The following is a 72089-nucleotide window of genomic DNA, read 5'->3' on the forward strand; positions in this document are numbered from 1 at the left end:
CATATAGTTCCACGTATGACCAGTTTGCTAAGGCCTCTTACCATGAATGAGTTTCTTGCATATTTATAACCAGTGGATTTCCCACATCCTGAACTGAGGCCCTGTACCAGGGAAATCGAAATGTAGTACTACAAGCCCCAGCATTAATAAATATGTTCAAGCTAAATGGGATGTGTGGTGTGTTAAGTTTTGGTGAGTGGAGCTGCACTTCCTTTTTACTTTTCTTTTTTAATTTCAGTACAGGCCTCTTAATTACTGGAGGTGAGTTTAGCCTCCCACTAGACCCAACAAACTATAGCTCTTCAAGCTTCTTTTCAATGCTACCAGTGGTTTTGATGAAAGCCAAATGAAGCACTCCAATTAATGTACGACTGCTGAGTCTTATATCTACCGATCTAGATAACTCCAAGCATTGTGATCTAAATCATCATCAACATTTATTTATATAGCGCCAGCAAATTCCGTAGCGCTTTACAATTGGGAACAAACATTGATAAAACAATACTTGGTAATACATACAGACAGAGAGGTAAGAGAACCTTGCTTGCAAGTTTACAATCTATAGGACAATGGGAGTTAGAAACACAAGGGCATGTGCTACATCATATTGCACAATGGACCAGCTAGAATGCAAAGGTAAAAGTATTGAGTGGGCTGTGTGTGTTGCAGTGTTGGTCAGAGGGTTGTTGTCTTGCGTTAGCTGTGTAGAGGATGGTAATAGGGTAATCTAGGGAAATTAAGATGGTGGTTGAGGAATATCATAACCTTGTCTGAAGAGGTGGGTTTTCAGTGAACGCTTGAAGGTTTGAAGACTAGAGGAAAGTCTTACTGTGCGAGGGAGGGAATTCCACAACGTGGGTGCAGCCTGGAAAAAATCCTGTAACCAAGAATGGGAGGATGTGATGAGAGTGGAGGAGAGACGTAGATCTTGTGCAGAACGAAGGTGTTGAGTGGGGAGATATTTCGAGACCAGTGAGGAAATGTATGTCGGTGCAATTTTGTTGATGGCCTTGTATGTTAGTAGAAGAATTTTATATTGGATTCGTTGAAATACAGACAGCCAATGTAGAGACTGACAGAGTGGCTCAGCAGAGGAAAAACGGTTAGTAAGGAAAATCAATCTAGCCGCTGCATGCAAAATAGATTGTAGGGGTTCAAGTCTGACTTTGGGAAGACCAGTAAGGAGGGAATTGCAATAGTCGATGCGGGAGATGATGAGTGCATGAATTAATGTTTTTGCGGTGTCTTGTGTCAGATATGTGCATATTCTGGAAATGTTCTTTAGGTGTATGTAACATGATTTAGATATAGAGTTGATGTGGGGAATAAATGACAGTTGTGAATCAAGGATTACACCTAGGCAACGAGCTTGCGTGGTGGGATTTATGGTCATGTTATCAACAGAAATTGAAATGTCAGGCAGGAAGCTTCTGTTTTTGGGTGGGAATATTATTAATTCAGTTTTTGAAAGATTGAGTTTGAGTTGGTGAGAAGACATCCAAGATGAAATGGCAGAAAGACAGTCAGTAACGCGAGACAACACAGATGGTGAAAGATCAGGAGAGGATAGATAAATTTGTGTATCATCCGCATAGAGATGATACTGAAATCCAAAGGAGCTTATTAGTTTTCCAAGAGAAGTGGTGTAGATAGAGAATAGCAGAGGACCTAGGACGGAGCCTTGTGGTACTCTAACTGATAAAGGAAGCGGAGCAGAGGTGGATCCAGAGAAATTAACACTGAAAGAGCGATTAGATAGGTAGGATGAGAACCAGGATAGGACAGTGCCTTCAAGACCTAGGGATTGTAGCGTTTGTATGAGGAGAGAGAGTGGTCAACAGTGTCAAATGCAGCAGAGAGATCCAGGAGAATTAGAAGAGAGTAATGGTTATTATTTTTTGCTGTGATCAAATCATTGACAACCTTAGTCAGTGCAGTCTCTGTGGAGTGTTGAGAGAGAAAGCCTGACTGAAGAGGATCCAATAGGTTGTTTGCTGTAAGAAAGTGTGTGAAGCGAGTGTAGGCAATTCTCTAAAGAAGCTTGGAGGGGCATGGGAGATGGGGCGGTAATTTACGAGAGAGTTAGGGTCAATATTTTGTTTTTTTAAAATGGGAGTAATCATTGCATGCTTGAATAGTGATGGAAAAATACCAGTAGAAAGAGAGAGATTACAGATTTAAGTTAGAGGGGGAATGAGAACAGGAGACAGGGACATACCAATTTGTGAGGGAATGGGATCAAGAGGAAAGGAGTTAGAGTAGGAATATGAGAAGAGAGTAGAAACTTCCTCTTCATTTGTGGGATCAAATGAAGAGAGTGTGTCAGAGGGTGCTACCAAGGAATTGAGCCTGAATTGATTGCCTGTCAAGGGAGATGATACCATTTCAAGCCTGATCTTATCGATTTTGTCCTTGAAATAGGAAGCAAGATCCTGTTCACTGATGTTAGTTGGAGGATTTGGGGCAGGAGGATTCAGAAGAAATTTAAATGTGTTAAAGAGGCGTTTGGGGTTAGAAGCCTGAGCATAGATGAGAGATCGGAAGTATGCTTGTTTAGCAGTGTCCAGAGCATTTCTATAGGAGTGGTAGATATCAGTATATGTGATGAAATCATTAGAGGCACAAGATTTACGCCAGTGACGTTCTGCTTTACGAGAAAGTTTTTGTAGAGTACGTGTTACTATAGTGTGCCACGGTTGGCAACGAATTCTACGCGAAGTATGTAGTGTCGCTGGAGCCACTTGATCCAAGGCAGTTGCTAGGGTTTGATGAAAATGGGGTACTGCCCTATCAGGGGAGGAAAATGTAGAAATTGGGGAGAGAAGGTGTTGGAGAGAGTTGGAAACTGTTGAAAATCAATAGAGTTGAAATTCCTGTGGTTGTGAGGAGGCTTGGAAGAGTTTGACACTAGGGAGAGTAAAGAACTGGGGGTGAGCGAGTAGCTAATAAGGTGATGATCCGAGAGGGGGAAAGGAGTGGTCAAGTGAGGAGGTTAGAGAGAGTAGTTTGGAAGCAGCATTGGAACGTGAATTAGAAAAAGGGATGTTGAAATCACCCATGATGATGGTGGGGATATCAGTAGATAAGAAGTGAGGGAGCCATGCAGAGAAGTGTTCAAGAAATTGTTGGTGTGGACCAGGGGGGGCGATAGATGACAGCAACACGCATAGAGAATGGATTAAAAATCCTAACAGCATGTACTTCAAAAGATATGAATGTGAGTGATTGGACACTTGGTAGAACTGTGAATGTGCACTGTGGGAAGAGAAGTAGTCCAACACCCCCTCCTTGTCTGCCTCCCGGTCTGGGGGTGTGGGTGAAATGGAGACTACCATGTGAAAGGGCTGCAGGTGAGGCAGTGTCTGATTGCATGAGCCATGTTTCTGTTATTGCTAGAAGGTTGAGGTTGTTTGAGATGAAGAGATCATGAATGGAGGTAAGTTTGTTACAAACAGAACGTGCATTCTAAAGGGCACTTTTAAAGGACTTTTGTAGAGAGGGGAGACAGGAGATGCGTTTAAGGTTTGCTGGATTTCTGTAGTGTTCAGATATATGCATGTGGGAGAATTGAGGGGGACCTGGATTCGGTGATATACCACCAGCTAATAGAAGCAGGGATGAAGAAAGGTAGGTAAGATGATTGTAAGATGTGTGTTTTTTTAGTTTCTGGTGGCATGGTGCGGCTGTTAAAGTTATTGAATTTAAATAGGAAAACAGTTCATGAGTGTTCACTAGAGGTGAGTGAAGTAATGAAGGGGCAATGTGGACAGAGGTGTGTTTTGCAGGATAGGTGAGGGATGATATAGTCCTAAGGATAATGCCATGCCTAAACCTTAAAATTTGAAGCACTCCGGGGGGTATATTTACTAAACTGCAGGTTTAAAAAAGTGGAGCTGTTGTCTACAGCAACCAATCAGATTCTAGCTTTCATTTATTTAGTACATTCTACAAAATGATAGCTAGAATCTGATTGCTCGCTATAGGCAACATCTACACTTTTTCAAACCCGCAGTTTAGTAAATATACTCCTGGGAAATGTTGAAGAGTAGCAAACAGAAAATAACCTGGGGATATTAAGGGGAGGTGCACACATTTTGCATAAAAAAAATAAACCTGGTCACCAAGAGCATTAGTTTCTTGGGGGAACCCACTATATTTATTGTACTTGGCACAATACTTAAAGAATGCTAAACTGGATGGAATATAAGCCTCATCCATGTCTTAAATAAGTTGAGAGAGTGAGAGAATATTGGGTTTTTCACTATCATATTTTTGAATTTGTAATTTGCAGAATTGTGCCTATATATATTCACGTTCTTGTGTAAAATGCACCTTAAAGGTGAAATGGGCATTTTGCAATAAATACAGGGCAAGTCCTGATCTCTATAATATCTAAGCATCAATAAAGATCTATCCTTAAGTGAAATAGAATATTCTGCTGCCAACTGCTAACCTAGGTACTCTATACACTCATTGAATGAAACTTATTTTAATATATAGTTCGCAATCTAACTAGTTTCAGCAAGCTCCTCTCATCAAAAGGTGCAAACTTTGAATGCCCATAGATGCCGCTAACTTGATGTGCTAAGCAATTCACTTCCAATAGAGATGGGTTTAAAAATAAACCCTTGACATGAGTAAATATAATTTGCACTATCAGCTCTCATTTTGCTAATTGTTTTTTAAATCAGTGATTCCAAATGGCTTTCAGGGATCACTTACTATTTTTCCTTATCTCTGTTAGGGCTGACAGAAAATACCATAAACTTGTAGAACAGGCAGGAGAGTTCTTCACCTACAGCAGCCGCCTTTCCCGTAGAGCTAGAGCACTCACAGGTAATCAGATGCCCTCAGGTCTTTAACTTAGAGTAGTACAAGTTTATAATATTTCTGCAGCGAAGGCGATGGCCTGATGGTAGATAGTAACGGAGTCCAGAAAACAGGCCGAGGTCAGAGGGGAGACAGCAGGCAGCAGAGTGAGGTCCAGGCAAGAGTCAGGGCCGTCAGAAAGCAACGTATTCGGGAAATAGGCAGAGGTCAGGGTCACAGGCAATCCAACAAAGTCCAGTAAGCAAGCCAGGTGTCATACACAAAGAATCAATCCAAAATAGCACATGAGCAGGTCAGCAACTGAGACAGGAAGCTATAACCGGCAGTGAGGCTCAGTCCTCACTGCCTTAAATAGTGATGTGGACCTATAACCCTGTTTCCATAGACAATTTGAGCGGGGATGAGGACAGAATTCTTAGAAGAGACCATTTGGAGACCTAGGCGTACCTCTTCCTTTACACTTAGGCCAGACCTATTTATGCCCTTTTGGGGCAGGTATGCAGAAGGTGCCCCTTATGCCCACAGTACAGACAGAGCCCCAAATAGCGTCACCTAGATCTTTCTTCAGAAGATAGGCAATAGGCTTCCAGCTGCATGGGTTCAGATGAGTCCTGGGATAACGGGTAGAAGACTGGAGAAGGACCTGTCAATGAGGAGAAGTCTTTCTCCGCTTTCTACTCTCTGATTCTGCGGTCGATTTTAATAACCAGCTGCATAAGTGTCTCCAGGAGGCAGGGACTGATTAAGGGTTCTGGCCGCCCTAGGCAAATAAGGCCGCAGCGCCCCCCCCTCCCCCCTCCTCCGAATATATAGGTGTATAGGAACACTCCTGAATATGAATGATCAGGTGTATTCTCCAGCATTCAAATTTAGACAGATTGTGCCATTGTCTCTTACCTGTTCTTGCTCTTCTCTCTTGCAACTTTGTTATCCTCTCGCTGGCTTCTGGAAAGTTGGCGTCCTGTTTTGAAAATGCAAAAATGTATTATAATGCAAACCCTGAATGATTAGGCCCTTTAGTTAAAACAAAACACTCCATTATGGCCAGCTAAAAGTACCCCATTGGACAGGCATATATAAGCAATATCTGAATATTTGTTGTCAATCAAATACAAACCTCTACCAGCCCCATCTCACTAATATTTAGTATTCTAGTGATTGCTGAGACCACCCATGTGACCACCACACAATCATGAGATTCTGCCCCCCAAAGCTGCTCTATTTTTTAAATACCCCCTGCAGCCATTTTCCTTAACCACAACCCCCCCCCCACAGCTTTTTTCCTTAACCCCTGCTGCAGCCATTTTCTTTACCTCCCACCCTGCATCCATCCCCCTTGCAGCTATTTTCCTTACCTCCACTCTGTAGCTATCCCCCCCCGTCACATCAAAACTCCCCCAGTCACATATATCAGTCCCCCTCCTCTGCCCTCCTTCATACATACCAACCTCTCTCCCTCCCTATAGATTTTCATGGCAGCCCCCCTCTCACCCTATAGATTTGTATGACAGTCCCCCCTCTCCCTCCCTATAGATATGCAGGGTAGTCCCCCCCTCCCTATAGATATGCAAGGTAGTTCCCCCCCTCTCTATAGATATGCAGTGTAGTTCCCCCCCTCCCTATAGATATTCAGGGTAGTTCCCTCCCTCCCTATAGATATTAGATATGCAGGGCAGTTCCCCCCCTCCCTATAGATATGCAGGGCAGTTCCCCCCCCCTCCCTATAGATATGCAGGGCAGTTCCCCCCCTCCCTATAGATATGCAGGGCAGTTCCCCCTTCACTTACCTGTAGTTGTGCCAGCGTCGCTCCTCTCCTCAGATCAGCAGATAGGAAGTGAAGACGTCCTGCTTCCTGTCTGCTGCACAGCAACAGGCAGCCTGGTGATTGGCTGTGTGTTGCTAACCACTGACCACCAATGCTTTTGATCGTCGAGCCCTCCACCCCCCCCACCCCCCACGGCGACCCCCCCCCCCCTCCCCCACCCCGAAAAAAAAAAAAAATACCCGCAGCGCCGCGCCCCCGCAGTCTGGTCAGCCTAGTGGTTGATCAGGCCCTGCCAGGAGGGATACTGGACCAAGGAGTCTTTTATCTGCTCCGATAGGCCCAGGCGGAATTGTCTCCATAGTGCGGGATCATTCCACTGGCTATCGACAGACCAACGCCTGAATTTCGGCACACAGTACTCTTCAGCGGTACTCTGCCCTTCTCTAGGCGCCCTTAAGTGTGATTCAGCCGAAGCTACCTGGTCTGGGTCATCATAAAGGAGACTGAGAGCGTTGATAAAAACATCCACGGACTGCAGAACTGGACTAGCTGGGGCAAGACTGAATGTCCAGGATTGTGTATCGCCCTGTAGCAGGGAGATGATAATACCAACCCTCTGTTGTTGGAATGGGGTCTGAGATGGAAGTATAGTTTGCAACTTTCTTTGCCAGGGTTGCTTTTGAAACTTTGGCGGCTTCTTCTTGGGCAGACAAACTGAGCGAGAGGTTCTGTACCACTAGCGAAATGGTCTGAATTTGCCCTGCTAGGACTGGAGCCGGACTAGGATCCATCACTGGCTTAGAAATATTTTATGGCCGGTTATGTTAGGGCTGACAGAAAATACCATAAACTTGTAGAACAGGCAGGAGAGGTCTTCACTTATAGCAGCCGCCTTTCCCGTAGAGCTGGACGCGCTCACTGGTACTCAGAAGCCTCCAAGTCTTTAACTCAGAGTAGTACAAGTTTATAATATTACTGCAGCGAAGGCGAGGGCCTGATGGTAGATAGTAGCGGAGTCCAGAAAACAGGCCGAGGTTAGAGTGGTGAGAGCAGGCAGCAGAGTAAAGTCCAGGCAATGGTCAGGGCCGGCAGAAAGCAATGTATCTGGGAAACAGGCAGAGGTCAGGGTCAGAGGCAATCCAACAAAGTCCAGTAAGCAAGCCAGGGGTCATACACAGAGAATCTATCCAGAATAGCACAGGAGCATAAGAAAGGAGCAGGTCAGCAACTGAGACAGGAAGCTATAACAGGCAGTGAGGCTCAGTCCTCACTACCTCAAATAGTGATGTGACCCTATAACCCTGCAGAGTGCACAGCTGACCCCATTCCCCAATCAGCCACAGGAGGCTGTGCTTACACACGCCTGCACGCTCGCCCAGCTGTTAGACAGCTGGCCGGGCACGGCAGCAGAGAAAACTAAGCGTCCCGGTTGTTGCACAGGCAACCGGGCAACTAAGTGTCCCGGCCGTCAACATGACGACCGGGACGCCAGAGGCAGAAGGAAGCAAGGCGTGATGGCCAGCAGTAAAGCCGCGGCTCGTGACAATTTCCAAACTGGAACACGGGTTTATTCTTTCTTGACTGATACCATTTTAAAATAAAATTTTTTGCTTATACTGCTCACCTATCCAACTGAAAGTCCTGTTATCCAACTTGTATAAGGACTTTGCATTATTACTTATAATTAGAGAAAAAAATCCTACGTAATGCAAAAATCACAGATCCTATTTCATTAAGAAACGTAAATCCTGTAATGTGCCATATTTTGCGTAAAATAGCTCTGAACATGCTCATAAATGGACAATACACCAGTGAATGCAAGTGTATGCAATTCATCTCCCAACACAAATGACACTTCCAACTGCCTACAATTTCGATTGCAGAATCTAGGCACATAGACAATGTACAGTAAGGGTGTGCCGAAGTTGACCGCACGCACATTCGTCTAATTCAGGCTTTCTCAGCTACAAGATTTTTAGTGGTATCACTTGCACCAGCTACAAGGTAGGTGTAAATGCAGACTAATAGTGATGACAATCGAGTATGCCAGAACAATTGTTGTTGCAATTAAGAAAAACTGTAAAAATGCATTTTATGTTCTGTAGGTATTAATAATATCCTGATAAATGTATTTCATGTAAAAAACAAATGAAAAATATTATTTTTTAAATGTATTTTTATTCGTGATAGTATTATTAACAGGTATTAAGGTATTTAATATTTTTTTCTGTGCGCTCTGATGAGACTTGATATGCATTTTACGTATCCTGCAGTGTGTTGTGTCTGTCTGAATGCGCCAAGTGTCCTATGGGCAGAGCGCAACATTTCTTAAGATCTGCTTGTGCTTGAATTCATGGCGTGCAATTTCCATCCAATTTAAAAAAATGTGGAAATTTCGTTCACTTTGCATTCCTTGGTGAATTAGGTCCACAATGAATAAATATCTTAACATCATTGTTAATCTTTTATCTGAAATAACTCTTTTTTTTTTTTTTTTTTTTTACATAAGGAATGAACAGCTCCATACACAGGGGCTTTGAAAAAATTACAAAATTACATAACTAGAAATCATAGTTGCCTACTCTCCTGGAATGTCCGGGAGACTCCTAAATTTCTGAGAGTCCTCCCGGGCTCCCAGAAGAGCAGGCAATTCTCTTGGATCCTGGCCAGCTTTGTTAACTTAAACAGAAGGGGCTTAGTGACGTTGTGCATGCGTCATCGTGGTGTTCCTACATTCTATTTTTACTGACAAGGGGCCTGATTTATTAAGGAAAGTTAAGCAAAAGTAAGCAAGTAAGGCAAAACCACGTTGCATTGGAGGGGGAGGTAAATTTTAAATTTGATGGCAGATTTATAGTTGGGTTAGGGCATTTTCTAGATAAATTTTAAAGTTCAGTGTACAAATAAACTATCAAGTATTTGTGTGTAATATGAAAAAACAGCCAGTATTTTCCTTATGTGCAAAATAATAAACTAATTTGCATCCCTTGCATTACAACCTGGTTTTGTCCAGAAAACTTGAATAAGAAAACTTACTCATTTTTTTGCTTAACTTTACCTTATGAATCAGGCCCAAGGTCATTAGTATAATAGTAAATTCTAAACATAACAATCTAAAATGATTTGGACTATCTGCCTTCCTAGCAGTCTTGAATCTTGTGTGCATCTATGATGTACCATAAGGTTCTTCTGATGGGTAAATTTTAACAACATGCTATTTCAGTCTAATAACAACTCAATGTTTTGCAAATATCTGTTCATAATAAGACAATGCAAGGTGATAAAACAAATAGGCAATATGTGAACGAGAGAGCAATATGACTAGAAAGACATTGATGCCTGCAAATGTAATGACATGCAGTTATGCACTTGGAAACTTATTATTGCTCACAGTTGGAGGTCTAGTTAGTAAAAGACAATTCCTTAGCAAACAAACATAATCAAAATATACTAATAAAAATTACTTGAGGTTAGAAGGTCAAAATACAAGTTGTTAAAGCGACTTAAAGCCTAAACATACAAATATACTTAACTAATGCATACAATAAGAGAAGAAGATTGGGGGGAATGCAGAATCTGTTAGTGATAAATGCATTACACTGTTTAGTAATTGAGGATTAACTACAAATTTCATTACTACCAGCAATTAATGACTGTCCCCAGATTATCAGAATTATAGTCCACAAATTTACAATTATTGAGACAAGATTAGATATGCTGAAGTCCATCCTTATCATGGTATAACGCTCAATATGATATCCAGGGTAAAAAAAGTTTAACATTTAATTTCTATATATTTACTTTTCCAATACCAAATAAAGTCCCAATGTGCTCACCTTTTACACTGCTCGTAATAATTTTATGTTGTGGTACCTCTTGTTGCATCTCTTACCTCTTTACCCCTTTACCTTCATAGGTTCTGTAAAACAGAAGCCATTTTGGTTATTATAACGGTATACGTTTCTCCCCCCAAAAATTTTCAATTTCCACAAGTGACTTCAAATACCTCCCTTTAATACATATTTTTTTTCTTCTAAATTGGTATCTCTTTTTTCTGCTTTAACAAGTACGTGTTCACATTTAGCGGTACTTACGCAGCACATGTCATTGTGCATTCTTCTTTCTGGAAATAATACAACATTTTCAATACACTATATACTATTGTCAGTCGTTTATCTGCAAATTCACTAACAAGTCCTTCAAGCAGTTGCACAACATGTCAAACTCACTTTTTTAAATATTTCTACAAATTCGCATCAGTTCCTTTCTGGTATTAATTGTTTGGTATTTTCTCTTTTGCCAGTCGTAGTCCTACTGGTCCAGTACTTTTACCATCATCTCCACCTCTCTCGGGGCTCATTGCCTTTGCTCTTTTAATGTCCGCTGTAATTGTATTTATCTTCTTATTTATCCCCGTCCACTACATCTACAATTTTTTTCTCTATTTCTTGTACCCCCACTGACACCTGCTCTGCATCCACCATCTTCTCCTGTCCCTCATTGTCAAACAGGCTCCTTGGTATCTTTATACACTCAGACATGGCGTTTGTTTTAGTTGTGGACCAATCAGTAGTGGTACCTGTACAGAATGGAGCATTGTGAGCGAAGGCCGTTCATGTATAATAACCTCGTGTTTGGCGAATATATCAATAAATTTAACCCTTAGTTGTCCAAGAAATATGAACCGATACTACGAGTGTTTTACACCTTAAATCCATTGCCATACAAAGTAAGTTGTTTATGGTAGGATTATGAATGTTTTCTTGTACCATTGTGCTTTTCGTAACTGCATAAATATATATTTTGTGAATGTTAATATGTGTATATGCAAAATACTTTTGTTAGACTTCTTAGTATTATTTATGATACACACATTGGCTAAAATAGTAGTGAAAATATTTTATAAATATATTGCAATATATTGTACAGTTTCTTTGATGTCATCAGTGGACAAAAGATTAACATGACTCTTTATTTTTATTTTTAAAGAGAACCAAAGAATGTCATATAACCGCAATATGGGCAGCACCTGAAGGATTTCATTGAGACTTATTTGTGGAAGATAAAATCAAAGTAATATTGTAACCGAATGTTACATAATGTGGCTATGCCTGTCATAATACCCTGGAGCAAATTTGAAATGGGCAAAGAGCAAAATACAGAACCTTCAGACTGTAAGCAAAAAAGAGCGAAATAAGGTTGAGGCCTCAAAAAAATCTGGCGCAGATGATGTTTATGTGCCAAAACTGTGGTATTTTGACCTTCTGCACTTCATCCGTGAAAATGAAATTACACGCCAGTCCACCTGCAGCCTGGATATGGACAGTAGTTCTACTGATGTGGTCCAATCAGATGACGTAGCTCCGAGTGGAACACATTAGCAAATGTATTTTCCATGCCACTCCAAGGCGATTCTGCTAATAGGGTGGTCCCAACTCTAAACAATGAGAGTCCCTATATTGGGCAATACATATATGTGTGACAAAGCGAGACAGTGCCAAAAGACCAAATTTGATCTAATCGATCAAAATATGGTGGCGAAAGAAAACATGAAAAGATCTGTACATAAGCTTGTATATGTGTAAAGCATGATGATATGCCATATGGTTTTAAATGTAGATTTTACATTTTAAGATGTGACCCCCTAGAAGAAAATAACCCAATGGCTGCCAGTGTATGCTGGTAGTTGTTTAACTACCCACTGAAAAATGTAATGCTCCCGTAAAATAAACACACAACACACCATGTAAAAAGATCTTTATTAAAAATAAAAACACCCCAACACACATTTGTTCACTATTTTATTTTGCACCAACAAACAGGGGAAGAGGGGGAGTTGATGGGTCCTCTTCTTTCTTCCTGATTGGCAATATCTTTGGAAAAATTAAAAAAAACATGACATGCTTCATGAAGAACTGCAACGCATCTGACTCTAATGAACACAGAGCGGCTTTACTCTGATTGGTCAGAGTGGGTATGCCACTCTGTATTGGTTGGTAGTGGTCTCACCACTATTAACCAATACAGTGCAGCTACCTTATGCATCAATTATTTCCCTTTTTAGATTGCAAGCTCATTTGTACAGGGCCATCTATATCATTGTATGTTATTTTGTTTGTGTCATGATCCCCTCCTTGTACAAAATTGCATAATATGTAATATATAATATTGCATAATATGTCACAGCTTTATAAATAAAGGATAATAATAATAATAATAATAATAATAATAATAATAATAAAGGATAATAAAATATGACCCTTTGAGGTTCTCGAGGACCTGAAATGAGAAACCCTTTCCTACAGCACCCTACCTTTAAATCTTTAAATTAGACTGTTTCTTTTTCTGTTTTCATTTAATATAAACATACACACATCATAAGAATGATATCATTTAGCCTCACTGTGAATCACATAGACTAGTAAATCATAGTAGTATGAAAAAAATAAAGAACAGTACACGTTATACTGATTAATTGTAGTTTTGACAGATTCGAGCATAATGTTTATCTGCTTTATGAGTTACTGGATTTAAACACGCTTTTAGGACTTCAAACAAACAAATGTATTTCTCTCCAATTGCCCAGGAGAAGTTATTGTTGTCTAAATAGTGCTGTTCTAAAATAAAAAATGAGTAGCCCTTATACAGTTTGTCTTTGAATTGACGGTGCAATAGATTTAAATGTGCAGAACGCTCTTCAATAAACCTATTACATTTGTTACATTATAGTTAAGGGACAATTTAACCTTTAACATAAATCATTTTTATTTTCCATCTGGAAACAAAAACACTTTTCTTATTTTTATATTTTATTACATGCATTATTTTACTTCTATGTCATGTCCACTGCAATTCTATCATTTGCAGAGGAGCAAAATAGAGAAAAATGACAAATTATTTGTTTGTTTGTTTCTTAGAATAAAGAAAAGGAATGTAAACTAAAAAACATCTAAAAATTATGCAGACGTAGGAGCAAGTTGTTTCAGAAGAACAGAAAGTAGGCTTGGATCTTGAAGTGAGCTTGGTGAACAATTAGGCGCAGTTGAAAGATATTATTATTACCATAATTAACATTTATTTATATAGCACCAGCATATTCAGTATCGCTTAACAATTGTACAGAAACAGGGAGGTGAGAGGGTCCTGCTCACAAGTTTACAATCTATAGGCAAGAGTATAATCTGTAAACATGCAGTGTACAGCTTGTGCAGTTCATAAATGACCCTTACCGACATAAAAATAATAGAAAACATTGTCTTTGCTTTTTCAGAAAGCTTTGGGGGGAATTCAATTGGCCGCGTTAACACAGCCTGAGCACTATTACTGTTATTATGGTAATAGTGCGCTTAAATACCATTATTACGGTAGATTCAGGGAGCTGCAAACAGAAAGCCGGGTTAAATTTACTAATGGTAATAGAGTTATCGTGGCGCTACTTCTGGGGGAATTGAATTCACCCCTTTATTTCCCTCAATCTTTCATCTTTTTAAGAAAGGTTTCTGATGTGGTTTTAGCTTTGCATTAAAACTATTATGTTAAAAATACATTACCAACCAGGACTTTTTTTCTACGGTAGCTCCTTACCTTTCTCAGAACCGCGTGAGTGGAAACACTAATCACAAGCTGTAAGTTAGAGATTGCACCATGCAATTGGTTGTCCTGCTCACACCACCCCCTCCCCAGCCATTTAAAGATTGTTAACAAAATTAATTTTTCAGTCATGTATTACAGAACTAGCAGAGCCTTGGTAAAAATGGCTGCATGTAGTGTTCCAGGTTGAATGAGGTTCTTTCACTTTCAAAGCATTAATGACTTATGACTGCAAGATTTATTGTGAAGTGTACCTTTATTTTTACAATAAACATAATATAAAAGTGAAATTAAATTAAATACTTAGCTTCCAATATGTTCAAGTAACAGTCAATTTCCAGGACTCCTTTTCTTTCACATGAAATCTGGAAAAACACAGGCACCTCTCTGCATCAAGGTCCAGTCATGAGGTAACGGTCTCTCTGGCTGCAGTCTGGGATAACATGAAGAGACAGAAGGATTTGAGCAAGACTAGATCCACAGAACATCTGTGGATAGTTCTCCAAGATATTTGGAACAACCTCCCTGCCGAGTTCTTTCAAAAACTGTGTGTAAGTGTACCTAGAATAACTGATGCATTGATGCTGTTTTGAAGGCAAAGTGTGGGCACACCAAATATTGATTTGATTTAGACGTCTCTTCTGTTCATTCCCTTTGCATTTTGTTAATTGATAAGAATAAACTATTAACACTTTGAAAGCATTCTTACTTTGCAGCATTTTTTCCACACCTGCCTGATCTTTTGCACAGTACTGTATGTCTAACTCCTTGAAAATAAACTCAAATTAAATTGCAAATATGTTTTAGCTCTATGTTAATATTGAAGTTTAAGTCACCCTGCTGCAGCTTGACTTAATCTTAAAAATGTCAAACATGTAACGGATAATAGGAAAACTATGACATCCACTAAAATAGATTTTCTCAATACAAAATATTGCCTTTAGTAACAATGTAAATGGTTTCATGATTGATAGAGCTTAGAAAACTGGCTTGTCTGAGGCTGATTTAAAGCATGAATAGAAGGAAAATAGTTTATGTTTATTTTAACATCAGAACAATTCAACATAGTGCAAATCAGATTGACCCAGTTAAGAAAGTTAAGATGATATAGTACTTTTTCTATAAAATAAATAGATAAAATAGACTTTAATGTATTATGTATCCAGCAGAATCATGTAGTGAAGGTATATATATCAGGGATTACTTTAGCACAAGCAGAACAGTTAGTCATAAACAAATATACCTTATTATAATAAAGACAAGTATTATAGGTTAAAATGTAACAAAAAATGTGCAAAACAAGCGGACAAGATGGAGATGTATGTTTTTTTTCTGCTGTCCAATTCTATGTTTTTATGTTAAAAGTACAAATACAAAAGTCCAAAATTGCATAGATCTATTCATCAGTATTTGTACTTCTGGATACTGTCATTTACATGGCATGTTGTGAAACTCCTGGGCCTGATACATCTTCAGACGTAAGTCAGGTTCCATGCAGTGTCTTCTGGGAAATTGCTCTGCACATACTCAGAAACAGACTTCACGCCAGAGAACACAATTACATCCAATTCATGTCCAAATGCAAATGACGCTTCCAACTGTCTATGACTTGAAGGGTAGAGCAGGGCTGGGAGGAAGTGGGCACATGTAGGCAATGTATATTAAGGGTTTGCTGAGGTCAAGCGCGCACACATTCATCTGATTCAAGCTCTGGGAATCTCCCAGGTACATGTTTTTTACCCATATCACTTGCGCAGGGCAGGTGTAGCTGCTGACTGATAGTAATGGCTGACACGTATGGATGCCAGAACACCGGTTTGCAAGTAAGATAAACTATAAAAATGCATTTTATGTACAATATGCATTAAAATATCCTAATTTATGTATTTATGTAAACAAATTACATATAGTCTATTTGTAATCATATAGTATTAAAAGATTGTTAATTTATTTTATAGAAATTTTTTTTTGCATGCGTTCTATTGGGGCTTTATATTGCACCTATCAATCTGCATCCTGCAGTCAGTTCTGCATATGGCAAAATAATTATAGCCAGAGCGCACTTACACCCATATTGAAATGGAAACATTTCTTGAGATTCGCTTGTACTTGAATACGGGCGTATGTGCATGCAAGTTACTTCCAATTTTTTTAAACGTAAGTTGTTTTCACATTGCGTCCAAAAGATTAATCAGGTACCTAGTGTGAAGGAAATATATAAGTCTATTCCCATTTTGAAGGGTAAAACTTATAAATGTACCCAAGAACGTATAGCTGGAAAGTCACACTGACTCTTTTTATTGCTTTAGTGTGGCAAACTATAGAATGCATACATTGTAAAATTGGAAAAAAACAAAAAAAACTTAGCTTGGCAACCACAATGGAACCATCTAAGGAATACAGGTGGAAGATGTCCTTATTATATTGCCTTTATTTAGGATCCATTTAGTGGGATAATTTAGCATCATAAATTTACAGCCACAAAAGTGCTGCCTGGTTTTTGAATGGCACATGTATTAACATATGTAAAACTCAAGATACAGCATATTGATATTTCTGGAATATAAATGCGGCTGACCTATAGTGTAAAGGTGCAGATAGAGTAAAGTTGTGTATAACGTAAGATACAGATGATTTAGAGTGACACATATCTGCTAGTATTTAGGTTTGAGCATATGTTGTATTCATCACTAAATATACATTGCTGCACTTTTGCTATTTTGTGTTGTGCATCATACTTATTAGTATTATATTAGGACTGTGCACTACAGTTATTGTCAGTTACTTTTCCACATGTGTCCTACTATTTTTTAGCAAAGTTTAATTGCAATGAGAATGTATATTTCAGAATGGCATAGTTTTAAAAATAGTTTTCTAAACAGTTTGTTGGTGACACAGATTTAGGTGACTTAGATAAAATGTAGCAATGCGGTTGATCATTTGAAAATGTACAAACCATTCATCATCATCATCATCACCATTTATTTATATAGCGCCACTGATTCCGCTGTACAGAGAACTCACTCAACTCACATCAGTCCCTGCCCCATTGAAGCTTACAGTCTAAATTCCCTAACATATACACACACACATAGACAGACAAACAGAGAGTCAATTTTAATAGCAACCAATTAACCTACCAGTATGTTTGTGGAGTGTGGGAGGAAACCGGAGCACCCAGAGGAGATCCACGCAAACACAGGGAGAACATACAAACTCCACACAGATAAGGCCACAGTCGGGAATTGAACTCATGACCACAGTGCTGGAAGGCAGAAGTGCTAACCACTTAGCCACCGTGCTGCCCATGATGAAAAGAATGTGAAATGCTAGATAATATCTAACGTTAAATACATACACTCATTATGATGCAACATTTTACCATGATATGTTCCAACTGCTCCTCCACCTCTTCTTCCTCTGCTACCACTAGTAGACTTCTAGTTTTTGCCATTACATCTTATCATCGAGGTGAACATCTTTGAGGAGCTTCTCGATGTCGTCCTGGATGTTGATGGACATATGTTCCTCCTCCTCCTCCTCCACCATCTCCAATTTCTTTTTGCAGTAGTGTGTTTTGAACAGTTCTTCATTTTACAAGTTTTTGCCCATAGCTTGAACTTGAAAGTCTCCTTAAATTTATTTTGAAAACTCAAGAAAGTAAGAGAATGAGTGATGACATCATTATGCAGTCCAGCAAAGCGAGTGAAGAATGCAAAGTCCCTCAACAGATTTGAAAGTCTTTAACTGCCAGGCTGCCAGTCATATCCTGTGCTAGTAAAGTCCTTGACTTATCTTGCTGTGTGAGTCTCATATGCATGAAAGCCTCACAGTTAGCAGACTGAGGTCACCATTTAAAATAATGCCTCTTTTCTAACAAGGCATTGCTGCTCAACTGCTGCTGGCACAGCTTATTTTGTACCACCAGACACCACCAGTTGCCCTGGGGGAACCTTTTGCTGAAGGACTCAAACCTCTGTCTCTGGGTTACAGCAATGCAGCCTTTAGACAGTGAGCCACAGACAGGGCCGGATTAACCCGAGGTCTAACTGGGCTATAGCCCAGGGGCCTCGGGCATCCAGGGGGCCCTTCAAAGTCCGCAGCAGCATTATTGATCGGTCCGGGGGCGGGGGCGCCCCCAGCCCGATCAATGCTGCTGAGCACTGTCAGTCCAGTCCTCCATCCCCGGCACTCAGTACTCTGCTTACTGAGGAGATCCCGCGAGTGAACTCTCGCGAGATCTCCTCAGTAAGGAGCTTACAGCGCGCCGGGGACGGAGGACTGGACTGACAGGTAAGCGCTTTGGGGGGGCCCTCACGGGGGACGGGGGCCGCGGGCGGCTCACAATGGGGGCCTCACAGGGGAATGGAGGCGCCCTTAGCCCAAAGGCCTCCATTCCCTTAATCCGGCCCTGGCCACAGACTCAGTGTTCGTTATCACTTCATCTGTGTCTGTCCGCTTTAAAGTATGGTCTAATGACCAGCTGCTAGTAATGAATTTCCAGCACCAGAAACTTTTTACCAGAGTTTCAGGACTATATAAGCAGCTTCCAGTGAACAGCACATTGACAGTTTATAGAGCTTGTCTCTGTGAACCAACACACTTTATTCCATACCTTCCAGGCTGCCTTCCTTTTTTTGACCAAAGGCTTTCAAACAAGAACCTCTCTGGCTCTTGCCCCATAGCTCTTGGACAACTACCTCTGTGGTTCCTGACCCTTGGCTCTTCGATGACTACCGTCTAGTAGAGTAGACAGCAATAGCTATATCTGCTGCACCCACATCGAGCCACCAACCTCTGATACAGGTAAGTAAGATTAAGCAGGGTTTTCTCATCTTCACAGTGTTTGTTCTATGCTAGCCAAATATTGGCTGATCATGTATTGAGCCCTCTAAATCATTTCTGACCAATAAATTACATTACAGTCCCATTTGGAATAAGTTTATCTATCTATTTTATATTTCCATTTGAGTTACTTCAAGAAAGACGATTCTCATTGGATTGAGGAGTGTAATAAAGTGGTAAATGAGAGGTATGGTGCTTTTAATTAAATAAAAAAGTTTTGAAAAACATGTCTGTATTTTTTTATCTAGATGCCATTAGCATGCTGGTGATTGTGGTTTTAATTGATTGATTAAGCTGCTCTATGGATGTACACATATGCATTTTTGGTGCTAATGCGCAGTACATACATGCGTATTTTGCATGAATAAAAAGTTAATCTCTAATTGAGGCCCATTATATATTCTTCCCTTCTTAAATTTTCATTAAAAAACATAGCAATTGTTCTTTTGTAGGAGATGAGTGTACCCCTTATTCTATGCAGTATTTGCATATATATATATATATATATATATATATATATATATATATATATATATATATATTTATATATATTCAAGAGAGGTAAACAATTATGTGTGATGGGACTTTTTAGTAAGCAAAGACCAAAAATTCAGTCCTCAAACAGCATGTTAGTGTCTATATGCCCCAAAATGCTGTAGTAATAGCAGTTGTCCTCTTTCGCATACTAAGTTCTGTTACCAGTGTGAAAGTGTGTGAACGATTTCTGCTTTTCAGTGCACCTGCATATTTTTGAACAGTTGCAATGTTATCACATCACAATGTGTCTCTTTGAAGAAAACAACCTGATGGTCTACAGACAAATGACAAAAATATTTTTAACTCCGACATTAATGTACTGTCCAGTTCCAAAATAGCAACAGTAAAAAGAACTAGTAATGTCTGTGTTATTAAAACCTAATAAAAATGTATTTAAAAAAATAAATAAATAAAAGAACTAGTAAAACAGAAACATGCAAAAGAAATTGAAGCAGTAGATGATCTTAGCTTTTGAATAGGTTACAAATGTAGGTATAGTTTGTTAGGAAAGCTCTGCAACAAAGGTGATTTTCACAATACTATATAATAATAATATAGAAGTGCTTTAAAAAGAAACAATAACCTTGTTGCAGGGAGCCAGCCCCATGTAAATGCATTGGTAAATGACTTCTTGCTATGCCACTGAAATATATTTGTTAAAACCACTTTGTGGAAACAACTCCTGTAAACATGAAATCAGAAAAAAGGAAAATAAAACAAATTCAGCCAGCACCAGCTACACTTCTTCCTTTACCAGATGATAGTACTAAACCTAAAGAAATTGTCCACAAAAAGCATCAAAATAAAATATAAATGTATGACAGGGAAGATCCCCTTATACTTATCTTTGGATGCTTACTTTGGTAGTCAGGGGTGCAAGAAAACTATGTAGCTTTAAGTCATCCAAGTGCAAATACAATACCTTATTCCTGTTCCTGGCTTTAACAACAACAAAGAATAAGATTTTTGAAAGTACTGCTGGTCTGCTCACTTGAAACCCCCCCCCCCTACATTGTCGTGGCTTTAACTAGAATTTACATAGATTAATATGCAAATTCTTTGTTCTTTGTGGGCCTACCCAGGCTATGTAGAGTGAATTGTATAAGGTACCTGCTAGCTGTGATTTATGTAGGACCCGACTGACGAGTTGATCTCTGCACTTAGCTGTGATGCCATTGAAGTATGACTCTGACATTCCACCTGGTCTTTCCTTATAATTTTTCCACCCACAGGTCCAAGCTGGGATACATTTTTTCAGATCTTCGGAGGGAATTAGCATGTATTTGCTTTTATGAAAAAGAGATTCCCCACATTGTACTCTAAATATTATGAATGCCAACAAATAAACCACTTCTAAAGTCACTCCCCTGGCTGATGTCCACCGGAACTTGATCTAGATCAAAACATTATGTCTTTTACCTCTCCTTATTAAGGGAATAATATCTTCTCTGCATACTACTCTTCTAAATTTAGATTAGGACCACAAGAAAGGCTTAAGCAGGAATAAGAAAGAGACCTGGGACCCCAACCTGAGAGACTCTGGGAAGAGATGAGGGAAAAGGTGACCTCATGTTCAATACTAATTTTGATTAACGTCTATAATGTTAATTGTAGGTGGTATTACAGTACTAATTATCTTCTGTATATAATATGACTACACTGGCTGTTTGCGACTCTGTGGCTATAAAAGATTTTTTTTGCATATCTGGTGGAAATGCCTGAATATTGCCACATTTGGTATATAATATAGAATATACTACATGAGGTATTACCTTCTCTACTAACCTCCCTGAGATGCAGACACTTAGCTATGTTGGTTTCTCATATACTTGGATGGCTAAAAGTTCAATAGAGAAAACATGGAAACAGCCAGAACCAGACACAACTTCTTCCTTTAAAAAACTAAACTGGTTTATTAGTTTGCATGGGTAAGATAACTTACCAACTGGGGAACCATGGATATATGCAGAGAGACAGGGTGGGCCTTTGACTGCTCTTAAAATAGTTTTTAGCAGCCCTTGGATTTGACCTAGGAAAGTTTAACCTCTCCTTACCATGCCAACATCCATTGTTATTTAATATAACTATAAGGAAAAGATGACTAGATGCCCTCCTCCCCTTTTTCCTCCACATATCTCCCATCTTTTATTTTGTTTCTACCCTAATACAGGTAACATTGTAACAAAATTATGTATACTTAATGTACCTTATTGTTGCAAAAATAATGTGGATTCTTGTTTATATATTATGTACCCCAATAACTTTGCATTACATCTATGCTTAAACAAATATATTTTAACATTGACTATCCCTTGATGAAAGTCGTAGAAATAGTTGGAGGAAAAGACTAGGATAGAAATGTTCTTGAAACACAGTAGCATACATATGTGTCTGACCATGTCCTTAGTACACTATATAAAGCAAATTAATCAAAGTGGATGTGATTCCTGTGACAAAACAAATTGGAAATTTGGAAGAAAATGCCTTCTGTTTCCAGGATGCGTGAAACTCTTTTGGCTCAACTTATACTGTTTAATAGAAGACAAGAGGGAAAGGCAGGAAAACTACTGTTAAAAAAATGCACCAATAGAAACTTGCCAATGTATGAAATTGCAAGTTGATAGTTAATCGCCAGTAAAGTGATTTTGCCAAGATCATCATGCAACAAATCGCCGTCCTGATGTTCAGCCACTCTAACAATACAAGTCACCAAGTCATGTTAAGAATGACCAGATGGCTCTAACAGCACGATTATTCTTTTTCTGTTACATCTTGGGCGAGTTTCTGTTGAATATCCGGCGAGTTTGACTAAAGCACCAGTGGGACAAGTGTTTTAAAATGGACACATATCGCTGTAAATTGGATTTTGGAATGTCAAAATTGCAGGTTAATACATATTGCGACTTTGCACATATAAACCCACCAGGGATCTCGAGCAATTTTCAGCGATTTCACACCAAAAAACCGCAGCTTGATAGATTTACCACCTGATGTTTGTAATTCATATTTTTTTGCAACACAAATACACACACTCGTAAATAGTAAACCAAATTACAATAAAATACAATTGTAAAATTATGAGTGGGTATGATGTTATTGTAAATAATGCATTCAATTTTCAGACCCTTTTAAATGCATTGAAAAAAACACATAAAATTAACGCCAGTAGATATGAGGTCTAAGAGGTGCCTGTTATACAGTGTTAATAGATTGATGATAGGGAAAAGCAATTTAGTTCTTTCACTTAACTTTTTGTTTTATTAATACAGTATCACTGTAACCAGCACTTCTCGTTCTCACAAGCAAAATGGCTTTTGGAGGAGATAATGATCACATGGACAGAATCAATATAGACAAATTCCTACTTATGCTATGTGATTGCAGCTGTTTAGTGGCAGTTGTCATCACAAGTATCAGGAGTGTAAGTGGGGGAGAGCACAGGAAATAGCTGATAACATTTATTTCCAGAAGGTTAAAGATAAGAGCACTGACTATTAATATATTGCAGTGTGAGGTAATTATTAAAATGATCAATGGTGCTTTGAATCCTCACTCTAGTGGATAAATTTATCAAGCTGCGGGTTTGAAAACGTGGAGATGTTGCCTATAGCAACCAATCAGATTCTATCTTTTATATTGTAAAATGTACTAAATAAATGATAACTAGAATCTGATTGGTTGCTATAGTCAACATCTCCACTTTTTCAAACCCACACCTTGATAAATTTACCCCTACAACAGATTTACTGATTACAATATTAACAAAAATTGATCCTGTTCCATTTCTACCACTGAATACGTACTTGCAGTAAATCCTTTATAAAGGGCAGAGTGATTTGGAGACTTATCTAGAGTAGGATTTATATATTATGTTTGCTATATATAGTCTAAGTATTATTTGTAATGTATATAGAATATTAATATTTTGGTTAAATGCACATTTGCAATCACCTGGGCAATAGAGTTTTGTAGTGGAACAGGTCAATTCGCAGAGGTGTGTGGCGTTCTGGCCAATCTGCTTGTGCATCACCATTCTACAGAATACCCTTCCATGTTGTACAGTATTTGCTATTTTGCATTTTGCAGAATTATTAGTCAATGAATAGAGCTGGGTTTATGAAGATCAAATTATTCTGCTATGTGGTGGGGTTTGGGTAGGACTGGGAACACTTAGTTCCATTGACAAGTCTTGTGAAATGTTGCTGCCAAATGTAAAATGAGGTGAATAGTCCATGAAACAGGTTTGAAAATTATGCTCATCTCTAGAATCACCCTAAAATGCTGCACATGCCCCTGTGTCTATTTAATAATCTGCAGAAAAGAATCTATAGAAAATGTATTTCTCCTTTCATAGCCAGTGGTTTATCTAAAGCTGGTTTTGCTCTATACTGTTATGGATAATGATATAGTTTTTAATTAAAATTAAGCATTCTTTGAACAAAAATGTCACAGTAAAACAAAATGGAATTGCTTCCATGAAATAGAAAAAGAAGAAATAATATACAGATATTGAAGGGAAATTATTCTAGCATTTGAAAAAGGAAAGAAATATAGAGCTTGTTCCCCAAACACTGTACAATGTATGATTGTGACATATTGCAACATGAAATCGATTGGTCAAGAAATATACAGTTGAAATGAACTTGAAAATCCATCATGCATATTTTCTCTGGAGAGCAAACACAGCTTGAGATTCAAAATAATTGACCTTTCCTGTCAGCCAAGAAAATCAATAAAACAACAATAAGGGACAAAATATCAGACCACAGAAAGAACAATTTTCTATATAGGAAGTATGACCTCGATATAATAATTTATCAAAAATACACCTAAATATAAACTTTGCCTCGAACTTCATGTTTTCTAAATATTTTATTACCCAAATAAGAATGGTATTGCATCATATATATTGCTTAATTTTTTGTATAACATGTAATATATGAATAATAGCAATAACTGTACTGGACAAACATATTGTACTCTCCATTACTTAGCTAAGAAGTTCAAATTCAGTAGTACAATTAGGGATAATATTACCTCTTGTAGTATCGATACCTAACTAGAAAAAGCTTATCTCCAGAGATTTAGTTTTAGCTTATGTATCATATAAACAATTGTGTTATATCGCAATAATTAATGAGATTAGTTATTAATAAGATCAAAGGCATTGTATCATTATTATGGCATAACACAGGATCCTATAACATATACACAGAAATGTTAATTTGCAATTACTTTTGATATAATGGATTTGTCATCTCTGTGGTATTAGACTTCTTTTTATTGATACATTGCTATATGTATAACATAAGAATACAGTAATATATGCGACTTTGTATAAGTTGTAAGGTAAATTCACAATTTCATCATTATTTGACAAAAAATAGTCATGTGATTAGACTATCTTTAAGAATATAGAAAATATACCTCTATTCCTATTCCATATATTCTCTTTTCGATATGACTCAGTCTTTCTTTAATGATTATCTACTGGTTAATATACAGAAGCTCATCCCATTCAAAATTATTTTAACATTATTTAATATAGCTCTGTAGCAATTGGACAATTATGATCATGTGATCTGAGCTTTGCCTCTTAGCAGCTATAAACACAGAGTTTGTAGATTTACTCCTATTTAAATTTATCCCAGTTCTGAAAATTAGGTATGTTTTTAAAGTAAGGCTACTAGTATATTATATCTTCTTAAATCCATAACTTTTATATGTTGTTAAGGGTTTGTTAATATATGATATATCAATTTACAAATATAAGACTGAACTTAGTGCTAAAGACTTCTAAAGTGTTTCTGATTACGTCATAATGAAGCCTTGTTAATTATAAGAACTACAAATGAGAGGAAGTGAGGAGGAAATGATCCCCACCCTCCACTGTCTTGATACAGTCAGTTGTTTCAAACACGTTGTCAAAAGGGAAACAGTGGCTGATCTCTTCCCCACCAGAGGATTTGAACTATTGTCAGTGGATTATCTGGGTTTAAAAGTTTCTGCACCTGCTTTTGACATCTCATGCATTCTGGTAGGCAAGCTGATTGTACCCCAGTCTGGGATCATTTATCATCATCTTGTTAATGTTTAATTTTACTATCAATTTCAATGTACTAAAGAGGATAATGCACTATATGATCTTTTTTTGTTTATCTATCTTTTGTGCGTGCTAATAACACCCTTTGTGGCACCTTGAAGGAAAGGGAGATAAGGCATACAAATCAAAGTTAGCATATTACTAGCACGATTAAGTTCTTAATCAAGTAACTAGACACACAAAACGGTAGTGTTCCGGAGAAGGGATAGCGCATCTGTGCTTTCGCCATACCTAGCATTTAGTATAAGGTGCTTTCTAACTATATTTAAAGTAAACACGTTAACAAAGGGACATTTCTCTGTGGGCAGGTGGAAGAAATAAACTATTTACACACTCATGAAAAACAACACATTATATTAATATTGCCATCATTTGGATGCAGAACCTACTAAACTATATTGTGATTCCCTTTTTGTTACATATACATCTGTGATTCACCTTCTGAGGAAACAATGTACCTTTTCTTTCGAAGATTATAACAATCAAGACACATCTGTACTTTTATTTTGAACATTTTAAAAATTGTAATGAATGTCATCTATGAACACCTTGTAATACACCATTCAAATGATCTATTCCGGGTGCTTAAGAGTGATGAAAAGCTGAACAGCTATTGATTCTCAACTCTGCAGAACCCTGTCTGCTCCCTGGTATTTGTCAGTTCAAGAACAAGTGGTCTCAGGCCTCGCAGGCCCAAGAGGTTGAAGTTTAAGAACATAAATTGAATCTTCCAGATAGGTTTTCTGGTAATAGAAGAGAATTGTACAACGCTAGACAATTGCAAACTATATTTTAAATTATACCCTTGGTCTATTGGGTATTGGTGTCTGTCTCTTGACTATTCACTTTGCTTCCCATAATTTACTGATTCCAGTTTTGTCTCTGCTGTTTGTTCGCGTTGAGACTGATGGGTGCTTCTTGCTGTCTCTCGTTCCTTACTGTGTATGAGTATTGTAGTGCTGCATACATATGCAGTACTAAGCTCCTCCTGTATATTACATTTCTAACCTGTATTCTCTATTCAATAAACCACTGTTTTGCTTAAGAGACAACATGTGGATTAACCTCTTTACTCACATCTGCTGACACCTGTTACAATATAATAGGCATCTGCCAATAGGTTATGCACAGGTCTACAAGTGTGAACAACACGTTGAACAAGAAGCGCAACTTAAAATATTGTAAGTATAGCAAAGTCCTTTATTTTATGTAAGCTCCAGGTGCGAGCATGGGCTTCATGAAATTGAAAGGCTCTGAGAATTATTCCACGTGGAAATTTGCAATGGAGATGCAGTTAAAACTTCAGAAATTGTGGAAAGTCACAAGTGACCCAGGTGACAGCCCAAAGACATGAAAGAATACATCGATAAGATGTTATCTATTGCACATCAGTTAATGTCCATCGGTGTCCAAGTGGATGATGAAGAGGTTGCCGTGGATATGTTACAGAACCTGAACCCTGAATTTGATTTCCTTTTAGTGGAATTGGAATGACGCCGTCTACTACAGAGTTCATAAGGGTTAAACTGTTACAATTCCAGGAGCGAATACATGTGGACACTAAAACTGAAAAAAACACTTTGCTCACTAAGGGCATTAAGCCTAAAAGACCAAAGTATTTATTTGTCACAAAACGGGACATAAGGCCTCCAAGTGCAGACTGAAAATGTAGAGTGGCGCGAAAAGCAGCAAAGATAAAAACAACAATTTTGCTTTGAAAATGGCAGACAGCGGATGGTAACAGGAATGGTTATAAATAATCCTGATAGACCAATATATGAAGTTGCATCAAAGGTCAACAAACCCGACATCCTTTCCCAAAGTCAGCTATAAGAACTGAGGCGCCATTAGCATTGGCGCATATGATGTATCTGGTGCCATGGAAACTGAATCAATTAGTGGTCACAGGTTCTTCATGACATTGATTGATGACTATAAGAGGATGTCTGAAGTGTATTTTCTTAAAGTGAAAAGTGAAGTCATACAGAAAATCAAGAATTACAAAACATTGGTGAAGACTCAAATGGTTCATACAGTAAAAATTTGAGATCTGATAATGTAGTAGAATAACTGAATAAGAACTTTGTTTCCATTCTGAGACATCATGGAGTTCAACATCAGTTGACTATGTCGCACACACGTGAACACAAAGGTGTAAGTGAGCAGGCAAGTCGTACAATGTTAAGTGATGCTGGCTTACAAAAGAAGTTTTGGGCTGAAGCAGTACAAATACTATTTGTCTCACATTTTTCAAGAAATATCACATTGTCCCATTTGACTTAATGTTTACACATCTTTTTTGACTGCCATTTGTATTCCACATCCAGAGCATTCCTTGTGATAGTCCAGCATTAGTCTGCTAGCATTGTACAGTTTAATTTGCCTTGCTATTTCTTCTCCATCGCAGGGATGTCCGGATAAAATCTTTTACCTTCATCATCATCATTTATTTATATAGCGCCACTGATTCCGCAGCGCTGTACAGAAAACTCATTCACATCAGTCCCTGCCCCATTGGAGCTTACAGTCTAAATTCCCTAACATACACTGATAGAGAGAGATAGAGAGACTAAGGTCAATTTTGATAGCAGATATGTTTTTGGAATGTGGGAGGAAACCGGAGCTCCCAGAGGAAACCCACGCAAACACGGGGAGAACATACAAACTCAACACAGATAAGGCCATGGTCGGGAATTGAACTCATGACCCCAGTGCTGTGAGGCAGAAGTGCTAACCACTTAACCACAGTGCTGCCATTACCTTGCTCATTTACTGCACCACAGTCGTCTGGGAAAAACTCCAGATGAAAGTAAAAGACGTGTATTTTTAAGGACATGTTGAAGCCTAATTTCTAAAAAGATTGTAGTACTTTACCCACAAGTTCTTTATAGTTATCTACTCTAGTGTTTCCCCCAAAAAAATGCATCCAAGCTGCTTTCTCCTCACCCCAGATGATCTGGTCAAAGAGTTCATATTTGAGGCAATGAAAATAGCTTCCTTTATTTTGGCCTCACTAAATCTAGGATATTTGTCCTTGAGGTATCCTGAAACAAAGCAAACACACTGTAAGTGATATGTTCTGTATCATAATAAGAAGAGGTAATAATCCACTGTCCTATTCTCATTTAGCATATTAAAATGAGTCAAAATATTTTGGCTGTTAACCAGTGTTATCAACCCCACAAAGAGAGTTTGCTGCCCAAATTCTTGAGATTTCCTGGCTCTGTGGTATCACTGGAAGAATCTAAGTGGTTACTGTACTTAAATAAATCTGCTGAATTGATAACAGGACTTGCAATGTGTTACTGATTATCTGACTATCCATTTTACTCTACTGACTATTTTTTTAGCCAGTCAGATGTAGGCTCTGCTATTTGCAAGATATCCTTTATATAAGATTTTTTTTTAAAAAAATCAGAGACACACAGAAGGTAATTATTTATGCATATAATTAGTGGGTAGAATTAATGGGTTTCATATGTGTGGAGTTTGTATATTCTACCCGTGTTCAAGTAGGTACTTTTTCTCCCACACTCTAAAAACACACTAGTATATTAATTAACTTCTGAATTGATGAAATTGAACCTAAAGTGTATGTGTTTGTGTGGCAGATAATTTAAATGGTAAGTTCCACTGGGACATATAGATTAAACCTTGTTTGTAATTAACTGCATAATAATAGGTACCTCATTAATGGTCTCTGTCTTCATGATTCATTTTGAATCCTGGTAGCTAGTTTCCTGGAGACTTACTTCTGTTGGTGGAAAAGATTAGGGTAAATAGATTTTACCTTATAGCTACAGTATACACAAGTGGATTATTAAATAATACTAAGAGAAGTACTCAGCTTCTATATTAGGAGCTACATAAATACTAATTAAGGAAAGTCTTTATTCTTTACTAGCTACATATATCATTCATATATATATATATATATATATATATATATATATATATATACATATAAATATATATGAACATAAGAAAAGAAGCGCCAAACATAGTGTAATACCATAAGGTTATAAAACATAAATTATGTGCTATATTTGTATTATAACCTTATGGTATTACACTATGTTTGGCGCTTCTTTTCTTATGTTCATTTAGGTTTTCTGCATCTGCAATTGGTGCATGTGGAATTGGAGCAGCCTACTGTATGTGTATTTATATTTGAGCAATTTAAGCACTTTTTTGGTGATATACACAGAGCACCTTTTTGGTCTAAATCACTATATATATATATATATATATACAGTGGTGGTATTCAGCCTTTTCTCACCGGTTCACGAGAACCGATACCTAATTTTAGACTTAGTTTGGCGAACCGGTGACTACAGGCTGAGCCCACTCTTTACTCTGGAGGGGGGAGCAGGCTCCTTTAAAAAAAAAATTAAAAAATTCACCGGTCCGTGGCGTCAGCACTCCTCCTCCCTGCTCTGTCCGCACTGAATGTCGGACGTGATGTCATCACGCTTGATGTTCAGCAAGGAGCGACGCAGAGAGGATTCTGCAAGCAAGAAGACAGAAGAGAAGAAAAGAGAAGAAAGAAGCCAATAGAAAAGGAAAGTGAAGGAACAGAAGCAAGGGGGAGCAAAGGCAGCATGGCAGAGTGTGAAGGGGGAGCAAGAGCAGCATGGCAGAGTGTGAAGGGGAGCAAGAGCAGCATGGCAGAGTGTTTCGAGGGGCAAAAGCAGCATTGCAGAGTGTGAAGGGGGGCAAAAGCAGCATGGCAGAGTGTGATGAAGAGGGGCATTACTGTGGCATAATCTGAACTGGGGGCATTACTGTGGCTTAATTTGAAATGGGGGTACTACTGTGTGGCATAACATGACTCATTACTAGTATTGTCTCGATATTAGCAGCATAAAATAAGAAATATTTTATACACACACGTATACCTCGGTTTGACTAGATAATGGCCTCTTGAGATTGATATCTTCTTGTATACTTAAAACGGTCATTAGGGCAGAGAACCGGTTGTTAAGTTAATTGAATCCCAACACTGTGTGTATATATATATTCACTATGATAAATCATATTATATGAATTCCTGTCAACTTGATTAACTATCCTTCAATCCATTTTAAATTTACTTAGAAACTGAAGAACCCATTGTCAATGATATGTACTATTTTTAATTTTGAACAATACTTCTGAATCTGTTTTGTTTTTGAACTTTTCTCTTTATATTCTTTTTTTCTGGCTCCTTAAACAGCACAGTAAGTTTTCCCATTGAATGAATGTTCCAATATTAATGATCATTATTCATGCTCACAGCTGCTGCTCCTTCAAGTCTGATATCAATTAGTATGACAAGTGACGGAGAGCTGTAATAGGTACTCCACGGCATATAACTTCACATTGTTAATACTGGTAAGGACAAGGGGCCTGATTCATTAAGGATCTTAAATTGAGAAGTTTCTTATTTAAGTCTTCTGGACAAAACCATGATATTTGTGTGCTACATGAAAAAACAGTCGGTATTTAACTTATGTGCAAAACAGAAAACTAATTTGCACCCCTTGCATTGTAACAAGGTTTTGTCCAGGAGACCTAAATAAGAAGCTTCTTAATTTAAGATCCTTAATGAATCAGAAAACATCAAGTTTTTATCATATATGTTTAATGATGATTAATATCTACAAGCCTACAATGATGCGTCCTTTTTTTAATCAACCTGATTCATGCATTTTTCACACTGACCAAAATGGCAAATATGGGACTGTTGGCTGGATGCACAAAATATGGGTGTAATGGTCACTTCCAGATTTATTATCAATTACATGAAGATAGGTTATGTCAATAAAACTGAAATGTTATAAAAAGAACTGCACTGTGATTTTGCCAAATATATAGGTTTATTTAAACATGTATTATATATGTAAATACCTCTGACACCACATAAAATTTGGGTCAACCGATTAGACATAAGCAAGCACCTTAAGATATCCCACAAGAAGTCTGTTTGCAATTTGTCTGATGGAGTGAACAGCTGTTCACAAAATACATAACAATGACTGTACTCTGAAAGTGATGGGAGCAACATTCACTTACCACGTCTTAGAGTGCAGATCAGGATACATTTCGATTTGATTAATATGTAACAGCATTATATTATTTTGTTATCTAAATGCCAATTAGTCAGGGGGTATGGAGATACTGATCAGTGGAACTAACCAGGAAAGTAGTAGCTGACTAGCAGAGAGCAAAGAGGTCCGAAAAGACAAGTCAAAGGTCAGAGTGGGCAGTGAGCAGGAAAATCTGATAAGACAGGTAGCGAACAAGGAGATCCAGAAACAAGCCAAAAGTCAAAACGAGAGTGAGCCGTTTCGAGTAGCACGGGAGCTTCAAACATATTTTAAGTACCTTTGTAAGGGTTAAATAAACATTGTTGCATTGATTTAAAACTCAAGGAGATTTTGTTATCCGCCTATTACAAATTGAACCTCCATGTAAGCACTATTACTGATAATCACCCTTATTGGGGCAATATTGCACGATTAGTTTCTATTTCATTTTCATAGAATGACTTTATTGAACAGAGTACTTTGAAATATTTGTGAGAGACTGTCCATTCCGATGAGAGGTAGATTGCAGATTGGTGTGAAGCTATATAAGGTGAGCACTTAGAAATGTGACAATATTAAACTGTTATTGTTCCTTCATTCTTTTCCGGTATTGCACCGAGGTATACCTATTATATATATTTAAATAAACCTTATTATTCATTATAGTAATAGTAATAATAATAATGATAATAATAGTAATAATAATAATAATACTGTAGTTATAAGCACAGTTTTATAGTCTATGTATGGTATTTAGTGTGACCACAGTTCAACATTAATGTTTTAGATCATAAAACAGGGAACAGAGATCCAGTATTAACCATATAAAGGCAAATTTTGTGTTGGATGATGGATATGTTGCCACCACTAAACACCTAATCTGTTAGCTTAGTTTCTAAATAGTGACCTAACATTTATTTTAGAAACTGTCAAATGGCTTTTTTTCATTACTATGACTTGTGCACATAATGTGTTATTATTACTAATACATGTGTGGAATAATAATCTTAAACATGGGTGATTGCCATGCAACATAAGAAAATTTATATGAAGATTTATTTGTAGACAACATTTTTCTGACAATCTATTAACAGCACTGGTCCACCTCTTTCAGCTTTGTATATATTTATACATACCTTAAGATGGTACTGGTTAAAGTAACACATAAATATAAATATATATATATATATATATATATATATATATATATATATATATAAAAATATATAAAGTGTTTACAGAAACATCAATGTAGGTGGGCTTATGGCCAATCATCATAATTTAAAGTAGTAAACACATGGTGTAAACTCCCCATGCATCACCTGATATAACACTTTATTTATTAGATATTGTTTAGTTAGCTGACTAACATTCAAAGTAAAGTGAGCAACAATGTGGAGCGATGTGCAACAACGATGTTGCCAATAATCCTTAGTAAAAGAATACCATCCACTTTGTTGAAAGATGCTAAGCCAAAAGTAATTAAATATGTTATCCTCAAGTTGTTACAGAGTTTTTTCATTGAAAATAAGTCTTTACAATTACAAAAAGTTAAAATAAGCTTTGTAGATGTATAAAAGAAATGTATTTCTATGTTTTAAATATTAAACTTTGTGTGGCTAGCATAGCTTTAGAGATCAATGTCTCATTTTTGACATGTTTATTTTGTTATTAAAGTGAAATAAAGTAACAGTCATTTAAATGCATGGCTCTGAAGTTGGTATATTTCTTTTCTTTAAGATTTTTGATTTCTCAATGCAGCTCATCGTTCCTTTTAGAAATTATTAATGCTTTGCAATACCTTATGTTCACTTTCTTCTTACAAGATATGACAGTTACATCTTTCTTTTCAAGCCCAGTAGCATGATCAGCATCAGTTTGTAACCTTCTTATATGCCAACATCAATGAGACATATTCCTTTGGGTCCATGCATAATTTCTGTTTAAAGAGCTTTTGCTTTAAGAAGGCAAATGGGTAAAGTGAGTTCTCAAAAGGAAACACATTCTATCAAAATAGATCTAAAAATGTAAAGTAATATTAGGATTTTTGATTTGATTAAAATGAATATTTTTATTGGTGCTAAAGGTTGCATATACAAGGACAACCTGGTATAAAACACAAATGGTATTTGCATATGTACAGATGAGGCATGGTTTGTTTAGATAAACAGTGTGGTCAAGCACTTCTGAAACATGGGGAAACATGTCACACTCAGGCCCGGCGCTCCCATTAGGCAAGGTTAGGCAGTTGCCTAGGGCGCCGGGCTCTGGTGGGCGCCACATAAGTATGGTACTTAATTTCTGTTGTACTTTAATACTGTGCGGCAACCGCTGAGCATACCTTCCGCGGCTGCCGCAGAGCTTCAGATAGATCCACAGGGAGGGGCGAGGGGCCATGGATCGCGACCGCCGCCCTACCCTCCAACAGCTGATGGGGCGGACCATCTCTCCGACTCCTCTCCTCCACTCCCCCTCCCCTCACTGACTGTCGGGCGTGACATCATCATCACGGCCGACAGTGTCAGTGAGGGACGGGACCCAGCAGCGAGTAGCATCTTTATGGAGTCGCCTTTAAGGTAAGGAAAGAGAGGGGAGGGGAACATTTAGACCCAGGGGGGCGCATTAAGACCCAGGGGGCGGGGCAGTATGCTGGGGGGGGGGGATTTTGAAATTGTGCCTAGGGCGCCGAGGACCCTAGCACCGGCCCTGGTCACACTGTATTACATTGAATGTTTTTATTGGTAGTAAAGGTTGCACATACAATGATAGTATGATGGTGTACTACACAAGTGTCATTTGTATATGCCAGGATGAAGCACTATGCATTTGGATTGCAATTGAGCGCCTCATGGGAAAAACACCCAGTCATACCATACTACCCTTTCCACTCAATAGTAATACTATGTCTGGAATGGTTACAAATTAACATTGCAATCGACGTGGCATGTGACAAGCAAATTGTGTCCCATCCCATATCTGAAAATAATCTGCATTGGTGGTGTTTAGTAAATACATCAGCCAGTAATCCCGCTGGTCTGCCTCTTAATCAATTACATCCTGACACTGGGTGACATTTTTAACAAATTCCAATTCTGACCCCAAACATAAGAGGAACCTGGAAATCCCCCTGAGGACTAAAGTCCTTTCTGTCTCAGCACTGTAGGTAAAAGTAGGAGTGAGTTCAAAAGCAATGAGAAATAACCATCATGGCTGATACAATAACAGTTATTAAAACTTAGTTTACCACAGTTTCCCAAATGAGCACCTTAAACAAATACATAACTATTTTAGCAATGAGAAAAAAATCAGACATTGTACAAATTTCCACAACTACGGCAGAGAGCATTACTGCTACAATATACGTTCAATTAATGCATAACCTTTTTGTGCAAACCACATCTAATATTTCTTCTGACGGAATTATAAACTGAAATATAAGGCTGTGCTCTGATGAAGGATATTTGCTGAGACACATTATCACGTTATCAATTACTTCTAGATATAGTGTTTTCAATTGCATTACAGCTGTATAATTTATCATTGCTGTTTGTTGGTTTCTCTGACTGATTACTCCTAGTGCCGTAGCAGTATTGTCTGTACACTTTGAGCAATTGCCTGAAATCAGAAAAAGATTGTCCTTTTTTTGTAGTGGGTGTATTATTGCACAAGATGTAATGACTCTCATTCAAATGACATTTAAGCAAAATCAGTTTTCTGTTTGAATAAGAAAAAACAAGATCCAAACAGATGCTTACATACAGCCGTTCACTCATATACTTAAGCAATGACTGATCTGTTTACTATTGTGAACCAGAGTAAGATAATCATATAAATAGATTCAGTAAAGTTCAATTACGAGTGCAAAAATGTGGATATTCAATGTATTTCATTGAGAGCTATTGCACCTATTTTTCCATCCCTTGCATCCATTCTTGAGAACTGCCTCTGTAAAATCAACCTACCACTAGTTTTGCTGGATTGTGGGTTCAGCTGAAAATGTGATTGTGGGAGGGGGGGGGGTGTTGAGTAATAATACAGCCTCAGATTCCTTTTAACATTCCCAGACACACACAGCATCTGCAACGCATAGCGACTTTTTAATAGGTGACATATTATGAGTACATGCAAAATATATTGTTACATTTTAATGTGGTCTCATGTGGACAATAACAAAAAACTATTTCCCTGTCTACTTTATATCTCTCATACAATGTAATATTCATATAATATGCATATATTATATAATTAAATATTATATAATTATAATGCAATATAATTAAAATTTATATAACTGGTCCTTTTGTGGTGTGCTGCTCAAAGTTAAAGTGCACCTTGTTTTTTTGACGGCTTAGTAATTAAGATGCAACTGACACTGCTCTTCATACAATTGCTTTCAGATTGAAATACTTGGGATTTTAAAAGCAAGAAATATATATATTTCTTGGACTGTGCTGCTCACAGCCATGCAACTCCCTGCTTGTGTCTACTAAATAGTTCAGATGTCGCTGATATTGACCCTTGCAGACTGCCTTCAGATTGAAATACTTTGATTTTAAAAGCAAGAAAAAATATTATTTGTCCACTCCTTTTTAGTTTACTAACATATTATTGCAGCGAATGTCCTACCCACATGCTATTACTTTTAAAATGGGAGCTTAGAACAGAGGGCTCAATATAGAAGATATTGATCAAAAACTCAAAAGATTTGTCTTTTTACCGGAAATGACTTGAGATGTGCGCTGAACCCCGTGATTTGGTTTTGGTTGTGGTTTTGGTTCTAAAATGTTTTCTTGTTTTGGTTTTATTACAGGTTTTGCCCCAAAAACATGAGAGTTTTTGGTTTTTGTTCTGGATTTAATTAAAAATTGTTAAAAATAGGTAAAATTATGTGATTTTCAGCTGATTTTGCTCCTATATTACTATTTATAGCATTAACATTCATATATAGTCACTTTTCTAATGATGTCTTCAAAACTGTCCAATTTTTCAATAATTGTGGCCAAAGTCTGTAGGGAGCTGGTTGGCTAAAATTAGTGACAGAGTAGCGGCAAAAATACATGGCACTTAACTAAAAGATACAATCGCCATTTTTGCTTTCATTTTCTTTTATTTCAATTCCATATCTAACATAAGTCAACATTTTTGGACCTTTGTCAAGACAACCACATAGAACATAGAACAGAAAAGATAGATATTAAAGAAACTCATGTTTTGCAAATGTTTTGATATGGTCATTGTCTATCTACATACTCTCTCTTTCTCTCTCTATATACAATATATATATATACTCTATATATATATCATGTCAGATGATATATTTTTTCATATGCCTTTTCATGCTTTCTATGTAGCTTTGCATCTATTTTGTTGATCTTGTACTCAGACATTTTCTCTCTCTAAATAAAGAATTTATAGAAAAAAAACACAAAACAAATGTAGTTACCTGACTTCTTATGCAATCCCAGATTGTCTTCAGCTGTAGCTCATGATTCATCAAAAGGTGATAGTCTGCATATCGTTGAAAAGCATATGAGGCAATGGCTCCCTTGTATTCTCTTTGAGGTACACCAAAAAATATGCATTCCACCCTGGAAAGCATAAATTGTAAGTGCCAAAACCGGAAGTACATGAATGGGTTTTGACTAAAACAAACTGAGTGATTCCTATGTAAGTATCTGGGACACCTGTGTGTATTCAACATGAGTACCTAAGACATGTACAATAATGCACCTCCACAATCAAATGCACACTCCGGCGGTCTGTGTTCCAGCTTGGAACGCAATAACCGGAAGTGCAATGCCTGCATAACAAGCAATTTGGTTCCATATTTACCTGGAAATGAGGTTTTGCCTCGCTTCCAAATCCAGTTTTGGAGTGAAGAATTGAGTCATGTTTTGTATCTACTCGGAAAGGCCACAAATCTCTGATCTGTCAGATTTCTCAGAATCCGAACCGCTCATCTCTAAAATTACATTTTGCCTTGTTTTCCAATCTGAATTTTCCGCAAGAAACCAAGTCATGACTTGGTACCCCAAAATTCAGTTCTGTCAGATTTCTCCAAATCCGAACCGCTCATCCCTACTAAACACTGCCGAGTAGGTAACAGGCATATCTGGAGATGTGAATATCAGTTATTCATCTACACAGGAACAAATAGTGCATAACAGTTTAATTGCAATATAACAAACAACAATTATAGCAAGGTACATCCACAGTGAAAGAACACTGACCGATTACATAGAATCCTCTTTCAACCTTTTTTTAATTCAAATTTCTATATTCTTTTGTCACATTCTTTTACACTATTGTATTGATATTTTACAAAGAATATACATTTTGGACTATTTTATTAAATAAGAATAAACATTGTGGGACAATAGGGGCAGTGTGTCACATACTATTAAAGGAGAGACTAATAGATTCCTTTGGAATCTGCTGGCTGAGGCTGAAGTCTGTACACTCTTCCACATGCATAGCACAGGAACCCAGGGGGAGCACCTGGGTGTAATTAATAAAGGGAACAGTTAGTGTAGTGCTTGTGAGAAAATAGCTGGACTTAAATAGCTTGACTTGTGCTGTGGGTGGTGCGACCGATGGCAGGGAGTGACCGATGTCCAGCTAAGGTCGCATGGCTTTGTAAATATTTTTACAGTAGCTGTTCATTCAATCCTGACAAACCAGAGTCAGAATCAGAGAATCAGAGTTAGCAGCATTTGTTTGGCGTGCTTTTCATAACTGACACACTTTAACATTTTTTTGTGAACCTTTCAGCGTGTCTCCAGAACCTTTTTTTATATATCAGTCAATATCTGTAGATGTGGCATACTCAGAGTAGGCAGCATCTCCGAGGAGCATATCACATTTACATGTGCACGCCCTTACTGTACTGTTGCACTTGCACTCCATATATCCACCTCTACAGGCATAGAGGGCCGCAAGTGCAGCTGAGGAGAAACCTTACATTCTACATAGTTTCAAGCAGTTGAAAGTTAGGTGTATATCCAATACTACATGAGCCTCTAAATGTATATTTTTAGAGAGTAGTTTAAAATAATATTCTAATGTAAATTGACACTTTTTTGTTAATGCATCTTACTGTTTCATAACAAATAATAGTTTGATAAAGGGAAGTTTAGTTTTCTTTTGTTGTAATTGTAAAAATGAATAGTAACCTAACATTTCTTAAAGCTTAGTTTCTTAAAACCATTAGACACAGAATACATTAAAAGTGCAGAAAGCTAACCTTTGAATAACAGTAATAGTAATTTCTAACTGTAATAGCTTCAGGCAAAAAGAAACCACATTTTCTACAGAATATTTACACTATTATTATTTTTCTTTGTACTCAAGACCTTTTCTTCAATTTTATACACACTACAGCATTTATGAAGCTATGTACAAGCTGTTAGAGATCGCGGCGGCCGCGGGCACCGCCGCGACTCTCCTGTGGCTTCTGGTGACGTCCTGGCGGTTGCTACGGCAACTGGGACGTCACTTCCGGTTTCCACGTCCCAGTTGTCTAGGCAATAACCGGGACGCTACAGGCTCCCTGGTGTGGCGCCCGGCCAGCTGGCCAATAGGCGGGCGTACACGCGCAGGGTCTCTTAGCTGGTAGCCAATCATGGCTATCTGGAGGTTCATAGGCAGGGTCTGTTGGTGGTATGTTTTGCAGCTGAACTACATCACTATTAGTCACCTGGTAATCAGCTGTTAGGTCACGCCTCTGGACACTTCTAGGGCTCTTCCCTGATTGGCTACCTGGACTATTTAAGGCAATGAGGACTGAGCCTCATTGCCGGTTATAGCGTCCTGTCCTCAGTTCTGCTGCCTGCTTGTTCTCACTCTGCTTGGTTATTATTACCTTTTTATTGACCTCCCGTGTATGACCTTTGCTTGTTCCTGGACCACTGAACCTACGCTTCTGACCCCGACCATTTGCCTGAAAACCAGATTCTGCTCCTCCGCTAGTGCACCTGACCTTTCGCTTGTCCCTGGATTTCGAACCTATGCTTGTGACCTCTGACCTTGGTTTTCCTGGCCGCTACTGCCTGCCAATCACTCCACACCTGGGTTCTCCTTAAGTCAGTATACGTTACCCGACCCCCTGTCGGCCCGCAGCCAAGTCTGTCCCCACCACTAGGGACTCCAGCGAACACCGGGCCTTCAGGGCAGACCCCGAGTTTCATTGTACTGGCTTGGGAGTTCCTAACACAAGCACTGTGTATTTTGGGGTACCGAGTTATGATTTGATTTCTTGCACTGTGTTTGTGTGTGTATGTTAGGAAATTTAGACTGTAAGCTCCAGTGGGGCATGGACTGATGTGCATGAGTTCTCTGTACAGCGCTTTTTTTTGGACTTAACGGTCCCTTTTTATCTGGGGGAGGGAGCATGAGATGTTCTTGGCCTAATGTGACTTGCAGTCAATACTGTGTGGCCTAATGTTACTTGAGGGCACTACTATGTGGCCTAATATGTTTTGGGGGCATTACTCTGTGGCATAATATGAATCGGAGCATAAATTGAACAATGTGGCATAAATTGCAATGTGGCACTACTATGCGGCATAATATGATTTGGGAGCACAACTGTATTTATTTAAACAGTATTGTGCTATTGTTATTTCTTATATTTTGCCTGGATGTCTGGATGTCTCCCTCAACACTTTATTAAGAGTTTTCACTATCACAGCAATAGATAAGTATATTTCTTGCACTTTTTTTAACATATTTTCAGATTTTATATGGAAAACACAAGGATATTCTTTATTTTTCAGTGTTGATCCCATTTTCACTTTAAAGATATGCTGGATTTATATTGAAAATCAAATTCCTCACCTTTTATTATGTGAGTTTAATAATTACTCATGTTTTAAACTTATATAAGTACTTAGACTGCACTATGTTTTATTTATTTTTCCTTTGAGAACAACCATGAAGAAATTGAAGTACATAAGATTTAATAGTAAAAAAAATTAGAAACAACAACTGGTGAATGACTGGTGAGCCATTCATTTATTGATAAGAACACATCTCCGCTCACATAAGGTTTCATCTGTGCTGGATCTTTTAGAGTGAAGATATTTTAAACCTATATAGATGAGATTCAATGCACTGTTTACATTTTATTTAATTCAGTGACACAACATTAACAATTTACTTTTTATGTTTTACAAAGTCAACATAATTTAATAAGATTATTGATTTATTATACATTTTATTATTATTATTATTATTATTATTATTATTATATTTATTTTATTTTTTATTAATGGAGGTCAGAAGTTTCAATCATTTACTTTCATTTAATAAGCAGCAATTACAAATGTTGCCATCATTTTGAAACACAAAAGAGCACCATTCCAATGAGTCCCATTACAGTAGGTCTTAAAATGCTGCAGAAGCAACATCTGCAGTACATGTTTTATTATATATCTACTGTACCTTTACTACAGTTAAAAATTCATTTATTACACTTTTTATGAGTTTAATGTTTTACAAGATTTTTTTTCATACTTCATATTATTCCCACTATGAAAAATGTGAAATGCATGAATTTAATTACAAGACGGCACCTCCACTGTATTGATTTTGTCTTATATAATCCCAATTGGTTTCTAAGTGTACAAACATAGAAATCAAATTTTCTTTTATTTCTTCTAGATTTTTTCTGTAAATTTGGGTTTCATCAAACTTGACATGGATCATTCAAATATCTAGAAGCAAAGGAATAATATGATTATTAATTCAGGATGTAGAAAGTAATATTCTGAAGCAATCAATCCTATTATTGCTTGTTGTGGCTGCACTATATAATCTAACATGTTCTAATATACAAGTTTGCTAAACAAATGCACTTTTAATTAATAGCTGATGATTGTATTTTCCCATTTCTCTGCAGACTCGTCCTCTCTCCATTGTCTCCTCTTACATTTATCCTCCTTGTTTCTTTACCCCTACTGTTAAGCTTTCCAATTTCACTGGCTCCTCTGTTTCTTCTCTCTGCCTCAATGCTATTTCCCACCTACCACCAACACAGTCTCCCTCCTACCATCTACACCATCACCATCACTCTACTAGCAGCATCTCTCTCTATCTCTGTCTCTCTCTCTGCGATATTGAAGAAAGGCCACTGTTATTGGCTTTACTAATGTCTCTGACTCCAACTAATTCCAGGGGAGCTTTTTAAAGATTTATGGACATTTTTGTCCCTACTAATATTCCTATATTGCAACATTAACCAAACTACAACATAGGTTTTTTTATATTTTTTATTGGATGTAATTTATTGATATCTTCCCTTATGGGATTAACTGGATCTGTTGGTATACGCAGCTTGAGTCAGAGACTGGTTTCCTGGCCAGAGAGCACTTTCCGTCATGAAGTCATCTACCTGAGAACTACTGTTACCAGATAAGCTGTCTTATATTTTATATAATGTATGGGCAATAATTTGCTATTATGAGCTGTTCATTTTGTAGTAAAATAAATGTATAATTATTGATCTGTGCTGGTTCAGAAAAGTATTATGCTATGGCAATCCTTTTTTTAGTTTCAGTACATTACTGGATTGGTGGTCTGCAAAGAAGATTTGGGACTGTAATAAGATAAGCCCTTTATTTATTGACCTTTGGTACGCAGCCACTCTTATGGAATTATAATTCACTTTAAAGTCTGCAGATTTACACTATTTTTGACACTTCTGTTTTCTTGTATTCATTTTAGGCATGCATCTGCAAATAGGTGCTTTGTGACATGAAGCTGCCTACTGTATGTGTTTATTTATCTATATTTTTATTATTGAGCACTGTTATTATTCACTAAGCGCCATGGTCTATTCACTGTTCATATATATATATATATATATATATATAAAAATAATAAGCAAAAGGCGCTTAGTGCATTAATAGAAAAACACCAAATTGTGACAATATTTTTATGTATATGTGTGTACCTCATACACAATATAAATATAAAAACATACAGATTTACGCAGCAGGTAGCTCCTCAAAAAAAGCACTCATTTGCAAGTGCTCAAATAATTCTAAAAGACAAAAGGAGAGAAGCGCCACGCATAAAAGGAGAGAAGCGCCACGCACAAAAGGAGAGAAGCGCCACGCATTATTCGTTTTTTGGTACGAGGCCAATTCACTTGTTTGTCACACTGAGAAGACTAATTGTTGGTCATTTAATACACTATGCGTGGCGCTTCTCTCCTTTTGTCTTTCATTTTTATATATATATATATATATATATATATATTTTGTATATATTTAAAGCGCAATAGAAATTACTTAATAGAGATCAGTGGGAGTTATGAGAGATGTACTTATTTATCCAATATCTGCCCTACAAGTGATGTAATTATAGTTTAGATTTGTTTTCTGCATTTAGCACCTTAGGTTGCGATCCACCTCTATGTATTTAGGGAAGGGGGGGCTATAGAACAGTATTGTGATGAATGAGGAGGCAATTTTTGTCCATGGGTCCAACACAAAAAAAGATATAACAAAAACCATGGTTGTCAAATGCGTGAGTGCTTTTTTTTATAGCCAATAAAGATTAATTAGAGATTAATTTGACACAACTATTTGAGGTGCCTCATTTCTCACAGAGTGTGGAGCAGGATGCTTTTTAGCACTTTCGTGGCAGCGTTGGTGGAGGAAACAATGTGCACTCCATGCAGTTGCAAGCACTGGTAAGGAACCGCTACCATACTGATGCACATGAGAACATTAAGTGACTGGAACAGTATTTTGTGGAAAATAATGTTGCGGCAGAGAAACAAGTGACACTTCTACTAAGCACTATGGGGGGAAAAGCCTATGGTTTGCTACATAGTTTAACAACCCCTGAGAAACCTGCTGCAAGGTCTTTTACAGATATTGTTTAGATTATGCAAGAGCATATGTCCCCTAAGCTTCTCCTGATAGCAGAATGGTTCAGATCCCATAAATGGAATCAGAAGGAGGGGAAGTCAGTTGCTTCATATGTGGCAGAACTGAAAAGACTGTCGGAGCACTGCCAGTTTGTAGATGGCCTGAACGATGCCCTGAGAGATAGTCTAGTGTGTGGGATTTAAAGTGAGAGTGTGCAAAAATGTTTATTAACTGAGACAGATCTCACGTTTAAATGTGCAGTACATGTGGCAGCTAAAGAAACTGCAGCTAAAGATGTTATGGAACTCCAGGGAGGAGGCAAGTCAGCATTTCAATTTCACAAAATGATGGCAACAACAACCCCCTGGCACGCAAATGACGTCCCGCAAATGGATGTATGCTATTACTGTAGGGCAGGTACACATTCACCCAGGGCCTGTATGTGTGTAGGAAATGCAACTAAAAAGGGCATATTAAACGGGCTTGCCAGTTGCAGGCATATGAACAAGATGCCACTGGTGGGAGGCAAAATCACAGTAGAGTACGGAAAACATACGTTTTCGAAGGCTACAAGGGGGACTCAGACAGTGACCACGCTCTGAGCAGCTTGGAAGTATTTGCAGTAAATGGGGGTCACAAGTAAGCAATTTGGTTCACTCCACGGGTAAATGGCCAACCTATAAAAATGGAACTGCACACAGGCTTTGCAGTCTCTGTAATGTCGCAGCAGGAGTATAAAAGGCAATTTTGTCAAATTAGACAAAACTACACTGCTGTTAAAAACATATACTGGAAAGAAAGTAATTCCATGCAGAGTGTTGTATGTGTGTAGCAGATAAAAACAAAATAAACATAGCGAGAGAGAGATAAACATAGAAGATAGGAACAGAATATGCACAAGCAAAACTCTTAGAACTATGTGTGCTAATGCTAGAAGCTTTGGAAATAAAATTCTAGAACTAATTGCTTAATTGCTTTAATGACAAGTGATGATCTGGATATTGTGGCTATTACGGAGTTATGGTGCAATGAAAATCATGACTGGAACATAGCTATACCGGGATATACCTTATATAGGAAGGACAGAGTGGGAAGAATCAGAGGAGGGGTAGCAACGTATGTGAAAAAAACATAAATACTGTTTTAATACAAAGCATTGAAGAAAAAACTGAGGCCCTTTTGGTGACCATAGAAATGGGGGACAAGGCTATTCTTCATACTGGGATGATCTATAGACCACCAGGTCAGGAAGTAGAAATGGACAAGAACTTATTGCAGGACATCAATAAAATAGCATTAAAGGTGAGGTAATAATCATGGGAGACTTTAATCTACCTGATGTGAACTAGGAGGGGTCTTTTGCAAGTTCCACTAGAAGTAGGGGCATTCTGAATTCCTTGCAGGGAGCATCCCTCAAGCAAATGGTGAGGAAGCCCACTCGCAAAGATACAATATTAAATTTAATTCTTACAAATGGTAACAGAATATCTGATGTAAATGTGGGTGAGAACCTAGGATCCACTGATCATCAAGCAGTATGGTTTAGTATAAAGACAGAGACCGACCATACCGCACAAAACAATGGTGTTACGTTTTAGGTAGGCTGACTTTGCAGAGATGGGAAAATGTGTAAGTGACTCTTTGGTAGAGTGGAGGAACTTGAAAGGAGTGCAGGAGAGGTGGGAAATATTAAAACATGCAGTACTTAAAGCAATAAACCTTTGTATCAAAAGATTTAAGAAAACTACAAGAAAAAGGAATCCAGTGTGGTTAGCAAAAGAAGTAGCAAGTATTGTGGAAAAAATAAAAGATAACCTTTAGGAAATATAAGCAGACTCAGAAAAATGAAGACAAAGAGGTATATCTTGCTAGACAGAAGGAGGCTAAGAATGTAATCAGACGTGCAAAGGCACAAGCTGAAGACAAAGTGGCCCAGTCAGTAGGTAAAGAGGGTAAAACTTTTTTTAGGTATGTAAGTGAAAGGAGAAAAACAAAGGAGGAATAATAAAACAAAAGACAGAGGGACTGATTCATTAAGGAGAGCAAAGCATAAATAAGGAGTAACTTTTCACCTGGGCAAAACCATGTTGCATTGGAGGGGGACTAAATTTAAAATGTGAGGACATATTTATATTTTGGGTAAGGCATGTCCCAGATCAGCTTTAAATTTTAGTGGAAAAATAAACCTATGAAGTATTTGTGTGCTAGATGAATATCAGCCAGTATTTATCTTATCTGCAAAATAATAAACTAATTTGCATCCCTTACATTGTAACATGGTTTGTCCCGGAGAACATTTACTCCTTTTTTTGCCTTACTTTCTTTAATGACTCAGGGAGTGAGAGTCTTGTTGAGGGAAACAAGGTAACAGCAGATCATCTTAATAATTATTTTTGCTCAGTGTTCTCTACAGAAAGAGCGGGGAAGGGACCAAAGTTAAGTTGCAAGTATACTCATAAAAATGAGGTAGATATAAGTACATTTACAGAGGAGAAGGTCCTAACAGAGCTCTTAAAACTGAAAGTGGATAAATCAATGGTGCCAGATGGGATACATCCAAGGATACTAAAAGAGCTTAAAGGGGTGCTGGTAACAACATTAACAGAATTATTCAATCAGTCACTAGCTACAGGAGTAATTCCAGAGGACTGGAAAAGAGCGAATGTAGTCCCCCTGCACAAAAGTGGAAACGAGAAAAAGGCAAGCGACTACAGACCAGTGAGCCCTACATCAGTAGTGGGGAAATTAATGGAAACTCTCTTAATTTACAGGATCCCAAACAGCATGCATTTACTGGGGGGAGATCATGTCAAACAAATCATATTGACTTTTTTCACTGGCTGACTAAAGTAATTGATCGGGGGGGGGGGGGGGTGGGTAGATGTAGCTTATCTATTTTTGGTAAGGCTTTTGACACTGTTCAGCATCACAGACTGTTAAATAAACTTGAACGCTTTGGATTGGATTCAAAGATGGTTGAATGGATAAGATCTTGGTTGCAGGATAAAAAAACAGAGAGTTATAGTAAAAGGAGTATATTCACAGGAGGGAAAAGTTACCAGTGGAGTACCCCAAGGATCTGTACTTGGACCAGTGTTTTTTAATATCTCTATTGGAGACATAGCAAATGGTATTGAAGGAAAAGTATGCCTTTTTGGAGATGACACAAAGACATGCAAAAGGGTAGACACGCCAGGAGGGGTAAAAAGATTAATGATCTAGGTATACCAAAGGAATGGTCAAGAGAGTAGCAACTACAGTTTAGTTCCAAAAAATGCAAAATCATGCACTTGGGTCTCAAAAACCCAAAGGCTAAATATAGTAATAATGGCACTATAATGGAAATTACTGAGGAGGAAAGGGATCTAGGAGTCACTATTTCAGGTGACTTGAAGGCAGGTAAGCAAAGCAATAAAGCAATGAGGAAGGCAAGTCAGATCCTTGGTTGCATAGGGAGAGGAATCAGCAGCAGAAATAAAGAAGTAATAGGTCATTGGTACGGCTTCATCTAGAATACTGTGTTCAATTCTGGAGGCCATATTTCCAGAAGGATATAAATACATTAGAAACTGTACAAAGAGGGGGCAACTAAAATGGTGCATGACCTAGAGCACAAAACCTACCCAGAAATACTAAAAGATCTTAATATGTATAATTTGGAGCAAAGAAGGGAAAGGGGGGACATGATAGAAACTTTAAAATATATCATGGGTTTTAACAAGGTACATGTTATAGGATCCTGTGTTCCACCATAATAATAATACAATGTCTTTGATCTTATTAATTACTAACCTAATTAATTATTGGGATATAATACAATTTGCAACTTTTTCACTATTTAATCACATCGAAAAACAGGCATTATTTTACGCAACCTTTTTAGCCATCGCCTCGTACCATGCCAGCATCAGTTTCTCCAGTGGGTCAGAAATGGCTATGGTCAAGGAACTGTAAGCATGAAACTTGATTATGTCGGCCACTGTATTTATCCACTACAATCCTCCCTTTCTGTCAGAGTGGTCTGTGATGCCTCAGCTTATGGCATTGCAGCTGTTATGTCACATACTATGCCGGATGGATAAGAGCGTCCAATTGCCTTTGCATTCCAGGCTTTCTCCTAAGGAACTTAACTATGCACAGATAAACAGGGAAGCCTTAAGCCTGGTTTGGGGTGTGGAATGGTTCAATCAGTATTTAAATGGAAAGAAATTCACTCTTGTAATTGACCACCCACTAATTTTGTTCATCTTTAAACTTTGGAAGGGTATTCCTGTCACTGCGGCTGCACGAATGCAGGGCCGGGCCCTGATCTTAGGTAGACATTGATATACTATAGAATTTAAGTGAACTGCACACCATGCTTATGTAGATGACTTGTCAAAATTGCCTTTATAGACTGCCCCCCACTGACATAGAATAACGATGATTCTTGGGATGTTTTCACGATGAAGGAAGTGAAATGCCTTCCCATAACCACCTGTTTAATCAGACATGAGACTGTTCAAGACCCCATCTTTGCTCAAGTGCTCACAGTGACAAATAAAAAGATGGGTTACTCCACTGCACTGGTAGCTGGCTCCTTATTTTCATCACAAGTGTGAGTTGACAGTTGATTCTTGCTGCCTCCTCTGGGGGATGCAGATCATCATGCCTGTAAAACTGTGAGCAAGAGTCTTGGAGGAACTCCATGTGGGCCACTTAGGCATGGTCCAAATGAAGGCATTGGCCAGAAGTTTTAGTATGTCAGTCAGGATTGGACGAGCCTTGTCCCTTCGGTCAATGGACACATTAGCATCCAGATCATGCCCCATAGAGACACTTGCCAGGAGAGGAGAGTTATCACCATCCTTAGAGGGCACCAGAACACCATTTACCAACTAGGAAAGGGCCAGAGCCGGATGTGTGGCACACAAGTGAGAAAGGCTCACAGACAGCAGATGCTACTATGGAGGAAAAAGCCCCATATAGGGCGGGTAATACAGCATGAAGGACACACCAGCAAAAGAAGGCATAGCATACTGGAGCAGCCAAGGATAAGGCTGGGAAAGCTGTGCCAACTGAGGCTTAAAAACACCAGGCTGGAATGGCCAAGCACCCATCTGACTGCCAGTGAAGGCAGTCCTACTGAAATGCGAAGGGGGGGATGCAGGCCCAAGTCCCCTTGACTCAAAAAATGTGGCAGAGGGGGTACAGAAAGTCCACAGAAAACAGATCCTGGGAGGTAAAGTGCAGAGAGGCACCTGTGCCTATCCTGCCTACCATCCACCTCTAAAACTTGGAGGAGAGTGAGGCAATGACCCAGCAGCACAGAACCAGCACCTGGTCCACTGCTGGCCATAGAGGCCTGGCTGCTAGTACTGGCTGGGAGAGCAGAAGGGGTTAGCTCATAATCCCCAGCTCTATTATGTGGCCTTGCCATCTGGCTGTCAAGTTCAGCATGTTCCTTAATAATAAGCCGCAGAGCTGGGGGAACAGGTGGGGCCTCTCCATGCCTCCCCAGCCACAATGGGGACCAGGATCAGACATTCCTCGGAATGAATGCATCCAGCTTATTGGAACAGGGGGGCTGTACCATGCTTCCGGCCTAATGAGGTGGCATCATAATGGGGCCCATGAAAAAACATTCTATGGCTGGGAGAGCAGGTGGGGATACACTATGCACCCAAGTCGCAACTGAAGGGGTAACTACATTGCAGTCGATAAGGCTCTCTCTTAGACCACCAGGGCACTAGGGACTTGGAAGACAAAATGTGGCACCAGGAACAAATGGGGCCTAGAGGAAAAACTTAACTGGGCACTATGGAATGGGGAAGGGAATGGAGGGGTAAATGAGCAGGAGCTTGAAGGGAGCAAATGAAAAAACACACCGGAGGCAACAAGAGATGAAATGGAAAAAAAAAGACTTAGTAAAAAACAAAGGAAAGCAAGAAAAGGCAGTGGATAGAAAAAAAGAGGCAAAGAAATGGAAACACAATTAACAGGCAGAGCACAATTGATAGGCACTACACTTATTCTCCCAACTTGTCTTACAGACTAGAGGCAGAATTCCATGGGAAATTTATAATGTGGCCTAAATGACCTCCCACAGTGACATAGGCTGATAGCAATAATCTGCAGTTGTCTTTTCACCACATTTACCAGCATACATCATAATTATCCCATTGATTTCAATCAGATTATTATCTTGCATTGCCGTAATTTTCAAGCCATACATATTGCAATATCGGCTGTGATTTTGCATTGTGTGAGGCCAGCATTAAGCACTGCTCTTGATTAATACAAATGACGAAAAACTGACTCAATTGTTTCTACTTGGGTGCAAAAATTCAACTAGGAGCTATTGCTTGGCACACTCAACACTGTGACATCTGGATGTCTGGATTTTTGGCATTCTAAAAAACACTCCTCAAAAAAAATCATGCGCTGAAGTCACATTGAAATGCAGAGGTACTCTATTACCTGGAAAAATAAAACCTTTATAATTACTACGCTGATTATTTCTTTAATTAAAACTGGTATGGGCTGAATGTTTCAGTACCTACTGTGCATAAACAAACTTGTTTTTTCATGTTTGTAAGACAAGAATAGTTTCCAATAAATTATTAATAACATGTTGAATGTACAAATAACCTTAGGGCAGCTTTTTTAGCAATGAATTTAACATTTATTTTGCTGATATGACAAATTCTAAGTAAGTTTACACTTTCTAGCACTAATTACTATCGAGTCTAGAAATAAATATAGAGGGCAAATTCTGGACTGCAAGTATCTGAATCCTGCCAATACTGTAATCCTTGCATGAAACTAATTATGAAGCAGATGGTTGTATACGTTTTGATAGCCCCTATGTTTCTTTTATTGGAAATAAAATACTTGCTTAGTTAAGTAAAACAAAAGTATAGAACATATCTCTTTTTCAGGGCAAGTATACACAGACTGTAACCAGACTTTAAATGATAGGAGTTTGTTAAAGACCAGTATTCTAATTTCAGCACACTTGACATTCATTAGTGAGCATATGTAGCTGCGTGGCTAGGCACTAAGTGACGAGACTCTTAAGACATATTTGTATAATAAATGAATACTACAATTTTAGTTATTTGCAGACAGCAGAGGATATGCTGTTGTCATTAAAATGTAGTCTGAAAAATATTTGTCTAAGCAAAATATTTAATTAAGTAGCATCAGCCCCAAGCAAATGAATGGCGCTCATTTATATCTGCTGTTATTGAGCTGCGGTCACACCATGTTCTGCTCAGCAATTTTATTATTTTTATAACTAGTTTTACTAATACAGAGTAATGATTCTTAAGAACAAAAACTTCTCACTGCCTTAATGACATTTTTTTATTTCTCATTAACTACCAGCTCTTAGTATATTAAAAGAAATTGCAGACACGTATATACGTGTATTTTTTTGGATGGACCCTCAGATTCAATAAACTCCTAATTTGAACAATATTTTCTTTGTCCACTCTTATTATAAATTTTATTGACCAATACTTATCACTGTAGAGCCCTACAAAATATTACTAGTAAACATATATGGGTCTAATGCTGAATTAGAGTCGTTTGCATTTAAAAAGGCAGCTGCAAAATGCGCATACACAAAAACATACAATTACATGTACAGGGTGGGCTGGTGGCACTATAACAAGGAAACCCTCAGTGTTGGATCCCCCTGTCATAATGTCTCTCAGCCCTACTCTGTTCGGCACAGGGCTGGATTGTCTAGGGGAATCGGGTCTGCAAAAAAAATGATCCCACCACACACATACTCTGATTTTGCCTCTACCGGCTCAGGCTATGAGCAATGCTTTTGGTGGGGGAGGCTGAGATTTGTGTTTCCATTTTTAAATCATTTATTTTACATTTTTTTCACCATCATGAATCTTTGCACCAACCCTCAGGCATCCGCTACAGATACTGATCAGCGTATCTATGGTGGTCAGAATCATTTGCAATTAGAAGAACACACCCTTACTTTAATTGGCATACATTTGCATCTACCTTCCATCCACCCCATTCTGCCTCTCCAGTTAAGTGGAAGTGCAAATGTCAGATGCTACCAACTGCACAAGCCCACACACAACAACAAATGTTTGTGTATACTGGACTCAAATGAGCCCCTTCAACTGGTCAATCAAAGGAGTGTGTGAGCAAGGAAGGACCTTCCCATGCAAGCCTCATAGAGATTCAGAATGTTCAGTGACTAAAGAGAGAGACTGACAAGCACAGTAAGAGGACGCAGGAAGAGTTCAGTCACAGAAGAGAGAGAAAAAGAGACTGGTGTAGTAAAAAGACACAATGAGGGTGGCTGGCAGAAAAAAGATGTACATTGTATACAGAGAAGTGAAGTAGTAGCTAGTATGAGAGTGAGCAAAGAGGAACATAAGAGAGAGGAAATTGAACCCATTGAAATATGAAAAGAAGTAATGTGAGAAAAAAATAGCAGGCAATAAGGGATGGAGGGAAAAAGATCAAATAGGAAACACTGAGTGAGATATAACAGGCAGAAAGAAAATGGAGAAAGACACTATATACATATGGGAGATTCATTCAGAGGTAAAAGTGATTCAGTCTGGCGGAGATGTGATAAGTAGTACATTTTCTTAAAACAAAGATGACAGCAAGAGAGGAATATCAGTCAGAGTATAAGAGGTGACAGGCAGAGAAACATAGATGAGTTAAGGTTCAAGCATACAAGGAGAGTCAGGCAGAGAAGAGGAGAGTGTCAGACATAAAGACATTGAGGAAAATTAAAATCAGTAGAGACAGTTAAAAGTTAGTAACAGAGATGTAATGTAAAGGAGTGTATAGAGACAGTTAAAGATAAATAACAGAGAGATAACACGAGAGAGGAATTTAATGGATTCAGAAAACATAGAGAGGAGACGAACCAGACACAGAAAGTAAGTTAGACAGTGAGAGTGCAGATGATTTGAGCAGGGAGATCAAGAAGAGACTTCATAATGATAAAGGAAGTCCTGCAGTGCACTTATCTTTCAGGGTTAAGTTTTTCACAAAGGTTTTGAAGTCGCCAATGGGTGTTGTGATCGAAGCCTTTATACATCACCAAGACAGGAAGTCTCTTTCTCTTCCCTCAAGATGTCCCTCCCTCCCTCCTTATTGATAGAGTCCAGTGTAATGTAACATGATTGTGTTGCTAACATGGTTTTCTTTCCTTATTCAGACTAGGCACAGTCGATGGGAAAGCAGTGCAAGCAGCATTTACTACATGGCGGGAGACTTATGTAGTATTCTTACCCCTTCGATCTTGTCTCTGTCTGGGTTACTTGTAGAAGTGCCCTGAGTATCGTTTGTGGAAGCATGCCCTTGAGGCCAGAAGGAGCGAAGTCTCTCGGACGCCACAAAGTAGCATCGGGATTCTGGGCCAGCTGGCCATCCCTATGTTTGATTGATATTAGCTGGTAGCTGTACCTGCATCTGCTTTGGTTTCCCTTATTAACTCACAATTAAAACTGTGACCTTAGTTTGCCAAAATTCAAACATCTGTCTATGTAATTATTTCAGGTAATAAGAAAACTATATATAGCTTAAGGTTATAGAAGGGTGGTGCAGTGTGAGAATATCAGCCGTTTGGCATTTAACAATTAAGAATGTGTGAAAACAAAGGGCAAAATTTCCCAAATAGAACACTTCAGGAAAAAGCCTATATGGACCAGGAGACAGTGACAACCAACACAGCAGTGACAAACAGCAGTACCTCACTAATTTTGGACATTACCAGACACAGATAAGAGGTAACACTAGTTTATTCAGTAATAGAAACTCAAATTTTGTGATAAACTATGAAAGCCCTGGCCAGGTGAAAGCCATCAAAATATTTATATCTATAATCATTCAGATGAAAGCTGAATAGATGAATAGACACAAGTTTGGAACTACTAGTTGCAAATAAATTTGAAAACTGAACATTGAGAGTCATTCTCTTTACATTTGTTCCATTGTAAACTAAATTCACCCCTCTACTCGGGGGATTGGATTGATAGATCTAAAACTGGAAAAGTAATCATCTTAGAAAATGGTGTCAGGGCACAGAGGACTTTGTTGCTCAAACTTAAATGTTATATGATTTTTATATGCATTTTTCTGTATTATTATATAGATATATGCATTGCATTAGGATTTAATTAATTACCTTTAGGGACTAATTTATAGACTTATTTTAATTGCTATGGTATGTACAGATAATAGTAATTGAAAAGATATATCAATCTCCCCATTGCAGAGTATTTTACCAATATTTAGTAATATCTGCAACAGCAGAGGATCAGCTAACTAAGGAAATAGGTATTGCAGAGTGTCAATAGTAAACTATATCACCCTTCCCGAATATGCTCTCTCCTCTAATAAATGAAAGTTCTAATGGCGCATCCTGCTTCTTTGATGTACAGAGAGGAGAGACCCCAATTGGAACAAGACTCCAATGTCAGTGGCACTCTCCCCTTAGAGTAAATGAGTGGATTGGCCACAATCAGCAAGAACATTACAGAACACCACACAATAATATCAATATTTAACACATAACTATAATTACAGTGCATAGACAAAGCATACAGGTACAAACTAAATCAAATGTAATGCATTACAGGCCCTGTATGTGAAATAATAGTTTCTAACATTTCAACTTTTTCAAAAATGGGACACTTTAGGGCAAAACCCCAATCTACCCGGGAAACTCAATTTACAAATTTTTAGGCTGCACACCTTTTTGTCACAGAATGAGGACTGTCATATGAACAATTAGCAAACAATTAACAGTTGGAGAATATGTGAGACTTTACGAAACTTTAAGGGAGAAAGGGAACAGAGATACGATATGTGGACTATGAGGACCGAACTTGATGACATTGCTGTTCCATATGTGTTCTTGCCAACGAAGAGACATTCTCTTCGTTTGCAAAAAAACACTGTTAACATTGAGGACAAGAATCCACAGGGTCTTGGTGAGTTTCTTGAAAGGATGAAATTTACTGCTTACAGTGAGAGATTGGAAGAAAGTGTGAAGGATTAAAATAGAGTTCCAGATAAAGAGTGCTTTCCAGAGAAGCCCAGAAACATCTTAGAGGTGGAAACAAGAGAGATACTAAGAATCAGTAGCTGAATTTTGGTCCTATCTGCTCTCTCAATGCTTTACTGTTTTGGATGCAGTTTAAATTCTGTGGGATGGTTGAAGCACAAAGTGAGCATTGATATCACTAAATTCCTCTTTGAAACTGCATACAGGAAACTGCATAATGCTTTTCAGCTTCACCCATTTGACAGAGAAAGACATTTGATAGCAAATCTAACAAGAAAGAGTCAAATATTGATTCACTTGTGAGAAGTAACGTTATGGATATTTACAAATTTTACAAATGATGTGAACAAAAGATGTACATAAGGTCATGCTTACACTTCAATAAAACTATTAAGAAAAAAATGATATGGGGCCAAGGTCACCTACTGCTTGGTGGACAGGTTTTGGAACAATAAGATTGCTTTTAACAAACTCTGAAATATCTCCTCTGACACATATGAAAATGGGTGATATGTATTCACGTTCTACAAATTACCTGCCCAATGCGTATTGACAATGTTACTTTGTCATTGTATCAGGAATCTTTTCCTTTTTATAATTATATTTTTGTGTAATTTGTGCATTCATTTAATTTACTACCACACTATAAAGATACTTTAATATGACTGATCAGATCAGATTTCGGATTTCATCTTAATGTCATCACATACACCAGTGCTGTGAATGACCTTACCTGAGTACTAACATTACCTTTATAGATTAGCTCAACAATTTCTTCATTTTGTTTAATTGAAGAATATTAATCAAGGAAGTTGCATATATATATATATATATATATATATATATATATATATATATATATATATATACATAAACAGCTATGACAAGCAAGCTGCCGTTCCTATGATATAAAATATTGTAAATGCATTTTAATAGAAAGTTAAATATGATTCATAATGAAGATTTAAAATATGCCAGATGGTACATAGGGTAATGTGTTGTTTTAATGCAAGATTGTCAGCAATATTACCATTATGCAAAAACATGGGACATAGATTTGATAGAACACATATGGAACAGCAAAAACCAAAATGATTGCTAGTTGCAGTGGGTCCGCTGACTTCCCTGTGCCTTTCGCTGTTCATTTCGCTCCTATTGGCAGTGTGTTGTTAGTGGATGCTGCCAGTATAAAAATGAGTGGATTGACATAAGCAAGGAGAGTCCAGTGATGTTGCTGCATTGTTCTCACTTCTGCTGATATAGCTTTTTTCCAGGCAAGCAGTTTGTTGTCCACAGATAGCACATTGCCAGTGGGAGCCTGCAGGAGAGAGAAGAGCAGTGGTTTGCACATGGAAGATATTAGGTGACCCACCATATCACCAATACTTTTTTATGGCCTGATTGTACTTATAGGACCTGAGTCATTAAGGCAGCATACTGAGCGCATTGTGCAGTTGTTCGCAATGGCTCGTATATCGGCTCTGCATACTCCTGGAGTCAGTAAGGTGTGGATCTCGAGATACGTGTAGTGTTGACTATGGGTGTAGGTTCACTCTGCTTTACTAGACATGACAATAAAGGATGTGTACAATACGTACGTGGAATATGAAATCTCAAAAGAACGCACAGAAAAAAAAAATATTACTCAATTTATGTTACCAGTCAATAATATAGTCATTTATGATTAGAAATGGAAACTGTATAAAAAAAAAAAAAAGACAAAAATATTTTTTTTTTCTGTTGAAAAACATTTATTAGGCTGTCCTTAATGTCTACAGTACATAAAATTCATTTTTACAGTTGCTCCTGATTGCAGACACATGTTATAGCATGCATACAATACTGACCCAGGACTTAGACTAGACCCTTAGCTGGTGCAAGAGATACGGCAGACACATGTTATAGCATACATACAATACTGACCCAGGACTTAGACTAGACCCTTAGCTGGTGCAAGAGATACGGCAGAAAAACAAGAAACTTTCACAAACGTAGAGCTTCATTTTGACATGGCTGCATTCACTTGAGTTTGGCACGCCCACATTGTGCATCGAGTATGGCACACGCCCATTCCCCGCCCCGTTCACTCCCCGAAATCGTAGGCCGTCGCAACTGTCATTTGCGTTGGCATACGCAGTGGACTTGCTTTCGTTGATGGCTGAGTGTCCTCATTCTGGGCATGCTCAGATGGGAATTTCATACGATACGCTCAAAAAACACAGATATGTCCCATAATGACTCAGGCCCATGATGTTCCACATTTTAAACTGAATATTTATTTTTCAGTGGAGTTATCCTTTAATCTGAAATTTTTGGTTCATTATCACTGTTTGCAAATGCTGATTGCATTGGAAGTGTATGTTAGTTTTATTGAAATACGGTGATGCTGTGCTAGATGAAGCTGAACCATTATTTTTTTATTTGAAATCTAATACTTTACTATAACAAGTTATGTTTGTCTCTCATTTAGATAAATCGTTCTGTATTTAAAGGTTCACACAGATAACATTCAAATACAATTTAAGTTTTCAGAAACTTCTCTAGAGTTTAATAAATTAAAGTCAGCATTTATAAAGCATCTCCAATATAATTTTGTCTACAACTATACTACTTAACAGTCAAGAGCATTTACGTAATGCATAGGGTTAATTTGTTATTTTCTCATTTTCATATTCAGTACCTTTCACCTCCTTTTTATGCTAGGATTAAATTCCATGTGTGCAATATATACTTGAAAAAAACAAGTTTTTTGACTTATCATCCTTCTAATAATTATTTATTATTTCCACCACACCTAATAACTAACATATATGTAATTAAATGACAAACAGAAAATGTGACAGCAAAATCTCAAAAATCTCAGTCAATTTCTAATTAAAAATAATTATTTTTGTTTTTGAATGAACCTCCATGTTTATTAGAATACAAGATGTGTTAATGTAAAAGGTATAAACAGAATTTATTTGTATATTGGTACTGGGGAAGGCATAGAGCACAGGACAATGAAACACATTAGGATGCACACACACAGCACAGCAGAATAAAAAGTCAGGGGTGCCAAGAAGAGGGTGGGTTGGATAAAAAGTACATTGGCCCTGGCTTCCCTTCCCAGATCATGGTGCCAGTTGTGCTACATTGAAAAAAACTGGTGAAAATTACTGTGCAGATTGTGCAATGGTCCACGTGGTACATGACAGCATGCTGTAATTAAATTATTTGAATTGGATTTGAGCCATTCATGCTAGAGCTTGCTTTCCAATTGTAAGCCTCTAAATGTTAATTATGTGATTTATATTAACATATAAAAAGATAATTGCACACATTTGTGATATTCCTACCCTTTTATTTCACACTGCAGTAGTTGTAGTATTTGCAGTCCTATGAACATGCTGGAAAACCAAAGAATACCAAGTGGGGAGGTTATGCAGAGGAAGAAATTTGGCTATGGTGAGAGCAAAAGCAGGATACAGATATCTGCACCAAGGCATTAACAAGGTAACAATTAGAAAAAGCAAGGCTATTAACAAGACTATGTGTCACTCAAGTAGTTCAGCATAAACAACAAGTCAATCAAAAGTAAAAGAAATTGAGCACAGATATATTAAAATCAGATTAGTTAATACAGCTCTTGAAGGCAAGAGACTAGTGTCACTTTTAACTTTAGTTAGTAATTCCATAAAAGCTTTTCAGACAAATGCCTGTTTCGGACAGGATTATAGTCCTGGAAGGAGATGGAAAGACTGTCTTTCTATAAGAAGGGTATTAAAGCTGCTGATAAATAATGAAAGCTCTCAACCACCTCTAGACCTGTAAACTCACCAAGTTACCACTAAGTAAGCATATAATTCAATGCAAATGGGTTTTTAAAACCAAGTTTGACTGTGAAGGCAACATTCACTGATTCAAGGCAATATTAGTCCTAAATGGAAACTTAAAAAAAATACTGTATTTTGAAGCTTACAGTATGATGCCACTTCTGAAGGACATGTCAGAAAAGAAGAATGTCTTCTAATTTGCAAGTTACATCACTTTATGGAATCAAACAATATGCAGAACACGAATGCCTGGGATAAACATGGTTTTGTTATAGGAAAGGTTAACACAAAGTCAAGCCAATCCATGTTTGTACTCGAAGTGAATGGATGTACCTGCTCCACTATTTATATACTCTGATTGCAGCTCAGACAGAGAAATCACAAACTGAAGTAAAGCTCTCAGCAAATACTATGAAACTAATACGCTGAAAGATGTGACTTACTACATTGGAATCCAGATTTATAGATAGGTGTTACGACTCTGCCTATACTTGTATTTGGCAGCAGTACCTCAATTCCAGCAGTGGTGCTGCTGTTCTGCCCTTGAACTTCACACCTTGCCTGTAGGAGTTAATCTCCCTACCTGATTAGTACTGCACCTGTCTCACAGCTTCATATACCTGCCTCAAACTGTGCTTTGTGCGGTTCATCATTTATATCTGGCTGCTGCTTGGCTCTTTTTTATCCCTGTTCCAGTTTTGCTCTGCTGCTGTCTGATCTCCCATTGTGACCCACTGCCTGATTACCGGACCCTGCTTGTTTGCCTGTTTCCCTGACCTCTGCCTGATTATCGGATTATGCTTGTTCGCTTGTGACCCTGACCTCTGCCTTGCTACTGGATTCTGCTTGAACTCTTGTTGCCCTGATCTCTGTCTGGTCACTGGACTCAGCTAGTATGTCTGCTTCTCTAGACTGCCTTGTGCCTCTAGCTAACTGGAATCCTGATCCCGGCCTCCCTAATCTGGTGCCTCATGCCTCCCTGCAATTGGTAACTTTATCTACTTGTTCTTGCATTTTGAACTGTATTTGCCATTTAAATCATTGCTTGGAACCTGTTACCTCTGTGGACTATTCTTGTCATTCATCACACCTGCTCATACTTGTGTATTGGGATATACCTGTTAATTCTGCTACCTGAGATCAGCATATTCCATGTACTGAATTTCTGTTTACATTTTTTGCCTAAATAAAGACACTTGGTTTTTCTACTGCTATTTTCACGTCCTGAATTCACTAGGAATCATAACAATAGGCTGATGGGAGCTGTCCACTCAAGAGTGCTAAAATAAATGTAATTCCCAACCAGTCTGGGATGAAATATACCAAAAGTACATAAACAATTATGGATACATGAAATTGGAAGAAGATCTTCTACCTAACTATAAAAGGTACAGACATGCAGTGGGGGCATTGTTGTGGCAACAACTGCACAGATATTGCAGCCTCAGTGGGGGCTTGATAAAGCAGATGTGTACCATCTCTAAATGGAAGGTTACAGCATGAATATATTAGCTTGACTTGGAGCTACATACAGATGATTTGCTGTACCCTTCCTTTACTACTCTCACTCTGGTACCATCACTCCTTGTGACAGAGTAGGTTACATGTTTGTAATTGCAGAACAATGATATTGCAAGTTCATCCTGGATCCTCCAGGGTAAGAAACATCTTCTAATATGTATACTATGTTCCCAAATGTTTTAAATGTATCTACTTTGTTATGGAGTAACTAATTCATTTTGTTCACAGTGTGGATTAAAATCCTGAACTCAAATAAACCAATGTGGGAAAAATAATATTTATGCATATCTAAACTAAACAGAATGGATTATGTCTCAAATACATTGTAAAGAATTGGCATAGCTATAGCTACAGATGGAGCAATAACCAATACAAACATAAACAGCTGCGAGTATCTGGAGCTCATCTAACAATTAGCCATTCCACTAAGAGAACACAGCACATACCTCACATAAAGGGAGACAAAGCTAATTACTTCATTCATTTCCTTGTTTCTGTTCAATTAATCTAATCGACACTCATTTATTGATATATTAAATGTATACATAGTAAATGGACATACAGGAACCCTAGACAGTGTTTTCACTAATAAATCGCATGTAGAATTGTAGTACATATATTTAATTAAAATATGACGTCTAGAGTATTATTCTTGAAATGCATAAATACACACAGTAAAAAGTTGGTGACAGATACAGAAAACATAGTCCATTTTATTTGCCCATTGCAATTTTTTAATTTTTTACATTTTTCTTCTACCTAACTATAAAAGGGGGCTTTTCTTTACTATTTTCTTAAAGTTTTGTCTGCCGAGCTCTTTTTTAAAGTTTCTGCCACTCTTAAAGTAAAGAAATATTTTTAATATTATATAAATGTAAAAAACCACCAAACAATCACACATCACATTATCATATACCTCCACCAACATCATACTCCATTCACCAAACACTATCACCATATGATTGCACCATCACTGTAGCACTACAATAAAACACATTGGCGCAAGTATGTACTTGCACTTATAGTGCCATAAAAAAGTGTAATATAAATGTTGCCCCCAATAAAATAATAAATGATACCCTCATTAAAAGTGTGTGGTACTCCTAATAAATAGTAAGTGGTGCTCCCTACAAGTAAGTGTATGTAGCTTTATGTTATGAGCTACTTTAATATCCTGACAGTAAAAGCAAAGTACAAAGCTAGAGGTTGTTTTGTGTGTGCATCATCATTTTAACCGTGAATATTTTCATAATATTAAAGTATTAAGCACCAAAATGTATTATTCCTCCCTTGCTTGCTTATACTGTATTAGTATATATAATATTTTATAGTTTTCATGAAGTGTGCACCACATATTCTGATTTTGCCTCTGGCCCCATATGTTGAAGAGATGGCCTTGCTATTTACAGGAACCAGTCAGGGCACATTACATACATATCCTTCATTGTTGATAAATGAAGAGCTGTAGGAAGACTACAAAAGCCTTCTGAAATAGTAGCATCAGTACGTTGTCATAGACATAGGCTCTCAAATGAAACAAAATCCAGCAAATTATTGCATTTGGCATAAAAATATATCTCTCTATGTAAAAACAACAAATGGCAAAGTTAATTGTATAATATAATAAAAAAAATAATTAATGTCAAAATTAAGTAGAAACATGTCTTAAGTGATTGTAGCCTTAATGGCAGTGTGGTGAAGGGGCATCCAGTTGGTACCTACCTATGGATCAGTCTGTCGCTGGCCTGACTTAGGTATTTTCATTTAAGGCTTGATGAGGTTTAAAGTGAATAAGTGCCCCTTCTCATGCAGGCTTAGTAACAAAGTAATTAAGCCTCACCACTTGTTTTGCCTTGCATGCAGACAAGACATCATCTCCGGTGGGCATGGTGTGAGAAATCAAAAAGGCCTATGCTCTTCTCATTTTTGGGCTTCTGATTGGTGTAGTCCGGCATCGTTTACCACTTTCCTGGAAAACGCAATGAAATGGGTACTCTAATAAGTTTTTGTAGGCTCCTTCAAAAGGAGAACACATTATTGAGTGTTTTCTATTTGCCTGTAGAAGGAGCTCATCTACAAAAGGTGTAAGCGGAGAACACTAAAGGGATTAACTGTTACTATTATTTGTGGCTCTGTGAGTGTAAGTCTAATTTTTATTATTAAAACATGTTCCCTACAGGCAGTAGCAGCAGTTTCTAATAATTATTGTGGCCATGAGTTAGCACTCCACCTTTTTCCTATTGGAGTACTCTGGAATTCAACTCTAATATTTTTGAATCTTTTAGTCTTTGTCAAATGCCTTTAATCATAAGTTTAAGCAATAAAATAGCACAATAAATGTATGACACTTTAAAAAGGTAGTCAGAAAGCAAATAAAGCCGTTCAAGCCAAGAAGAGTACTAATTGAGCAATTAATGAATATTATTGATCATTCACTTGAAAATCTTCTAATATTGTATATGTATCAATGGTAAACCAAAACACTATTGTTGAAGACACTTAGGGCTAGATTTACTAAACTTGGGGTCAATCAGATTCTAGTTATCATTTATTTAGTACATTCTATAAAATGACAGCTAGAATCCGATTGGTTGTTATGGACAACAACTCCACTTTTTCATACCCGCAGTTTAGCAAATATACATTTCATTATTACAAACATGTGACCTTGATCAAATTAATATTGTACTGCATATGTGGTAGAGCAAGTGTTAACAAGTGGGTAGGAGAGCAGAACATTGCGCACACAAAACAAGCAAGTTAAAAACACTATAAAATGATTTTACAAAATGGTCTAAGAGAGACAAAAAGCTATTCAAGTCAAGAAGACTACTATTATTATTGAAAAATATTGAGTTGAAAACCATGTGAAATTGTGTTTGTCAATGGTAGAGCAAAATGTAGATGAAAGAACAGAACATTATATAGAGAGAGCACTCAGCAGAGTACACAAAGTAAGTAAGTGCCAAATAATTATATTTATTTATTAATTATATTATTATCCTCTCTGTATATTTGTATTAATATATGAAGCATACGATAATATCTCAGTAACAATACACCACACTGCATATAATTTTTAACATTTTAAAGCATTAAAACCTTTAAATCAAATTGTAAAAATAATAAAACCATGTTGGTGTGATCAAGGGGTAAATGTATTAAGCTGAGGGTTTCCTGTGGGTTTGAAAAGTGGAAATGTTGCTTAAAGCAATCAATTAGATGCTAGCTATCAGTTTGTAGAATGTACTAAATGACAACTAGAATCTGATTGGTTGCTGTAGGCAATGTGAAGATACCGGGTTTTCTGGCCTAATTCTACCCACTTCCCTCTGGATAGCCACCCACGGGTGCCTTCTTGTGCCAGGGAAGCCTATCCAGTACCTTCCAAGGTTCTTATTAGTCACTCAGGCAAATGCAGTTAGAAAAGTACAACAGTACATTTATTGTACTAAAAACAACACTAGAATATTATGCACACACTGTAAATAAATATCAGGCAGGTTTACCACATCATCTGTCCCTTACCCCACTAGCTTAAAGAGCTACTGTCTCCTGGATGTCCGCACTTAAAGACCCATGGAGTTCTTCTCTTAGCTGAAGCTGTAGTCCATTCGTAGAGAACGAAAACTCAAAACCAGCTGCACTGTACCTTCCATGAATCAATCCTTAGAATGAATAATCCCCCCCCCCCTCATAGTGGCTCCTTATATCTAGTGTCTAATTTCCACAGTGTATTCGTCTCCCTGGGCAAACCCCTGAGTCTATCCTTCTTAACCATTGGTGGGTGCTGTATCAGATGGGTGGAGGGGGAGTGGAGATGAGCTGTACTTCCACAGAAGGTCCCCTGCTGGGCTCTAGACAAAATGTCTGAACTAGTCATGTTGAGATCAATGGATACTAATTGGCCTCCCCCCTCACCTGTATCCTGCAATCTGATCCTTACCCATAATCCACCTGGCTTCACTTTAAGGACAATGACTAACAGCTTCCATGCAATATCAACAACATACAATAAACAATATACATATTTACAATGCGCTGCATTGTCCCTTTATACACATGTAATTAGATAATGCAGTGGTATTCTGTTGAGCTGTGGGAACAAAAGTATGCTCTAATCCACATTTTGTGAGAAACGAGGGATAGGTTGGTTAGGGTGATATTGATACCTGGTTTCACCATAGGCAACATCTCCACTTTTTAAACCGACTGGAAACTCGCAGCTTGATACATTTACATCCAGAGCTTAAATACAAAATCATTTGGGCAGACAATTTAATTTAAGCCCTAAAGAATTCCGTTCTTTTAAGTAAGACATATACTTTAAGATCCTCATTATAGGCCTGACGGAAATTACATGCACGTACACCCGTATTCAAGTAGAAGAGGATCTCAAGAAATGTTTCCATTTAATGTACGCTCTTTCTATATGGTACTTGCCTTATGCAGACAGTATGCAGAAAGAAAGAGCATGCCCCAGGATACGGACAATGCATATTTTCCATAGATTGTAAGCTTGCGAGCAGGGCCCTCTTACCTCTCTGTCTGTATGTATTACCCAGTATTGTTTTATTAATGTTTGTTCCCAATTGTAAAGTGCTACGGAATTTGCTGGTGCTATATAAATGAATGTTTATGATGATATTTTCAATATAAAATCCCATTAGAATGCATGGAAAAATAAAAAAATATTAAATACATTAACACTTCTTAATACTATAGTTATTAATAAAATAAATAAAAATATATTTATTTAATTATTTTTTTTTTAACATGAAATACATATATCAGGATGTTCTTAATGACTACTGTACATTAAATGCATTTAAACAGTTTGTTTTAATTACAGACACATGTTTTGGCATACACACGTGGCTGTCATCACTATCAATCAGCATACCTACCCTGTAGCTGGTGCAAGTGATATGGTTGAAAATCACATAACTCAGAAAAGCTTTAATCAGATGAATGTGTGTGTGCTCAACCTTGACACGCCCTTACTGTACATTTCTTACTTTCATACTCCCTTTCCCTCCCCTGTTCCACACTTCAAATCGTAGGCACTGGAAAGTGTCATTTGAGTTTCAACTTGAATTGCATGCACTTGCGTTCAATGGTATAAGTCAGTTTTCTGAGCATGTGCAGACCCATTTCACGCAAAATACAGCACGCAATGGAACTTCCAGGAAAGTATCTCTTTTCTAACTATAAAGGTCCTAAGAGTAAAGACTATGTTACCATATAGCATAAGCACTAATCTTTCACATAAGAAATGGTAATAAGATAATAAATAACTTAAATTAAACCACCTAGTAATTGGTATATAAGGGTTCAGAGAATACAATTTAATAAAATGTTACTGTATGATGCAGACACTTAGTGCCTGATTCATGTTTTGACACAACCTGCACACAGTTTGCGGTTAAAAAAATGAGCATGGAACTTTGGAATTTGAGAGTAAGCTGATCTCCCAGAGGATCTCAAGATACATTTCAATTTGAATCTGGGTGCAAGTAAGCTCTGCTTATATATTACTTACCGTATGTTAAAAGACAGAACACAGTATGTTAAAAGACAGAATGCAGTGCAGGATACGCAAATGCATATGTGCAATATAAAATCCCATAAGAACGCATGCAAAAAAAAAACATCTGTACAATAAATGAACAATTCATAATACCATAATCATTAATAAAAATGTTTTAAAAAAACAACAAAAAACAATAAATCCGTAAATCAGGAAGTTCTTAATGCATACTACACATACAATGGCCTTTTATATTCTCTCTTACTTGCATACAATGTTCTTTGCTATCTAGCGACACACATACATATAGTTTTTAATACAAAGATGGTGCCGTGACAGTCATCACTATCAGTCCGCTCTTACACCTGCCCTGTAGCTGGTGCATATGATATAGCTGACAAAAACGTACTTTTGAGAAACAAAGGACTTGGATCTGCTGCATCTGTGTTGGCACACTATAAGCATGCCTTTATTATACATTGTCTACGTTCATCCACTCCTTTCCACCCTCATTCCCCCTTCAAGTCATAGGCAGTTGTAAGTGTCATTTGCGCTCAGACATGAATTGCATGCAATTGCGTTCATTTACATAAGGTCCATTTCTGAGAATTCACAGAGCTATTTCACACAAGATACACCACGTAAAGACAGGGCCGTAACTATGGCTGTGCAAGAAGTGCGACCACCCAGGGTACAACGCTGAAAGGGGGGAGCAGTTTATGAATATTTTAGGTTCATTTGGTTAAAACTGAGGGACAGGATGGTGGCAGGTTTCCTTCTTGCCCCAGGCACTAAAATTTGTTACGGTTCTGCATAAAGGGACTTACGTCTGAACATAAATCAGGCCCTTAATAGCAGCAAGTATTCATAAAAATAAAATATATGTAAGGAGATTTGTGTTTAGAGGTAAACATTTGCTCAGTGTCTATAAAATGAAAATGAGAATTAATAACAAAGTGCCGTACTGTTACAAAAACATTAATGCAATACTATTCTTTGACTATACAGGATGAAGAAATGTTATTTACAGTTGGATCAAAATGTTATCGAGACCTCTTTAGAGGAACCTAGATCTATGGCAATATAATTTATAGAAAGTTTTATCTAGGGAAGGCCTTCTAAGAAACCATAATAAATAAACATTATGGAAATATAATCAGAATAAGATGAAATTCCGCTGTAATGTAGAACATACAAGATGATCAAGTCCATACAGTAAATCAAAATAAGAAATATATGTGTATATATATATATATATATATATATATATATATATATATATATATATATATATAATTAAAATATTATCAATAAATCTATGTAAATAAATATATTAAAAAATGTAAAAACTATAAAAATAATAACCAATTAGCCAGCTATTGATGCTTGGGAACTGCAAATACAATAAAGGTCTGAATCTCTGGAAAGTTTTTATACATCGAGATAAAAGGTAACAAAGACATTTGTTCCGCATTAACAACTTGGGGGTAAAAGTATGAAACTTCCCTTTACAATGCAGCGCCGCTTGAAATTTAATCGCCGAACACGCTGAACACGCGGGTGTTAAAGAACCCGCACGTTCATACATTTACCCCTTGGTATCTTTGAATATATCTTACCTCATTTTTGACTTTTATATATCTGATTTCTCTATCATAGACACTATATATTTCCAACAAGAGATATACAAATTTTAATGTGTAAGTGTTGCAAGTAGGTGCACGTTAATTACTGGTTATATTATTGATTTTAAGCTCTATGAGGGATTATTTTACTGACTTGATTACTGTACAAAGGTTGGTCATTAAAACACAGTCTAGTGCCAGAATTAGCAATGTGGTTTTGTTTTGAACATTGTTGGCTTGGGAGCCTAAGGTTATCAAAGGCAGTGTTTCTTGTCTTGTTTATAGATACATTATTTGTAGTATTGACAGACTTTAGGATTATGGTGCTTAATTTTGCTATAAGAACTGGGAATTTATGCAATGTTGCAGTGAGAAAACAAAAATAAATAATACAGGGCATGAATTGCCAGAGTCAGAATGCACAGAGGACCAGAAAGAAAAAAGACATGAATGTGTCTCATGGCCATGTGAAAACAGATTTTAGCCATGAGTTACATTCTTAAAAATATGGAATGTGCAGTGAAAATAAGCACAAAATACTGCTCTGAACTGTCAGAAATGTAGGGAAAATGTATCCTATGCATAAGTCTAACTAAAGTGCAACATTACGTGTAGCGCATCTATATAGGATACTTAAAATAATTTGTATCTTTGCTCTGGATTCAGCTATACACCAGACAAGTTGATAATGATGACTGGTCCTCTTTGCTCACAACCATATGCTATATTTATGTTGGATATATATTGAGATACATGCAACTCAAAATGCAGTCGTAAAAACTGTGTTGTTTTTTGTCCAACTGTAAAAAAGCCGTATTAGTGCAAACTCTTTTATAATATGGAGCCTGCATCCTACTGGGGTTATATTAACAAAAATTCAAGCAATGTACATCTCTACTTTTGTTTTGGTGGCCCCATGGTATATGCTTTGATGGTTTATTAATGAAGGCATAGGTAAACCTTAGGGATTAGTGTAGCATAATATATTCAAGAGAGATTAATTTCAATATTCTCTGCTATTTCAGCAGAACATATTGGTATTAGGTTTTAATGTTTAAGACTAAACTCTTCTGGGCATTAACTATATTACATGTTAGCAACACATGATAAAAGTATGCATTTAATGTTTGCTTCTTTAAGTTAAATAAAACAGAATAAACCAAGAAAATATGTGAGTAGAATGCAAATAATTGCAGATTTAATTCTTAATAAACAAAACTAATGTTATTTAAATCATTTGCATTCTGGTCCTGACATGTTCATAGTCCAAAATATACATTGATGTTGTTGATGTATCTGAATTAAACTTTGCTAAAATGAAACCCTAATGAGCTAATTACAGTAAGCTTGATATACACATATCAGTTTTGTAGATAATATTGGTGAACATGTATCAAAGAGAGAAAACTGGTTCTTTAAAGAAAGTCCAATTAATTACTGTTTTTTTAGAATATTTTTATCTGCTGACTTGTCGTTTGCAGCTCTTAATTTACTCTTAATATAGAACATGATTTCATGACAGACAGGTGCTTCTCTCATTAGGTGTTTTTCACAAAACTCATCATTCATGTCAGGACTGATCAATCAATCTAGCAAAGTTTTTAAATAAGTCACAGAAAATTCAAGTAATTGTTAAGGAATTTGAGACTTTAGAATTTGACGTTCTTGGCTCCCAAATACTGTATTTCCGTATTTAATTTTAGCAGGTGGATAGAGAAATAGCTGATGTAGATAGTAGAACTATGTGTAGAAGAAAAGTAAAAAACATTTTAGATTATTTCAGTTTTCAAAAAAAAAATATCCCTGAGGGAGTTAGCTTTGGCAACACATGTAATAGAGCTGACCGCTTTGGATTCGGAGAAATCCTACATGTCCAAGTTTTGAGATTCCGAGTTGAATCAAAACATAACTCGGTTTTGCGTGCCAAAATTGGATCTCAAAATGAGACAAAAACATCATTCGGATCTCGTGAGTTTTGGATTGATAACTTTCATATATAGCCCTCCCTCATGCTCTCATCTGCCATTTTGGAATAGATAGTGTGAGGAGGAGGGTGGCTGCAAGGTTTTTTATCAATATTTGCCAACTTTTCCTCGTTGGTTTCAGGGAGATTCCGGGGGAGGTGGGTGTGCAGGGGCGGGGCTTGTCAATTCGCATCATTTCCCCCCCGCCCCCTAAATGATTGTCACAATTTCGGCCAATTACAGGGGGGGGCAAAGATGATGCTATATTTGCGTCATTAAGCCCCACCACCACTTACCTATTGTGGGGCCAGAACCGGGAGGTTGCCCTGCTCTACTGGGTGCCCGAGAGGTCTCCCAGAAATGCATGAGTCTCCCGGACATTCCGGGAGAGTAGGCAACTATGCGTTAAAGAAAAGCAGCTAATGAATCTCTAGAGACTGAAGTGTCTTTTACATTTCTGTCTCCAGTACTGAAGTCATGTTGTCTTACCTGTCAGTCTCTGATTAAATCTTGGTCTCCATGAAAATGGTCACCTCCATAGGCATCAATACATGGACATAGGACACAATTTCTGAACTGACATCATGCCACAGACGGTGAAGCTAAACACGTCTTGTACTGGCTCAGCATCAGGGAGAATGCCAGACTCTTCAGGGAGTGAGGGAGACCACCCCTATGTCAGGGAGAGTTGGCAAGTATGTTTTTATCCAAAAATCACATTTAGACTAAAGACTACAGCGTTAGACAGGGTGAAAGAGGGAACTACATAGAAAACAATACAATAGCCGTGATTATTTGAATGCAGTTCATTTATGTAGCGATCAGTCAGCTAGAATAGTTTGCAGATCAATTGGGTGTCAAACTGTCAGAGAGTTTAGAGTAGTGGCTACTAGCAGTAGTTATTAATATGGACTGCACCATCTTTATTGAGCAGGCAAAAAACAGGGTGTTGTTTGACTGTGAGCAACAACCCAAAGCACAAATATATTTCTTTTCTTTAAAAACATTTAAAGTTTTTCTAGTGAAAGCAATTTTATGAGGGCAGTCTCAGTGACATTTTTGTTACGAGGCCAAAAAACAGGGCGTTCTTTGACAGTGATAAGCACACCCCAAAACACAAATCTATTTCTTTCTTTTAAAATACAAAGTGTTTGAAGTGAAAGAAATTTCGCTAGAAACACTTTGTCCATTTATTCCATTTATTATCCTTACTCCAATGCATGTGTTTAAATTTGTCAGTTGTCATCATATGGAGAATCGTTAGTCCTTTCCATTTAAAAGAACACAGAATACAGCAGAACATCAATGGAAACAAATCAGCAGGTTAAGGTGAGTTTCATCAGGATTCAAGAGGTCTTCACATACGCAGAGATGGAATTACAGTCTTCAATTTAATTTTGTATGATCAATTTCCATTGATTTTTTCATGCATGGCTGCTCTTAAGGCAGAATTTGCTTCAATGTGATTCTAAAAATGTCTTTAATCATGAACTTGTGACTGTGACAAACTGTGTATAGAATGTTTCTACTTACAAATAAATAATCCTCATTTATGTAGTTTATTCACATATTTATTGTAGAATCACAGGCAGAGGAGGTCTGGAAAAAGTGATGGGAGAATAGAAGGCAATTGTCCTTCAGGCTGCATATATTATTACAGATGATGGACAAAGTGCAGTATGGAGCTTCTGTCTTCACTTATATTAACACAATCAATAGTACAGTAAATAAAACACATGTAGCTTGTTCATCTAAATGATCTATTCCAGTAGTCATAAAGGAGATTTTCCTGCAAGTCTTAAAGAGCAAAACTAGTCGCAATAATGGTAATTGTGCAGAAGGACATCGCTGTTCACATACTGAGTTCTTACCTCTCCATAAGAGCCTAAAGGAAAACCATCACGTACTGCAAATTTATGTTATTCTTACACACTATGCATGTATAATACAAAAAAAACACTGACACTCCTGTGTTTTTATATTTAACACAGGTGCTTTCTGCTTTTTAAAAAAAAGTGCTGCATTAGCATGTGTAAGAGTGCTGCATTAGCATGTGTAAGAGTGCTGCATTAGCATGTGTAAGAGTGCTGCATTAGAATGTGTAAGAGTGCTGCATTAGCATGTGTAAGAGTGCTGCATTAGCATGTGAAAGAGTGCTGCATTAGCATGTGTACGAGTGCTGCATTAGCATGTGTAAGAGTGCTGCATTAGCATGTGTAAGAGTGCTGCATTAGCATGTGTAAGAGTGCTGCATTAGCATGTGAAAGAGTGCTGCATTAGCATGTGTAAGAGTGCTGCATTAGCATGTGAAAGAGTGCTGCATTAGCATGTGTAAGAGTGCTGCATTAGCATGTGTAAGAGTGCTGCATTAGCATGTGAAAGAGTGCTGCATTAGCATGTGTAAGAGTGCTGCATTAGCATGTGTAAGAGTGCTGCATTAGCATGTGAAAGAGTGCTGCATTAGCATGTGTAAGAGTGCTGCATTAGCATGTGTAAGAGTGCTGCATTAGCATGTGTAAGAGTGCTGCATTAGCATGTGAAAGAGTGCTGCATTAGCATGTGAAAGAGTGCTGCATTAGCATGTGTAAGAGTGCTGCATTAGCATGTGAAAGAGTGCTGCATTAGCATGTGAAAGAGTGCTGCATTAGCATGTGTAAGAGTGCTGCATTAGCATGTGAAAGAGTGCTGCATTAGCATGTGAAAGAGTGCTGCATTAGCATGTGAAAAAGTGCTGCATTAGCATGTGAAAAAGTGCTGCATTAGCATGTGAAAGAGTGCTGCATTAGCATGTGTAAGAGTGCTGCATTAGCATGTGTAAGAGTGCTGCATTAGCATGTGTAAGAGTGCTGCATTAGCATGTGAAAGAGTGCTGCATTAGCATGTGTAAGAGTGCTGCATTAGCATGTGTAAGAGTGCTGCATTAGCATGTGTAAGAGTGCTGCATTAGCATGTGAAAGAGTGCTGCATTAGCATGT

This window comes from Mixophyes fleayi, chromosome 1 (assembly GCF_038048845.1).
Source record: "Mixophyes fleayi isolate aMixFle1 chromosome 1, aMixFle1.hap1, whole genome shotgun sequence".
NCBI classification, from domain to species: Eukaryota; Metazoa; Chordata; class Amphibia; order Anura; family Limnodynastidae; genus Mixophyes; species Mixophyes fleayi.